Raw genomic sequence first — 72089 nt, 5'->3', positions numbered from 1 at the left:
AACCAAGTTAGCTCTAGGATTTTACCTGTGCTTAGCTCTGTTCTTTTTATTTAAAAACTAAGCTCCCTAGGCCTCGTCGATGACATTTATACACATATCATGATGCAGCCACCACCATGCTTGAAAATTGTAAGAGTGGATTTCCCACAAACATAACGGTTTGTATTATGTACATAAAGTTATTTTTTTTGGCACATTTTTTGCAGTTTCTTTATAGTGCCTTATTGCAAACAGGATGCATGTTTTGGAATATTTTTATTCTGTACAGGCTTCCTTCTTTTCAGTCTGTCATTGATGTGAATATTGTGACGCAACTACAATGTTGTTGATCCTCTCCGGCAACTGAGTTAGGAAGGACACCTGTATGTTTGTAGTGACTGGTTGTATTGATACACCATCCAAAGTGTAATTAATAACTGCACCCTGCTCAAAGGCCTATTCAATGTCTGCTTGTTTTTTACCCATTCAATAATATGAGCCATTCTTTGCAAACCATTGAAAAACCTCCCTGTTCTTTGTGGTTGAATCTGTGCTTTAAATTCACTGCTCGACTGAGCGACCTTACAGATAATTGTATGTGTGGGGTACAGAGATGAGATAGTAATTTAAAAATCATGTTGAACACTATTATTGCACACAGAGTTAGTCCATGCAACTGATTATGTGACTTGTCAAGCACAACTTATTTAGGCTTGCCGTAACAAAATGGTTGAATACTTATTGACCCAAGACATTTAATCTTTGTAAACATTTCTAAAAACATAATTCCACTGTGACATTATGGGGTATTGTGTATAGATCAGTGACAAAACACTACATTTAATCAATTTTAAATTCAGACTGGAACACGACAAAATGTGGAAAAAGTCAAGGGGTGTGAATACAGTATTTACCCATCCTAGTTGTAAATGAATAAACACATATATTAGGCAAAGAAAATCACTGAATAAATGCCTTATAGATTACCATTGGTTTATATAATTCCTTATAACTGTCACGTCCTGACCAGTATAAGGGGTTATTTGTTATTGTAGTTTGGTTAGGGCGTGGCAGGGGTGTGTTTGTTTTGTGTTATCGGGGTTTTAGGGTATTGTTCTATGTTTTTGTATTTCTATGTTTTTTCTATGTTGTGTATTTCTTTGTGTTGGCCTGGTATGGCTCTCAATCAGGAACAGCTGTACATCGTTGTTGCTGATTGGGAGCCATACTTAGGTAGCCCTTTTTCCACCTGTCTTTTGTGGGAAGTTGTTTTTGCACTGCTGTATTTTAGCCTGCAAAACTGTTTAGCTGTCGTTCGTTTTTCGTTTTCTTGTTTTCTTGTTTTTGTGTAGTGTTCTAAATAAAGTAAATATGAGCATTCACATACCCGCTGCATTTTGGTCTACTCACTACGACGGCCGTGCCAATAACAGCCTAACTACATATTTCAAATTAGTGCATTTCAGGTGTTCCCCCTGCCCAATTTAGAAACAGTGCCTTTAAAAAGTATTAACAGTAACACTTAATTTTAAGCGTCTGTAATAAACCATTTACAAGGCATTTATAAATTGTGTTCACCGTTTATGAATCATTATTCCCACATTAATACACCATTTACTAATCATTGATAAAGTATTTTTGCACTCCCTAAAGTGAGTGCTATTTATACTTAAATGTTTTGCGTGTCCAGTGTAATTACTCACAAAAATATGGGCATGCCATTGGCAGACATTCCTGCTGTACCTGGTAAAAGACCCAACACGCAACACAGGATGTTTAAGGAAATATATATACATGTGTGAATAACTAGCTTTACAAATGTGGGAGTAGTGACTAATAAATGGTGAGCAAACGGTTTGTAAATGCCTTATAAATGCCTTATAAATGGTTTATTATGGACCCTTAAAATAAACTGTTACCATACCAGTAAATAAACTGGCAGTACCTGTGTCTATATGTCTCAATATTATTTATGGGTAATAGCAATTAACCCTTAGGATGTGTTTGTTCATTCAGAACTAAGATGCTGCTGGGCCCAGCCAAGGCAGTGTGGTCCCCTGGTCTTCTGGTACCAGTGCTGTGGGAAATTATGCTAGGCTGAAGCAGACACAGCTCAGAGGTGAGTGCAGTGGGGGTAGGAAGAAAACAGAGGGACATGTTGGCGTGATGTGGGCTGGTGTAGCTGAAATGCCAGGGCTAACTTTTTGTCCCAGTCCGCACCTGACTGCATTTTTGGAGCAAACAACACAAACATCCCCACAATTGTCAATCACTGATGGAAGTCCTCCTAACTCAACCCCAAAATGAAATGGAGGCAGAAGTAGCACATGATCACTGATACAGGGTCAGAAATTCTTCACCCACCCTAATGGTTAAGGATAAAATTGGAGGTAGCAGGTAGGTCCCGGACCTGTGTTTATAAGGAGGATTTCTACAGTACTTTGAGGTGAAAGTGAGGGAGGCAAGAAACGGGGACCCAGGTCGTGTTCAGTAGGACACACGTTTGGAAGGCTTTTGAAACAGAAAAACATAGAGTAGAGTTTCTTATTGGAGGTGTTCAGGTAATACCTCCCCATTACAGTCCGTTTCAAAACATCTCCCATTTTTGACTATTTTACTCAACCCGAGAACTCGAAGGTTTCATGCCACAATGACTACCACCCTGTACCACTCACATATCTAATCATGAAGTGCTTTGAAAGCCTGGTTATGGCACACATCAGCTCCATCATCCCAGACCCACTTCAATTTGTAAACCGCCCAACAGATTTATAGACGATGCAATCTCATTTGCACTCTACACTGCCCTCACCCACCTAGATAAGAGGAATACCTATCTGACAATGCTATTCATTGACTACAACTCAGTGTTCAACACCGTTGTCCCCGCCAAGCTCGTCACCAAGCTTAGGGCCTTGGGAGTGAACACCGTCCTCTGCAAATGTATCCTGGACTTCCTGACAGGCTAACTCCAGGTGGTGAGGGTAGACAACATCACCTCCATCACGCTGACTCTCAACACGGGGGCCCCACAGGGGTGTGTGCTTAGTCCCTTGGCTTGGAATGGCCAAGGGACTATGCCCTGGATTGCATGGCGCTACAGAAGGTGGTGTGGACAGCCCAGTACATCACTGGGGCTGAAATCCCTGCCATTCCGGACATCTATATCAGGTGGTGTGAAAGGAAGGCCCGGGAAAATCATTAAGGACTCCAACCACCAAAGCCATAGACTGTTCACTCTCCTTCCGCACTGCAAACAGTGCCATTGCACCAAGTCTGACACCAACAGGCTTCTGAACAGCCTCTATCCCCAAGCCATAGGACTGCTAAATAGCGAACTAAATTGCTAACAAAATTGATTCTCAGACTATCTGAATTGACCCTTGCACAGTGCCTTCGGGAAGTATTCAGAACCCTTGACCTTTTCCACATTTTGTTAGGTTACAGCCTTATTCTAAAATGTATTAAATTGTATTTTCCCCTCATTAATCTACACACAATACCTCATAATAATAAAAGCAAAACCAGTTTTTTTTCACATTTTATCAAATGTATTACAAATAAAAAACTGAAATATCACATTTACATAAGTATTCAGACCCTTTACTCAGTACTGTGTTGAAGCACCTTTGGCAGCAATTACAGCCTCGAGTCTTCTTGGCTATCAAATCAAATCAAATCAGTCACATGCGCCGAATACAACAGGTGTAGACCTTACAGTGAAATGCTTACTTACGAGCCCCTAACCAACAGTGCAGTTTCAAAAATATGGATAAGAATAAGAGATAAAAGTAACAAGTAATTAAAGAGCAGCAGTAAAATAACAATATATACAGGAGGGTGCCGATACAGAGTCAATGTGCGGGGGCAATGTTTAGTTGAGGTACATGTAGGTAGAGTTAATTAAAGTGACTATGCATAGATGAGAACAGAGAGTGGCAGTGGTGTGGAGAGGGGAGGGGGGGGGGCAATGCGAATAGTCCGGGTAGCCAATTGACTAGATGTTCAGGAGTCTTATGGCTTGAGGGTAGAAGCAGTTTAGAAGCCTCATGGAACTAGACTTGGCGCTCCGGTACCGCTTGCCGTGTGGTAGCAGAGAGAACAGTCTATGACTAGGGTGGCTGGAGTCTTTTGAAAATGTTTAGGGCCTTCCTCTGACACCACCTGGTATAGAGGTCCTGGATGGGAGGAAGCTTGGCCCCAGTGACGTACTGGGCCGTTCGCACGACGCTCTGTAGTGCCTTGCAGTCGGAGGCCGAGCAGTTACCATACCAGGCAGTGATGCAACCAGTCAGGATGCTCTCAATGGTACAGCTGTAGAACCTTTTGAGGATCTGAGGACCCATGCCAAATCTTTTCAGTCTCCTGAGGTTTTGTCGTGCCCGCTTCACGACTGTCATGGTGTGCTTGGACCATGTTAGTTTGTTGGTGATGTGGACACCAAGGAACTTGAAGCTCTAGACCTGCTCCACTGCAGCCCCGTCGATGACAATGGGGGCGTGCTCGGTCCTCTTTTTCCCGTAGTCCACAATCATCTCCTTTGTCTTGATCATGTTGAGGGAGAGGTTGTTGTCCTGGCAGCACATAGGCTGTCTCGTTGTTGTCGGTGATCAGGCCTACCCCTGTTGAGTCATCGGCGTGCCGGATGTGTTGTTACCTACCCTCACCACCTGGGGGCAGCCCATCAGGAAGTCCAGGATCCAGTTGCAGAGGGAGGTGTTTAGTCCCAGGGTCCTTAGCTTAATGATGAGCTTTGAGGGCACTATGGTGTTGAATGCTGAGCTGTAGTCAATGAATGGCATTTTCACATAGGTGTTCCTTTTGTCCAGGTGGGAAAGGGCGGTGTGGAGTGCAATAATGGCTGCATCATCTGTGGATCTGTTGGTGCGGTATACAAATTGGAGTGGGTCTAGGGTTTCTGGGGTGATGGTGTTGATGTGAGCCATGACCAGCCTTTCAAAGCACTTCATGGCTACAGACGTGAGTGCTACGGGTCTGAAGTCGTTTAGGCAGGTTACCTTAGTGTTCTTGGGCACAGGCACTATGGTGGTCTGCTTAAAACGTGTTGGTATTACAGACTCAGACAGGGAGAGGTTGAAAATGTCAGTGAAGACAGTAATTAACCTGAAAGCGTTGCTGTATCTAAGTTAATGTGGAAAAGTTTAACTTTGTCTCATTTGTTGGAACAAATCAGTTTGTGTATTATCCCAATAAACGACCCAGAAAAGTAGGATGGCAATTTAACTTATTTATTCAATTGAACGAGACAATGATATCCAATCAGTTGAGATTGGTTGGATACCATACAGTGTAACCTGAATTATTTAAAAACAATTACTGGTGATTCTTCACAACCAGAGGTCACTGATAGCACAAGCTGAAATCATACGGGATTCCCTCCCGCCACGGCATTTCACTTTGAACAAAAGAGAAAACAAAAATGTCTGCTCCCCCTTTTGTTAGCTTAGCACTTGGTGCAATGCTTGGATGGCGGTCAGTGCAGATAATTTATTTTGGTAGCTGAAGGAATTATTGGATTTCCTTACACAATTATGACCATTGGATTATTTCTACAGTCATAAAACCCTGTATGAATATGGTTTAGCTTATTTACCAAAGTAATTGATTACTTTCTGCAAGTTATTCACCTCAAAAACAAAGTTTGCGACAACACTAGATAGCTAGCTCAAAAACTAGCTTGTCGAACGTGCATGGAAACTGCCACGACCAGAACCAAAAGGAAAGAAATGGAGAGATCGTCAGATGGACAATTAACCACAAAAGATAGTATGATTTTGGGTACTCCTCTTCAGAATGTAACTGTAGGGGGAAATACTGCAATGGGTGATGAAAATGCGGTGAGCACGGACAACAATGCTCACATCTTGCGCCCCTCCAGTCCCCAGCTCAGGTCTTTACCTTACGACCCCCAGCACTCCAGTCAAGCCCCAGGGGAAAAAGATGAGAGGCCAAGAGGGTATGTCACTTCTTGAGATGCAAAACAATATTGTAATGCTTTTGACAGCAAAGATAGATGAAAGGGAAAATGGCTTGGAGGTCATGGTTAGGGAGAATATGATGAAAATTGAGGCCATTAAAAATCTGTTGACTTTATCTTTGGAGAAGTGAAAACCCTCAAAAGTGACATGAAGAAAGTGGAAGTTATCTGCCAAGAAAATGAAAAGAAGGTGGCTGAACTCGAGCAAAAGGTGAATGAGGCGGAGAGATACCAGCGCAGGTGGAACCTTAGGCTCCATGGAATTTCAGAGCAGGCGGGTGAGGACATCAAATGCAGAGTTGTTGACATCTGTGGAGTTGTCATTCCCGAATCAAAAGCCAAACTTCAGGAAAATGTCGACATCGTCCATCGTTTGGGAAGACTTAAGGATTAAGACAAGAGACCGAGGACAACCATCATCCGGTTCACCAACAGATCTACACGGGATCTTCTTTGGAGGCGAGCAAAGAATTGTGAATTCCTCAAACAGAAATTGAGGTTCATGGAGGATCTGACCTCAGCAGACCATGTGACAAGAGAGAAACTGTGGCCGATGGTGGCTGCAGCTCGAAAGGCAGGGAAAACTGCATTTTTTATCGGTGCAAGAGTGATCATCGATGAGAAAGAAATGCGGCCAAATCAGAACATTTGAGTGAGAGCCAGAGTCTAACTCGGACAGAACTGTCAGGCCAAAAACTGATTACCAGGTGAAAAGCAGCCTTTTATTATAAAAATGTACACAAACACTTGAATGAGAAAAGGCTGACCTGAGAACTGGTAAACTAAACACTAACTATAGGTGAATAACTGCTTATTGTAAAGTCTACACAACGTCTCCCCCTTGTGGGAGTAACAATACTTTGGTAATTGTATGACCAATATATATATATATATATTTTTTTTTGGAGAGGTTAATATAATGGGATGGAAATCCTTTTGAGTTACATATCCTTAGGAAAAGCTTATATTAGCATAACAAGGTTGTTGGTTGAAGTTTATGTCTTTATCTCTTTGTTCAATTAATGTCAGGGGTATTCATAATTTACTCAAGCGCAAGGCTATTTTCCTGTATTGCAAACGGTTTAATGCAGACTTTTACTTTTTACAAGAGACTCATGCTTGTTCTTCCGATCTAGCTTTTTGGAAAAATCAATGGGGTAACGATATCTGGTTATTATATGGCAACAACCACTCTACAGGTGTAGCAGTTTTAAGAGGTGCATTTAAAGGGAAGGTCATCAGTAGTAAGACTCACCACTCTGGACATTGGTTAATTTTAACAGTACATTTCAACAGTGAAATGTTTTTATTAGGGAATATTTATGCATCCAACAACAAACTAAACAGGATATTATTTCAAGAATTTGAAGAAATTAATAGAGTTATAGGTGTATTTCAGGATATCAAAATTATCTTAGGTGGAGATTTTAATTCTGTATCTAATGTGATGATTGACAGATATCCCCCTCCTTACAGATCCTGCATAGTTAATCCTGAGTTTAATAACCTATGTCTTGGTCTTGGATTAGCCGATATTTAGAGATCTAAATATCCTGATAAAAAGGAATTCACTTGGAGTAACAAGGACACGTCCAGACAGTCAAGAATTGACTTCTGGTTGATTTCTAATTCATTAGATAATTCTGTAGTCAAGGTATCAATTGAACCATCAATTCTTACTGATCATAAAGTTATATTCTTATCTTTAAATATTAATGGATCTGAAGTTAAACCGAATCGGAGTTATTGGAAACTCAATAGTAGACTGTTGGAAGATGATAATTTCAAGATGGATGCCAAAGATATTATACAAGACAATTGGAGGAAAGCCCAACTATTTAAGTCTTATGGGAAATACTGGGAATTAATGAAGTATGAAATAAGACAAACAGCCATGAAGAGAGGTAAAGAAATTGCTGAACTTAAAAGATTGAGGGAAGATAAACTTGTTAAGGAAATACTTTCTCTAATCTCTATGGAGGACCTTGATGAGGAAGGAAAGGGTCGGTTATTCTCTTTACAACTAGAAATGGACTGAATGTATGAAGAGAGAGCAAAAGGGGCATTTGTAAGATCAAGAAGGAGATGGTTGGAGGAAGGTGAAAAAAATACAAAATACTTTTACAATTTAGAAAGAAAGAATTCTGAATTTACATCTATTCATAAGCTCAATATAGAGGGCAAAGAAAATGAAAACCCCAAAGATATTTCAAAATATGTTTCGGAATTCTATGGTAACCTTTATACCAGTAATGCCTGTCCTACTAGTGACATATCTGCCTTTCTAGACTCTGTCAAAGACTGTGCAAAATTCATAGATGAAGACTTCCAAAAGTCTTGTGATGAAATTATTTCTATTAATGAAATAAAAAAATGTATCAGCAAGTTAAAAGAGAACACATCTCCAGGGAATGATGGCATTATCAGTGAATTCTATAAATATTTTCAGGAGGATATTATTGAATTTATATTTAATGTTTTTAAGGAGGCAATTGATTTAGGGGTCCTGCCTGTTTCAATGACACAGGGCCTAATTTCTGTAATACCCAAACCAAACAAAGATTCTATGATGTTAGAAAATTGGAGACCAATCACATTAATGAACAATGATGGAAAGATACTTACATCCATCTTTGCAGAAAGACTTAAAAAAGGTCTTGACCAAATCATTGGCGATACCCAGTCTGGTTTTATGAAGGGCAGACATATATGTAATAATATTCAACTAGTATTGGACTTGATAGACAACAATGAGCACATTATGGAAGATAGCTTTATTTTATTTGTAGACTTTTACAAGGCATTTGATACAGTTGAACATTATTTTCTTTTTGAGACTCTTCGATTTTTTGGTTTTGGTCAATATTTTCAAAATGTAATTAAGACACTTTACAATAATAGTAACAGCTCTGTTAAATTATCCCATGGAACTTCACAAAGATTCGACATTAGATGCGGAATTAAACAAGGATGCCCAATTTGTCCTTTCTTATTTTTATTGGTCACACAAGTTATGGCACTTCATATAAATAAGGATAGTTTTAGGGGTATTCAGATACAAGACAAAGAGATAAAATGTTCACAATTGGCTGATGACACCACCATTTTATTTGAAAGATCATAATGAAGTCAAGAAAGCTATTGAGTGTATTAATGCCTTCACACATGTATCAGGTTTATCTCTGAATATTAGGAAATGTGAATTATTTGCGTTGAAAAGATGTGACTTAAACTCAGTATGTAATATCCCTGTCACGTCCTGACCAGTATAAGGGTTATTTGTTATTGTAGTTTGGTCAGGACGTGGCAGAGGGTATTTTGTTTATGTGGTTCGGGGTGGTGATTGTGTAGTAGGGTGTTTGATTTATTATTTCCGGGTTTTGGTTTATGTTCTATGTTTTGTACTTCTATGTTCTTTCTGGGTTGTGGTATTTCTATGTGTAGGTTAATGGGGGGTTGGACTCTCAATTGGAGGCAGGTGCTTTCTCGTTGCCTCTGATTGAGAGTCCTATATATGGGTAATTGTTTGGTGTAGTGTTGTGGGAGATTGTTTCTTGTTTTGCCTGTGTGAGCATGACAAGACTGTTTTGTCGGTCGGTCGGTCGGTCGGTCGGTCGGGCAGGTCGGTCGGTCGGTCGGTCGGTCGGTCGGTCGGTCGGTCGGTCGGTCGTCATTTTGGTGTTTTCTTGATTTAAAATAAATAACAAGATGAGCATCCACATTCCTGCTGCGTTTTGGTCCTCCATTCCCGACGACAACCGTTACAGAATCTCTCACCACAAATGGACCAAGCAGCGGAGTAAGGAGCAAGGGGAATTCGGTGAGGACCAGGAATGCTACCGGGGTACACGACTGGCGAGGAAACCGGAGAGGCAGCCCCAATACATTTTTTTGGGGGGGCACACGGACAGATCGGCGGAGCCGAGGATGGAACCAGAGCTAGTCGGGGTAAAATTGGAGGTGAGAGAAACAGAGACTATAAAGGAGTTGATGGGAAAATTGGAGGAGAAAGGGATGAGAGAGCTACTGTGTTGGTGTATTAGGCATGACATTCGCCCTACAGAGCATGTCCTAATGATATCACCTGAGTTAACGTTTATTACTAGTCCTGAGGTGCGTGCTAGCTGTCTGGTGAAGATAGTACCAGCACCAGGCCTCCAGTTCGTCAGCCCAGTCCAACTCGTTCTGTTCCCGCTCCCCGCACTAGCCCTGAAGTGCGAACCCCTAGTCTGGCACGTCCAGTACCAGCACCACGCACCTGGCTTCCAGCGCGTCAGCCCAGTCCGGTACGTCCTGTTCCTGCTCCCCGCACTAGCCCTGAGGTGCGTGTTCCCAGGCTGATACCTCCAGTACCAGCACCACGCATCAGGCTTCCAGTGCGTCAGCCCAGTCTGACTCGGCCTGTTCCCACTCCCCGCACTAGCCCTGAGGTGCGTGTTCCCAGGCTGATACCTCCAGTACCACCACGCATCAGGCTGCTAGTGCGTCAACACAGTCCGACTCGGCCTGTTCCCGCTCCCCGCACTAGCCCTGAGGTGCGTGTCCCCAGACTGGCACATCCAGTACCAGTACCACGCATCAGGCTTCCAGTGCGTCAGCCCAGCCTCGGGAGTTCGGCAACAGTGTGCAGTCCAGAGTATCCGGCAACAGTGTGCAGTCCAGAGTATCCGGCAACAGTGTGCAGTCCAGAGTATCCGGCAACAGTGTGCAGTCCAGAGTATCCGGCAACAGTGTGCAGTCCAGAGTATCCGGCAACAGTGTGCAGTCCAGAGTATCCGGCAACAGTGTGCAGTCCAGAGTATCCGGCAACAGTGTGCAGTCCAGAGTATCCGGCAACAGTGTGCAGTCCAGAGTATCCGGCACCAGGGTGCAGTCCAGAGTATCCGGCACCAGGGTGCAGTCCAGAGTATCCGGCACCAGGGTGCAGTCCAGAGTATCCGGCACCAGGGTGCAGTCCAGAGTATCCGGCACCAGTGTCTAGTCCGGAACCGAGGGAGACTGCCTGCGACCCGGAACCGAAGGGAGTCTGCCTGCGACCCGGAACCGAAGGGAGTCTGCCTGCGACCCGGAACCGAGGGAGTCTGCCTGTGACCCGGAACCAAGGGAGTCTATCAGCAACCCGGAACTGAGTAAGTCTATTGACGATCCGGAACTAAATATGAGTAACGGTGTATCAAATAAGTCTGCCTACAGTGTGGAACGGAAGAGGTCTGCCTACGATCCGGAACGAGGGGAGTCTGCCTACGGCCCGAAACTGATCAAGTCTGTCTGCATTCTGGAGGACAGTAGGCCGGAGCCAGAACCACCTCCTGTATAGGTGGGTTGGGGAGGGGGGGTGTAGCACAAGTGCCGTATGTGTAGGTTAATGGGGGGTTGGACTCTCAATTGGAGGCAGGTGCTTTCTCGTTGCCTCTGATTGAGAGTCCTATATATGGGTAATTGTTTGGTGTAGTGTTGTGGGAGATTGTTTCTTGTTTTGCCTGTGTGAGCATGACAAGACTCTTTTGTTGTTCGTTCGTTCTTCATTTTGTTATTTTGGTGTTTTCTTGATTATAAAATAAATAACAAGATGAGCATCCACATTCCTGCTGCGTTTTGGTCCTCCATTCCCGACGACAACCGTTACAATCCCTGTAAAAGATGTGATCACATATCTTGGTTTACAGTTAGCAAAGATCAGAAAGAAAAGGCCAACTTAAATTTCTCTCCTATTGTAGAGAAAATTGGAAAGAGATTTAACTCCTGGTTATTAAGAGATCTTTCTTTATCTGGACGTGTACTTTTATCAAAATCTGAATTTCTGTCCAGATTAATTTATACCTCCCTTGCCTTGGATGTTCCTCTGTCAGTAACTAAAATGGTTGATACGAAATTATTTAACTTCATATGGAGGAATAAACCACACTATTTAAGAAAAGCGGTAATATGTAGCACCCAAGGTGAGGGAGGGTTGAATCCTCTGGATTTTAAAACCTCTAATATAATATTTAAAATTAAATGGATGCAAAACTATTTAAGAAATAAGGATTGCATCTGGAATATCATCCCTATTTAATATTCCAACAAATTGGTGGTCTAGAATTCTTACTCAAATGCAACTTTGATTTGGGTAAAATCCCTATTAAGCTTGCAAACTTTCAGAAACAAGTACTTCTAACTTGGAACCTCATGTACAAACACAAATTTTCCCCTAATAGGTATACAATCTGGAATAATAAACACATAAAATACAAAAACAAGTCTTTGTTTTTCCAGAACTGGTTTGACAACATTATTTGGGTTAAACAATTACTGAACAATGATGAACAACTATATGATTATCCAGAATTTATTAGAACACACAATGTTACATTCACTCCTGAGGAGTATCAAATTGTTGTTAGAGCTGTTCCTAAAGGTGCTATTCTTCTTTTAGGAGAATATAACAATACTCCAAGTGCAACTGTTGAGGATTTTGTAGCCTCAATACAACTAGAAGGAATTGACATTTTAAACTAAATGTAATAACATGTATATAAGGAGACTATGTCAATATGTTACTATTCCCTCTGCTAAAATGTACTGGAATGCAGCCCTAGGACAAGTGAACTGGAACAAAGTTTCGTTGCTATCTGGTAAATATTGTATATCTAATAAGGTGAAAGAAGTATCATACAAACTCATTCATAGAATCTACCCTCTAAAGACCTTTATTATACACAGATTTAAAATAGCTATTTATAACAAATGTGTATTTTGTGGTTGTGACCCAGAGACTCTTGACCATTTATTTTGGGACTGCTCTTATGTCAGAAGATTTTGGTGTGAGTTAGAAGATTTTATTTTAAAAGAAACAACTATTAATGTTAATTTGAAAGACTCTATGTTTTATTTTGAACCAAATGATATGGACCCTGATTTAACTTTCATTGTTAATTTGTTTATCTTTCATGGAAGATTCTTTGTCCATAAAATGAAGTGGGCAGAGAACAAACCCCTTTTCACATTATTTAAGATAGCTTTGAAATGATCAGTAAAAGTATTTAACAAATTGAAAATGAATCTTGACATGTAATACTGTTAGGTTTTGTACTCATTTGTATATTTCATTTTTTTTGTATTTGTTGTGTTCATAAAAAAAAGAAAAAAAAAAGAAAACAATTAAATTAAAAACGTTTTTAAAAAAAGAAGTAAAAAAAAATTATAATAATTGGTGCAATGCTTAGCTTCACTTGTGCGGGAACTTCCCAGCACAAGGAAAGTTCCCTCCAACAAGGGAACAGGTTTACTAAGTGACATCTCACGTTCAACATTTCTGCGATATGTTTCACGATGTTGACCGGAACGCGCGGAGAACAAAGAAATACCACCGTTGGTCTGGAGAGATACTTAACCGCTTCGGTGAAGCTATATATGGGGTGGCAGGAAGCCTAGTGGTTAGAGCGTTGTTCTAGTAACCGAAAGGTTGCAAGATCGAATCCCCGAGCTGACAAGGTAAAAATCTGTCGTTCTGCCCCTGAACAAGGCAGTTAACCCACTGTTCCTAGGCTGTCATTGGAAATAAGAATTTGTTGTTAACTGACTTGCCTAGTTAAATAAAGGTAAGCATTTTTTTTTTTTTATAAAAATAAAATCTACTGTCGGGTCGCGTCAATTCGAATCTGGTGTCGGAACAAAATAGTCAGCACAGAGTAACTTCTGATTTCTTTGTACTTTAATTAATGCAAACACTTGAGTGGTAAGTATGTCGTTCGTATATACGGGCTCACTGAAACACCACGCAGGGCAGACAGAGAACTGAAATGTCATCACAAGTTCTTCTTTAAATACTTCTTGACAGACTTAGTTCCCCCTCCTTGCTGGGCCTGTCAGAGTAGAGACTGGGTGTGGTTTAGACTTACTCCAGCCTATCGTTGGCGTGCAGGTTGGTCCCAACCTCTTGACGCATCACATGTTGCCTGGCGTTGGATCTTATCTTCTTAGTGTATACTCAAGAGTCAGCAACCACTCAATTTCCAGTGATTTACTTATACTGTTGTTTCTCCACTCTACCTGTTCCTCACGTGCTCCCATTGTGATGGGTTTCACAACCTCCTATCACTAAGTCAGCTGCCTACACCTTGTTACACAATGCACAGTTCTCTAAAACCCCTACATTGCACCCATTATCTTGTTATTGCTGTTGTTCAGCAAAAAGCTCTTGCAAAACCCTGTTTTAAAGCAACAGCATTCTGTGGACCATCACATGAGCCACTTTCTCTAACATATAGCCGTATTCAATTATCTATAGTTTATATACTTAATATTGTGGCATAGCTTCTCTGTTATTTTATATAGGTTATGCTAACAAATAGTTGGTTAAACCCTAACACTACTCAAATTTCAATCGGCTCGCCCTATGTCCTCCCTTAAAATACTACTAGCGATAGACAGAAATAACACTATGTTGTGGCCCAACGCGTCTATTGCTTTCGAATATCTAAACATCGGCCGGTTCATATGCCCTGGCTCATAGTATTCGGTAAATCCCCTACAAACGGACTTTTGTCCGATATACAACACAGGAGGGGTTCTCTCCCTACCAGTATCTGGGTGAAAAGGAAAAACCACACACAATACCCTCTCAACAATAATCCTGCCTATAGCTATTATTGGTGTATACGCATCTATCTACCCAATTGCTATGGAATGAATTCAAAAGTGAGGCCTAGTTTTATCTTAGATTCCTCACAGGGGGCGCCAAATATGTCGTAACGTTGCGTCGTTAATGTGATGACTGCTGTTTATCGAATAATTAGCTATGTTTATAACTACATGATTAAATTAATCAGGTAATCATTAACTCAGTAACCTGGGGCACCATGGGAAAAGTCTGTTTAATGAGTTTCCGTTTCCCAAATTAACTCAAAGAATATCAGAATATCGATTTTACAGCAGTCGCTAATTAATTAATTTCCTCTACAGTCTCATCTTGAACGTCGCATAATTCGTAAATCTGCACCAACCCGGGTCTCACTAAATCATTCCGTACCACAACAAGTTAAATGATAATATAAGATACACATACACAAACATACAGTCTAGGCTATTGATTAGAACTTAGTACAATGAAACAGCTCCCTAGCAGACCAACACAATATGACACATGTTACACAAAATGGGGATTTAGAGAGAGAGAGAGAGCGTGCGTGCACGAGAGAAAAGCACACTTGGATACATTTGTAAACTATGCTTAGTGTAGCTCTAACACCTTGCCCCGAACTGCCGCTCTTATGGGTCAGAATTATAATGATGTAGTTTCTTGTTCAAAGTCTCCATTGGGTATCTCTTCCTGGACTGAGTTCCTCTTAGGAGGTTTAGCCGAAGACCTTCTCCGATGGCAGCACCTCCTTCGTTACCGGGTGTAAGTCTCTGATTGTCCACACGATGTCAGTGTCCTTTCTCTTAGTGGTCTGTTCCATTGCACTCGTTCTGTGAGTGTGGACTTCTGAGGAGGCTAATAAGCCGTGTCAACCCTCCCAGCTTGGTTAGGAGGGCCGTGTAGACAACCGATGATTTGAAGAGAATAACTGGCTGGTTCTTCTTGAATTCCCCTTCTTAGATACAGTAATCAACCGTAGCCTAGATTGTTAAGAGGTTCCTTTGTCCTCTTCCTGGTGTTGCGTTTGTGGGGTCGCGACTATCTTAGATCACACTGCAGCTGTGGTCTGTTTTAGTGTGATATGTACATTCTTAACTCACATGTTTAATACCCCTGGGTCACAAAGGGGTGTTTCCGTCTTCATGGCAAGTTCTCTGGGGCATATGTAGTTATGAGGCAAGGTATCACACTGTACTATGATCTTGTTAGACAACTAAAATCATAGTTTATTGTTACAAAAACATTCCCTTGGTCTGGATATTTTGTACACAACACACTGTATGTAAACATCATTGACATACGAAAACTCTTCAAGTTACAATGTTTTCATTAGAACGTCGTCATTTAACTTTTAATAACATAACAAAAACGACATTCATTTTCATATTCCATCTATCATTGTTACCACCGTTTTGGCTGATGAAATATAATGTCCCAAAGTCCATTTATTGCATGTTACCATTCTGAGGTAGATTCTCCATAGAACCACCATACATTCCAATCCTCCACACTGAGAGGACAAAAGATTTGTCTGCTGTCTTACAATTTACAATGGGCGTGTGGTGTCATAAACCTCCCTCCCATCAATCCCTCTATACCTCTCCCCCTCTGCGGTGGTGAGAGATGTCTCTGTAGGACTGTGATCCACGGTAACCTGACCCGAACAGGCCAGTCATGATAGGTGGCATGTACCAAATTTGCCCTGAACTCTCTGATGATGCAGACCCACTCTGCCAAGCCCTAGCCCAAGAGAACCCAGACAGGGGTTCTTACACATGCTGTCACCCGTACAACTCAACTCTTTTATGCTCTGAGGTACGAAATGAGGGCTCCAATCAAAATGAGTGTCATATTTGGTATTTTATTAGGATCCCCATTAGTTAATGGAAAAGCAGCAGCTACTCTTCCTGGGGTCCACACAAAACATGATATAATACAGAGGACAGAACTATATAAATCATTTTTAAAATCACACAGCCTACATATCAATGCATACACACAAACTATCTAGGTCAGGGCTTCCCAACCCTCTTCCTGGAGATCTACCGTCCTGTGGGTTTTCAGTCCAACCCTAATTTAACACCCTGATTCTACTAATTAGCTGCTCAACAAGACCTTAACTAGCTGAATCAGAAACGTTAAATTAGGGTTGGACTGAAAACCTACAGGACAGTAGATCTCCAGGAAGAGGGGTGGGCAGCCCTGATCTAGGTCAAATAGGGGAGAGGCGTTGTGTTACGAGGTGTTGCTTTATCTGTTTTTTGAAACCAGGTTTGCGGTTTATTTGAGCAATATGAGATGGAATGGAGTTCTATGCAATAATGGCTCTATATAATACTGTACGCTTTCTTGAATTTGTTCTGGATTTGGGGACTGTGAAAAGACCCCTGGTGGTCTTTGCCTGGTGGGGTAAGTGTGTGTGTCAGAGCTGTGTGTAAGTTGACTATGCAAACAATTTGGAATTTTCAACACAACATTTCTTATGAAAAGAAGAAGTGATGCAGTCAGTCTCTCCAAAACTCTTAGCCAAGAGAGCCTGGCATGCATAGTATTTATATCATCCCTCTTACAATGAAGAGCAAGACGGGCCGCTCTGTTCTGGGCCAGCTGTAACTTAACTAGGTCTTTCCTTGCAGCGCTGGACCACACGACTGGACAGTAATCAAGGACAATAATCATAAGGAAGGCAATTTGGGGTTGTGCAATACGTTTTTCAGATGCAGCAAAGATATGTGTGTAGACTTAACATGTCCACTCTGAATGCATAGATACCAACTGGTGCTCCACAATCCATGAGACCGAAAGATTCTCAGGGTACCTCTTTGGAGGACTTTTCAGCCCATCTCTTCTAAATCCCCAAACCAAAGCCAGGAGCTGCCCCTAAACGTGTCCCCTCTGAAGTTGCTGTCCAACGGCCTGAAGATTTGCCTAAACAGTAATAATGAGACTGTTGCTATATTTTCAGTACCATTTGGGGGATTTTTCAGCTGCAACAGTCAATCTATTGGCAGAGGGACAAAAGCGCTGTCCCCCACAGTTCAGCCAGCACCTCGCTGCTATTAGCAATGGGTGCCAGGTTCTGTATTGTACTCAATCGGTTGGGTTCTCAGGGTCACAGTTGTTGTCAATCCAATTTCCACCTATTGCCACCTCCATTGGTGAGCATGATGGACACAAAAATTGTGGCAGTGATGAGTGAAAGAGATCAGCCCTGGATTAGGGATGGAGGAACATGGATGATGCCTGAGAATCTAACAGAATTTAATCCAGCATCATCTAAAACAGCAATTTATCCAGCATCATCAAATAAGGCAATTGATCCAGCATCATCTAATAAGGAAAATGTTCCAGCATCATCTAAGACAGCAATTGATCCAGCATCATCTAAGATGCCAATTGATCCTGAATCATCTACAGTGTCAGTGGGCGGAGCCTTTGGTATTCTCATTGCACTTGTTGTAATTGTCTTTGCTGTCTATTGTTTTGGTTATCACTATGGCAACAGCCTCCAGGAACAATAAAAGGCTTAGAGTGGATGGAGAGCTTGACAATGTCTAACATGCTGGTTATAACCACAAAGTCTCTAGATTATGTTTCACACTTTAAATCAGAATTATAGCTTTGTGATTGGTAGGCGTTTGTAATTTCTTCATGTAATCAACTGTATGAATTTCAAGGCAGCTTTAACAACAGATGTTATTTTTGCACTGCTATTTTTATTTAGTTTAATTCCACAATATCCTGTAATATGCACACGTACAAAAGCATATAAAAAACATCCACAACTTATAACACTTTTACCTATTTGACATGTTTAGCTACAATACCTGTCAACATTGATTGCATGGGTAAATGTTGGACTGTGCTCTGGTAGGGGCCTGAGTTTAGGAACAAAGCTAGCATCTGTTCAAAGTTAAACATTTATCGTGTCAAAATGTAAAATAGGTGTACATCAATATGACTTTGATAATATTATTTTACTGTTTCAGTTTGTCCCTCTAGTATTTATTTTGTTTATATTTTATTTTCACTCTCTCTATTTCTGTCTTTAACTAAACGACCATGTCTCGTTTTGTGTTTACCCTCTTCCTCTTTTGGTTAGTTTATTTAATGTAATATCTTGTTCTCAACTCAATTATCAGCTATAATTTTAAAGTTACATGAGTATACAGTGTGTGTGTGTGTGTTTTCAACTAAACAAACCATTGTTGACATTGTGCATGTCTATCATTTGCCTTTATCTCAAAGTAAGACATCATTAGCTCTCTTATTTATACAGTAGAGATAGTATCAGCATATTGTACGTTTCAGCACCATGACTCCAGCAGAGCTGAGATGCATATGCACCAGTCAACCTGATCACAACCCCTAGACTACAGTGCGGAACTGTACGGTGGTGTTCTTCATCTTCTTCTTATAGTCTTCATCAAACTGTTCACTCTGGGCCACAGTGAAATGGTTCTTCCAGTCACCAACCTTTCCTGGCGTGTGACAGAGGGTGTGTGAGCAGAGAAAAGTTTGTTGAGGCAGAGAGAAAGACTGACAGAGAAAGTCGTAGGGGAGAAATGGAGAGGTCTACCTTTTCGCATGAATGGAGAGATCTTGAAATCCATGATTGGGACGGTGGAGTAGTTGGCCATGCTGTTCTTCTTCATAGTATCAAACTGCACTCCTCCTCTCACCCTCTCCTTCTCCTCTGCTGAAGGAGACAAACCTAGGAAGGAGCACAGCCTGTCCAGCTCTCTCCCTGTATCCTGCAGGAAAACACACTGGATACTGTACTCTTCCTCACTGAAAGCTAATGCTAGAGATTATCAATATAACACTGATATACACACTGCCTTTATGTACGGTAATGAGTAACATAATCTGCAAAGAGGTCAGCACCTTTATGGCACAGGAGGTAGTTGTTCTACTCACCTCAACCATATCCTCATAGAAAAGGTAGTGGAGTTTAGAGTGAGTCTGTTTCCTCTCCCACCAGCCAGTCACATGGTCGTACCAGGAACCAAACACCACTGAGGGAAAAAGCCATGTGGACATGAGAGAATGTTAGCGAGATATACATAGTCAGGAAAGAATCATAGCATCAGTACTCTCCCTCTTACTCATTGTAATTTATTTGTTCACAGACTCATTCATTCACTCGTTTATTCTCTCATTCACTCACTCTTTCCATCCATGAATCTCTGTAAGTAGTTGTTCCAGTCTCCTGGCTCTGGATGGGCCTGGTTCATGCGGTCAAAGTGAAAATAAGACACTGCATTGTCCTTGGCATTACGGGCCACATACACTATCTGCCGAGAGAGAAATTGTTGCAGTTACAACATGAATTGATGTAAGTGTATATAATTTAAAACAAACAACACAGAATGAAATGGAAAAGCGAAAAATGAGGACAATATAAAACTATTGATAAGTTCCTTTCCTGAGGATGGCTCACCTCTCACAGTTCTGGGTGACTTTAACCTCCCCACGTCGACCTTTGACTCATTCCTCTCTGCCTCCTTCTTTCCACTCCTCTCCTCTTTTGACCTCACCCTCTCACCTTCCCCCCCTACTCACAAGGCAGGCAATACGCTTGACCTCATCTTTACTAGATGCTGTTCTTCCACTAATCTCATTGCAACTCCCCTCCAAATCTCCGACCACTACCTTGTATCCTTTTCCCTCTTGCTCTCATCCAACACTTCTCACTCTGCCCCTACTCGGATGGTATTGCGCCGTCCCAACCTTCGCTCTCTCTCTCCCGCTACTCTCTCCTCTTCCAACCTATCATCTCTTCCCTCTGCTCAAACCTTCTCCAACCTATCTCCTGATTCTGCCTCCTCAACCCTCCTCTCCTCCCTTTCTGCATCCTTTGATTTTCTCTGTCCCCTATCCTCCAGGCCGGCTCGGTCCTCCCCTCCTGCTCCGTGGCTCAACGACTCACTACGAGCTCACAGAACAGGGCTCCGGGCAGCCGAGCGGAAATGGAGGAAAACTCGCCTCCCTGCGGACCTGGCATCCTTTCACTCCCTCCTCTCCACATTCTCCTCTTCTGTCTCTGCTGCTAAAGCCACTTTCTACCACTCTAAATTCCAAGCATCTGCCTCTAACCCTAGGAAGCTCTCTGCTACCTTCTCCTCCCTCCTGAATCCTCCTCCCCCTCCCCCCCCCCTCCCTCTCTGCGGATGACTTCGTCAACCATTTTGAAAAGAAGGTTGACGATATCCGATCCTCGTTTGCTAAGTCAAACGACACCGCTGGTCCTGCTCACACTGCCCTACCCTGTGCTTTGACCTCTTTCTCCCCTCTCTCTCCAGATGAAATCTCGCGTCTTGTGACGGCCGGCCGTCCAACAACCTGCCCACTTGACCCTATCCCCTCCTCTCTTCTCCAGACCATTTCCGGAGACCTTCTCCCCTTCCTCACCTCGCTCATCAACTCATCCTTGACCGCTGGCTACGTCCCTTCCGTCTTCAAGAGAGCGAGAGTTGCACCCCTTCTGAAAAAACCTACACTCGATCCCTCCGATGTCAACAACTACAGACCAGTATCCCTTCTTTCTTTTCTCTCCAAAACTCTTGAACGTGCCGTCCTTGGCCAGCTCTCCTGCTATCTCTCTCAGAATGACCTTCTTGATCCTAATCAGTCAGGTTTCAAGACTGGGCATTCAACTGAGACTGCTCTTCTCTGTGTCACGGAGGCTCTCCGCACTGCTAAAGCTAACTCTCTCTCCTCTGCTCTCATCCTTCTAGATCTATCTGCTGCCTTTGATACTGTGAACCATCAGATCCTCCTCTCCACCCTCTCCGAGTTGGGCATCTCCGGCGCAGCCCACGCTTGGATTGCGTCCTACCTGACAGGTCGCTCCTACCAGGTGGCGTGGCGAGAATCTGTCTCCGCACCATGCGCTCTCACCACTGGTGTCCCCCAGGGCTCTGTTCTAGGCCCTCTCCAATTCTCGCTATACACCAAGTCACTTGGCTCTGTCATATCCTCACATGGTCTCTCCTATCATTGCTATGCAGACGACACACAATTAATCTTCTCCTTTCCACCTTCTGATAACCAGGCGGCGAATCGCATCTCTGCATGTCTGTCAGACATATCAGTGTGGATGACGGATCACCAGCTCAAGCTGAACCTCGGCAAGACGGAGCTGCTCTTCCTCCCGGGGAAGGACTGCCCGTTCCATGATCTCGCCATCACGGTTGACAACTCCCTTGTGTCCTCCTCCCAGAGTGCTAAGAACCTTGGCGTGATCCTGGACAACACCCTGTCGTTCTCCACTAACATCAAGGCGGTGACCCGATCCTGTAGGTTCATGCTCTACAACATTCGCAGAGTACGACCCTGCCTCACACAGGAAGCAGCGCAGGTCCTAATCCAGGCACTTTTCATCTCCCGTCTGGATTACTGCAACTCGCTGTTGGCTGGGCTCCCTGCCTGTGCCATTAAACCCCTACAACTCATCCCGTCTGGTGTTCAACCTTCCCAAGTTCTCTCACGTCTCCCCGCTCCTCCGCTCTCTCCACTGGCTTCCAGTTGAAGCTCGCATCCGCTACAAGACCATGGTGATTGCCTACGGAGCTGTGAAGGGAACAGCACCTCCATACCTTCAGGCTCTGATCAGGCCCTACACCCAAACAAGGGCACTGCGTTCATCCACCTCTGGCCTGCTGGCCCCCCTACCTCTGAGGAAGAACAGTTCCCGCTCAGCCCAGTCAAAACTGTTCGCTGCTCTGGCACCCCAATGATGGAACAAGCTCCCTCACGACGCCAGGACAGCGGAGTCAATCACCACCTTCCGGAGACACCTGAAACCCCACCTCTTTAAGGAATACCTAGGATAGGATAAAGTAATCCTTCTAACCCCCCCCCCCCCCCCCTTAAAAGATTTAGAAGCACTATCGTAAAGTGGTTGTTCCACTGGATATCATAAGGTGAATGCACCAATTTGTAAGTCGCTCTGGATAAGAGCGTCTGCTAAATGACTTAAATGTAAATGTAAATGTATTTACAAAGACTGGGTTTCTATAGAGTCTTCACATTCCAAAAGGACTGGTTATGGATAGGTTTGAGATTGTGTACTGTGTAATGATATGCTGCCCTCCATTGGGGATTCACACAAATTGTGTCATTAAATAAGTTCACTCACTGGACAAAAAGCAGTGCAGGAGGTTTGAGGATGCATAAATGTTAACCATACGCTACACCAGCAGACATGAGCGGAGTCATATTCACAGACTACACAGACAACAAGCAGAGAGTTACATATAATGTACCCTGCAGTTATGCTCCCAGAAGGACTTGGGCACCAACTGGACTGGGAGGTGAGTCTTGATGAGGCGAGGAGAGGTGGATAACTTGTCTGCCAGCTCCGTTCCTGTGTGTACAGAGGGGTGGGGATCTGGATAGGTTACTTTTTGGAGTTAAGGATGACTTTACAGTAAAACTGCTTATTGTCTTGTAGCTGGAATATGTGATTGGCACAACTTCTCACAGTATACGATTTCAAGCCATGAAAATGATCCTTCAACTTTGTGACAGTAAAAAGCCTGTTGATAAGGACTTTGGTATAGTGCATGGTGTTTTCCGGATTCTGTGTACAAGTATGTCAAAGATTTGATCTACAGACTCGGATGTGTCTTGTAAGTGCAGAGTCATTGTCAGCTGATCAGTTATTTATTTGGAGTACACAGTGCCCTTTACACTTTATTGATGTGTAATCAAGATAAAGGCTTCACAGTGTGTAGAGTTATATCAGTGTTGTATTCTAACCTGGAGGGAGAATATGGAAGTCACTCTCCAGGAAAGGCACTCTCTCATAGATAGGCAGTGAAGTCTGACGCTCAGGGGCTGTCTGACCAAAATACAGCAGGTCTAGAATGTAGGAGACCCACGTGGTACCTGGGAGAGAGAAAGGGGGGTAGAGAATGTGGAGAAATGGGGAGAGAGAAAGAGGGAGAGAGAGGCCTGTCAAAGAGCTGCGTCTTTGGTCATCCGTTTATCCCTACAAAATGTCGGCAATACACAAACACAGACCTGCTTTGGGGTAAGTGGCGATGAGAATATCATCTGGCCTGGCCTGGAAGTTTCGTATGTTCTCCCAGTTGTCAGTGAAATGGTGGATCATGGAGACTCCATGGAAGTCAAAGAGTTTTGGTCGAGGTGGCAGCTCCATCTGTAACAACGACACATTCCACCGCTGATCAGAGAGATATTATCAGGGAGAGTTACAATAATCAACTATTCACTAATATTCTTGCTTCATTCAAGGATATTCTCCAGGTGACAAGAGATCCCAGTTAATTCCTTGCCAGTTTCCTTGTCAAAAGACAAAGTACAGAAAATTATAGACTGCATACAGTCATGATGACTTTGTAAAGTACAACTAGCTGACTATGACCATAAGGTTCTATCTGCATTTGTTAAATTTAAGTTGTTGGCATAGCCTTGTTTTGTTCAATGTTCTCTACTAAGATAGTGCTCTAAATACACCAACTCAGGTTGTTATGTTCAAAAGAGTACTAGATAAAAATTGCTGACAGTAACAACAGACGAGAAGCAGGTACAGGGTGTGGATTTAATAAATAGACATGAACAAAACAATTACAGCGTCTGGACAGGAGAAACATAACATCAATGCTGACTTGGGAATGAAACTAAGGAAGTGACAGATATTGGGGAGGTAAATGATGTGATGGAGTCCAGGTGAGTCCCATAATAAAGTGCACGTAATGATGGTGGCAGGTGTGTGTAATGATGAGTGAACTGGTGACCTCGAGCACCGAAGAGGGGGAGCGGGAGCAGACTTGACACTGACACTATTTGGAACTTTAAAGCCAATTATCTCAGAATCATCCTTTTGCAGATAGAACCTCATAGTCCCAAGTTCTCACATTCTCAAACATAATGTTCCTGACATGTGGTCCACAAAAATAGGTTTAAAATAGGCAATTTTATCCTGTCTCTGCAAAAGTAAGAAGCTGGTTATGTTACATTAAGGGGAAAAGGCCTGCAGGTTTCCTGGCATAGCATATTGTCTTTACAGGTAGATCTATTTTTGGGTAAAGTTTTTATCTGTACACACTTCAAAACGAGCACAAACTCTATGGGGTCTATTTAGACTTGGGAAATTAGCCATTTCTTACACACACCTTTCCTACACATTTCTCAGTAGTTGGTATTCAGACTCACATTATGCAGGTGCGTAATGGGCTTTGTAGGCGTTGTTACTTTGTGCGCGCTGAATAAATGTAATTCACCTTCTAAAAACCCTCCCACTTGCTGGCTAACACATTTTCGATTGGAGTTTTCATTCAGTAGAGTTTTCACTGCATTTATCTAAAGCCATCCCTTTAAATTTGGTGTACCGTTCATTTGAATTTTCTTGAAAGACTCACTAGAATATATGGAAAGAATGGTTCAGAATATTAGGGTATCAATGAAAGAAAGACATGTAGGCCTACATACACACATATTCGTCTCCTTTCAGCACCAATTGGAAGATTTAAAAGTACTCTGATCTTATATTATTTTTTATTTACGGTTAGGAAAGTATTTGAATAATACAAAAACTGCTTTCCATAGTCTTTTCGCACTAAATATATTGTCAAAGAAAAAATACAGTGGTTTGATTCATCCTGAAAGTTGTCATTTTCAATTGTTCAATCCATTAAATATTGGAAGGTGACAAAAGTGTACAGTAGGGATTGAACAGAAGTCCTATAAATCTCCCCTAATAATCTTCACTATGTCCCAAATTGTTGCACATTTTGAAATGTTAGCCTAACATGATCCACTATTGCTAGCGATCCTCTGGAACAACCACACAAATGTGAAAGAGTAAATAAAGGTAAACTAACAATGTAATGAAATGATGCAAAATATAAGGAAACTAACACTAAAGTGACAGCTATAAATGTAGGCTTATGAGGGTATAACGGACTTTGGCTACCGATAGTGGCTAATATTTAACATGATACAAATTGTTCACAATACAGTGAAAGGTCCTGGCATATAATGAAAACATTTTAGATATCAAAAATCAACTCGGTAGGGTTGGCAATATACTATCATTTGCGTATGGCTAGAGAAGCCTATAGGTTGGGTCTCCAAATGTCATCCTTGCAAGTTATAAAGCCAGCATTTCATAAACTTCACTGTGGAAAAGGTGATGTGTTGATATGCTTCAGTTTTCTGCCATATAACTAGTTTCACGTTTGTCTCCAGCAATCATATGGTAAAATAGATTTAAAACAATTGTTATTTACAATCCCCGAGCCAAACGGCTTATCCATTTACCTAGCTCTTATCAATAGCTCTTACCAATTTGTAAATTACAGTGCATGGGGAATGGTGTTATTTCTATCAGGAAAAAAGTAAAGCAGATGTTGTTCTACTTATTAATCGTTTCATCGCGTAAAGGTGGTGGAATTATGAGGGAATTAAGTCAAGGTCAGAATACGGCTTGTGTGTAGACACACCTCCGCCACACCTTAATTTCTATGATCTCCACCCCAAACAAATAGCGGGTGAATAGCATGCTTTTTTTTACCCCCTTTTTCCTCGTATCCAGTTGGTAGTTAGTCTTGTCTCTTTGCTGCAACTCCTGTACGGACTCCTGAGAGGAGAAGGTCAAGAGCCGTACGTTCTCGGAAACACAACTCTCGTGCTTAAATTCAAGGTCAGAATACACTTAGAGCGAAAAGTGGATATAAAGGGAATTACGTTGTGAGCAGAGAAAATAAAAAATGTCAGTCACATTACACTCAAAATGTTGAAAGATGTAAATAAAATCCTAAGATATCAGCTACTGGCACAGAACATTTGACAACAAAAATAATAATCTAGAGACTCACATTTTCCATGTTGAATGGAATTCAGTAGTATCCTGTTTGGCCACTCTTCTCAGCTTCACAGTCTCTTCTTGTCTCTGTCCAAGTGTTCCTTCTCTTTCTTCTTCCCCTATTCCTTTCTCTTCCCTCACTAAAGACAATGTTTTTTCTCTCCTGCTTTGGATTAGATTTTCCAACCCAGCTTCACATTCCTATCCTACCTCCACTCCTTGTTACATAAGTTCAGAACTCTCTATCTCTCACTCTGGTTACTGCAATCACAGTGACATCACAGATGTGTTGTGTCAAGACACCCCTCCATATCCTTCCCTTTTATTCCCATGTTAGCGACCACCCTCCTTCTGCTTCACATGCACACATACACTCGCTCTAATACTTCTTTCTTCGAATGGGTTCTAATTCTTCTTTCCAGTGTGTGGGTTGGATTTTCTTTTCTGAACACATGTATGTGTGTATTAGCACTCCTCTCACGATTTATATCATGAAAAGGGTAAGGTTACTAGGTCATAAAGCAACACACTTCAATAAACCCACATGACCCTGAAAACTGTTTTTCACATGAGGGTTTCAGCTCTTTTGAAGCTCCCTAGAAACAGAGCAATATGTTGTTAAAGACACTGGAGAATACCCATCCTCTCAGCCCTTGATTCATTCCACACCGGCTCTGATTGGTCAGCATGCCTACCACTTTGAAGATGCAAAATATTTTCTATTATGAAACATAAGAAATAAACAAAAAAACAGAACTTGAGCGTACTTAACTATTCACCTAACATTTTGCTGCAATTACAGCTGCAAGTCTCTTGGGGAATGTCTCTATAAGCTTGGCATATCTAACCACTGGGATTTTTGCCCATTCTTCAAGGCAAAACTGCTCCAGCTCCTTCAAGTTGGATGGGTTCTGCTGGTGTACAGCAATCTTTAAGTCATACCACAGATTCTCAATTGGATTGAGATATGGCCTTTACTAGGCCATTCCAAAACATTTAAATGTTTCCCCTTAAACCACTCAAGTGTTGCTTTAGCAGTATGCTTAGGGTCATTGTCCTCCTGGAAGGTGAACCTGCGTCCCAGTCTCAAATCTCTGGAAGACTGAAACAGGTTTCCCTCAAGAATTTCCCTGTATTTAGCACCATCCATCATTCCTTCAATTCTGACCAGTTTCCTAGTCCCTGTTGATGAAAACATCCCCACAGCATGATGCTGCCACCACCATCCTTCACTGTGGGGATGGTGTTCTCGGGGTGATGAGAGGTGTTGGGTTTACGCCAGACATAGTGTTTTCCTGACCTTCTTCCACATGTTTGGGGAGTCTCCCACATGCCTTTTGGCGAACACCAAACGTGTTTGCTTATTTTTTTCTTTAAGCAATGGCTTTTTTCTGGCCACTCTTCCGTAAAGCCCAGCTCTGTGGAGTGTACGGCTTAAAGTGGTCCTATGGACAGATACTCCAATCTCCACTCTGGAGCTTTGCAGCTCCTTCAGGGTTATCTTTGTTTTTTTGTTGCCTCTCTGATTAATGCCCTCCTTGCCTGGTCTGTGAGTTCTGGTGGGTGGCCCTCTCTTGGCAGGTTTGTTGTGGTGCCATATTCTTTCCATTTATTAATAATGATTTAATGGTGCTCTGTGGGATGCTCAAAGTTTCGGGATATTTTTCATTACCCAACCTTGATCTGTACTTCTCCACAACTTTGTCCCTGACCTGTTTGGAGAGCTCCTTGGTCTTCATGGTGCCGCTTGCTTGGTGGTTCCCCTTGCTTAGTGATGTTGAAGACTCTGGGACTTTTCAGAACAGGTTATCTTTGAGATCATACTGAGATCATGTAACAGATCATGTGACACTTAGATTGCCCACAGGTGGACTTTATTTAACTAATTATGTGACTTCTGAAGGTTTTGAAAATAGAATTCAGTGGTTTTGCGTCTCGCAAACACGACAGCTCGTTGGCTAACAATATCAAACAAGCTCGAAATGAACACCCACAAGCCTACTATCATAGGCTTTGTTCAGCTTACTTTGGCATGCTCACTGAAACAGGAATGAAAGAGCTATTACCATTCAAACAACTGTTTCTGTCAAACATGTCTCCCAACTTCATTAACTACTTGGGCCCTACTGCTCACGTTGGTTTTCCGATCTCAACACCAAGAGCTTGGGAGGACAGCTTTTGAAGCATCGAAAGCAAGCTGGGCTAAGAGCCGGGACAGCTCGGTTTTCGAGCTTGGTGCCGCACCCACCAATTGGAAGGTGCGGCATCAGGGACAGGTGTGGTAAAAGAGGATGCACAAAAAGGGTGGCTACCAAGTAACCACCACACCGATAACCATCGCAGTAAAGATAGCTGTGATGAACGTCCCCAAACTAGAAGGTCCCGTAGAGATCAACCTGGGGTCAACAAGCGTAACAAGAGCAACAAAGTGTTCAGCAATGATCTAAACGTTAACCTGAAACAATATAGAAGCTCTGATAAGAGATATACTGCAGCGAAAGAAATTTGAGAAAGAGGACAAGGATAAGTCATTGTGACTAGGCGTACAATTGCCGGAGACTGAGTCCACTGAAATTCACACCATTGTGTCAACATTCCCATTACCCTCACCCACACTCAAATCACTGTCCAGGGACCACTCGTTCTAGACACAAGCCCGCAGGTTTTGTCTACAGACTTTGATACAGATGTGGAGACGCACAAGGTAAGCAGCGTTGCAACAGATGATTCCTCTCCCATTCCAATAGAGGACCCACTGGGTCATGAAGGTGGGTTATCTGTCTTGAAAATCAACACAGATAACAAACCGCTCCACTTTATTGGGGATATGACGAGAAAAACCAACTCAAACAAGCCATACCTTATGATGTATTGCCTGAGTGTTGTGCGTTATTAACGTCTGCCTAAGTTACTGCCTAGATCCACTAGCCGGGACAACCGGACGACTGGCCGGAACGCAGAGCCACAGCCGGACCTCCCATGTCCATTCTGGTGGTGGTCTGCAGCTTGCTGAAATCCTACCAGGGTAAACCACCAGGGGGGGACTGCTACGATGGTCCACAAACCAGGACATCCGATGGTCATTCTTATGGTGGGTTGCAAAATGCAGAATCCTTCCAAGTTGAACCCACCAGAGGGGGACTGTCATGACTGGCCTGTTCGGGTCAGGTTTCCATGGATCACAGTCCTACAGAGACATCTCTCACCCCTGCAGAGGGGGAGAGGTATAGAGGGATTGATGGGGGGGGGTGGGGGATTTATGACACCTCACGCCACTTGTACATTTTAAGGCAGAAAACAAATCCTTTGTCCTCTCAGTGTGGAGGATTGGAATGTATGGTGGGCCTATGGAAAATGAACCTGCAACATGCAAAAAACTGACTTTGGGACATTATATTTCATCAGCCAAATGGTGGTAGCAATGATAGATGGAATATGAAAATGTATGTCGTTTTTGTTATGTTATTAAAAGTGAAATGATGGAATTATAACAAAAACATTGTAACTTGTAGAGTTTTCATAATATGTACATAAAATCAAATCAACGTTTATTTGTCACATGCGCCGAATACAACAGGTGTAGACCTTACAGTGAAATGCTTACTTACATTCTCTAACCAATAGTGCAAAAAAGGTATTAGGTGAACAATAGGTAGGTAAAGAAATAAAACAACAGTAAAAAGACAGGCTATATACAGTAGCAAGTCTATAAAAGTAGCGAGGCTACATACAGACACCGGCTAGTCAGGCTGATTTAGGTAGGATGTACATGTAGATATGGTTAAAGTGACTATGCATATATGATGAACAGAGAGTAGCAGTAGCGTAAAAGAGGGGTTGGCGGGTGGTGGGTGGGACACAGTGCAGATAGCCCGGTTAGCCAATGTGCAGGAGCACTGGTTGGTCGGCCCAATTGAGGTAGTATGTACATGAATGTGTAGTTAAAGTGACTATGAATATATGATAAACAGAGAGTAGCAGCAGCGTAAAATAGGGGTTGGGGGGGGGGGGCACAATGCAAATAGTCCGGGTAGCCATTTGATTACCTGTTCAGGAGTCTTATGGCTTGGGGGTAAAATCTGTTGAGAAGCCTTTTTGTCCTAGACTTGGCACTCCGGTACTGCTTGCCATGTGGTAGTAGAGAGAACAGTCTGTGGCTGGGGTGGCTGGGGTCTTTGACAGTTTTTAGGGCCTTCTTCTAACACCGCCTGGTGTAGAGGTCCTGGATGGCAGGCAGCATAGCCCCAGTGATGTACTGGGCCGTACGCACTACCCTGTGTAGTACCATGCGGTCAGAGGCCGAACAATTGCCATACCAGGCAGTGATGCAACCAGTCAGGATGCTCTCGATGGTGCAGCTGTAGAACCTTTTGAGGATCTCAGGACCCATGCCAAATCTTTTTAGTTTCCCGAGGGAGAATAGGCTTTGTCGTGCCCTCTTCATGACTGTCTTGGTGTGTTTCGACCATTCTAGTTTGTTGTTGATGTGGACACCAAGGAACTTTGTGAAGCTCTCAACCTGCTCCACTGCAGCCCCGTCGATGAGAATGGGGGCGTGCTCGGTCCTCCTTTTCCTGTAGTCCATAATCATCTCCTTAGTCTTAGTTGCGCTGAGGGATAGGTTGTTATTCTGGCACCACCCGGCCAGGTCTCTGACTTCCTCCCTATAGGCTGTCTCGCCATTGTCAGTGATCAGGCCTACCACTGTTGTGTTGTCTGCAATCTTAATGATGGTGTTGGAGTCGTGCCTGGCCATGCAGTCGTGGGTGAACAGGGAGTACAGGAGGGGACTGAGCACGCAGAGTGTGATCACACAGTCGTCCGGAACAGATGATGCTCTCATGCATGCCTCAGTGTTGCTTGCCTCGAAGCGAGCACAGAAGTGATTTAGCTCATCTGGTAGGCTCGTGTCACTGGGCAGCTCGCAGCTGTGCTTCCCTTTGTAGTCTGTAATAGTTTGCAAGCCCTGCCACATAAGACGAGCGTCGGAGCCGGTGTAGTATGATTCAATCTTAGCCCTGTATTGACGCTTTGCCTGTTTGATGGTTCGTTGCAGGGCATAGCAGGATTTCTTGTAAGCTTCCAGGTTAGAGTCCCTCACCTCGAAAGCGGCAGCTCTACCCATTAGCTCAGTGCGAATGTTGCCTGTAATCCATGGCTTCTGGTTGGGGTATGTACGTACAGTCACTGTGGGGACGTCGTCCTCGAAGCACTTATTGATAAAGCCAGTGACTGATGTGGTGTACTCCAATGCCATCAGAAGAATCCCGGAACATGTTCTAGTCCTGTAGTTTAGCATCTGCTTCATCTGACCACTTTTTTATAGACCGAGTCACTGGTGCTTCCTGCTTTAATTTATTTTATTTTTTTTGTAAGCAGGAATCAGGAGGATAGAGTTGTGGTCGGATTTTCCAAGTGGAGGGTGTGGGAGAGCTTTGTACGCATCTCTGTGTGTGGAGTACAGGTGATCTAGAATTTCTTTCTCTCTGGTTGCACATTTAACATGTTGATGGAAATTTGGTAGAACTAATTTAAGTTTCCCTGCATTAAAGTCTCCGGCCACTAGGAGCTCCGCCTCTGGGTGAGTGGTTTCCTGTTTACTTATTTCCTTATACAGCTGACTGAGTGTGGTCTTAGTGCCAGCATCTGTCTGTGGTGGTAAATTAACAGCCACAAAAAGTATAGCTGGAAACTCTCTAGGTAAGTAGTGTGGCCTGCAATTTATCACAATATACTCTACTTCAGGCGAGCAAAATCTAGACTTCCTTAGATTTCGTGCACCAGCTGTTGTTTAAAAATATGCACAGACCTCCCCCCCTCATCTTACCAGAGTGTGCTGATCTATCTTGCCTGTGCAGTGTATATCCCGCTAGCTGAATATCCATGTCGATTCCATGAAACATAGGATATTACAGTTTTTGATGTCCCGTTGGTAGGATATTCGTGATCGTACCTCGTCTAGTTTATTGTCCAATGATTGCACGTTGGCAAGTAGTATTGACGGTAACGGCAGTTTTCCCACTTGCCTTTTCCGGGTCTTGACCAGGCATCCGGCTCTTTGTCCTCTGTACCTGCGTCGCTTCCTCTTGCAAATAACGGGGATGTTGGCCCTGTCGGGTGTTTGGAGAATGTCCTGTGCGTCTTGCTTGTTGAAGAAAAAATCTTTGTCTAATCCGAGGTGAGTGATCACTGTCCTGATATCCAGAAGCTCTTTTTGCTGTAAGATACAATTGCAGAAACATTATGTACAAAATATGTTACAAATAAAGCGAAAAACCCCCACATAATTATACAATTGGTTGGGCGCCCGTAAAACTGCTGCCATTTCTTCCGGCGCCATTTTGTACATGATGTTTACATACTGTGTGTTGTGTAGAAAATATCCAGAAGGGAATGTTTTTGTAACAATAAACTATGATTTTAGTTCATTGTGTAACAAGATCATCCACTCTTACAGAACGAATGCAAGGGAACAGACCATTAAGAGAAAGAACACTGACATTGTGTGGACAATCAGAGACTTACACCCGGTAATGAAGGAGGTGCCGCCATCGGAGAAGAAGGTCTTCGGCTAAACCTCCTAAGAGGAATTCGGTCCACGAAGAGATACGCAATGGAGACCTTCAACAAGTAATTACATCATTATAATTCTGACCCATAAGAGCGGCAGTTCGGGGCAAGGTGTTAGAGCTACACTAAGCATAGTTTACAAATGTATCCAAGTGTGCTTTTCTCTCGTGCACGCTCTCTCTCTTTCTAAATCCCCATCTGGTGTAACACATGTCATATTGTGTTGGTCTGCTAGGGAGCTGTTTCATTGTACTAAGTTCTAATCAATAGCCTAGACTGTATGTTTGTGTATGTGTATCTTATATTATCATTTAACTTGTTGTGGTACGGAATGATTTACTGAGACCCGGGTTGGTGCAGATTTACGAATTATGCGACGTTCAAGATGAGACTGTAGAGGAAATTAATTAATTAGCGACTGCTGTAAAATCAATATTCTGATATTCTTTGAGTTAATTTGGGAAATGGAAAGTCATTCAACAAAATTTCCCATGGTTCCCCAGGTTACTGAGTTAAGGACTACCTGATTAATTGAATCACGTAATTATAAACATAGTTAATTATTCGATAAACAGCAGTCATCACATTAATGATACAACGTTACGACACACCAAAGCTGAAGTTGGTGGTCTGGTCCTTGCAGGAATCATCTCTAACATTAGCTTGGAAGTTAAAGTTCTTAGTCACAATCAAGACGTTCTGAGCGCAGGTTAACGATGTAGTAACGCTGCACAGCCTCAATCACAGACTTTGCCAACCTATGAATGGTTGGCTTTGGGAGATCAGGTAAAGTTACCATGTTCAGAATGCAGTGGCAATCCGTCATGGTCAACATATAGATTTAGTGGTTGTAAAGATGGGGAGAGGTCTGTTCGTAATAAAGAGATGTTCTGCTCTTTTGACAACACACTCTACAAAGCAAGCCCTGCAGGCTCTAGGTTTGTCTCATTTTAATTATTGTCCAGCCATGTGGTCAAGTTCTGCCAAGAAATACCTCGTTAACCATATACAAAAAAATGAGAAAGCTGTAAATGCAGTGAATTTAGCTTTGTCACAATTCTTTATTATTTTTTTACAAAGGAGTTCAGAATAAAGTCCTCTTTCACCAGAGTGGCACCTAAATCACCACTTGTTATCACATGGGTGCCATAGTCTAGGACCAGCTTCTCTGACAAATAGTTTGCTAACTCAAGTTGATTGTTTTCCAGTGCATTTGCAATTTTCTCTGCCTGGCTAGCAAAACGAGAGTCAAGAGGGAAGTCAGTCCTCACAGATGATTATGTACCTAGGGACAACAACAAAAGACCGAAATGTAATTTTGTTAATATATTTTTGCATAACGCTTGTGCCACTTGTTAAAACTTCTTATGGATGGTGGCAGTATTGAGTTGCTTGGATGACTGACGTGCCCAGAGTAAACTGCCTGCTACTCACGCCCAGAAACTAAGATATGCATATTATTAGTATTATTAGATTTGGATTGAAAACACTCTGAAGTTTCTAAAACTGTTTGAATGATGTCTGTGAGTATAACAGAACTCATATGGCAGTCAAAAACCTGAGAAAAAAATCTAAACAGGAAGTGGTTTGTAGTTTTTCAAGTGATTGCCTATCCAAACTACAGTGTCTGTGGGGTCATTTTGCACTTCCTAAGGCTTCCACTAGATGTCAACAGTCTTTAGAACCTTGTTTGAGGCTTCTACTGTGAAGTGGGGATGAATAAGAGCTCATTGAGGACTGCCGGCAGGGCATGAGCCTCAGCCATGCGCGCTCACGTGAGCGGTAGCTCAGTTCCATTGCATTTCTGAAGAAAAAGGATTTCTCCGGTTGAAACTTTATTGCGGATTTATGATAAAAACATCCTAAAGATTGATTCTATACATCGTTTGACATGTTTCTACAAACTGTAATGGAATTTTTTGAGTTTTCGTCTGACCTGCACGTCGTGAATTTGGATTTGTGAACTGAAGGCGTGAACAAAAGGAGGTATTTGGACATAAAGGATGGACTTTATCGAACAAAACAAACATTTATTGTCGAACTGGGATTTCTGGGAGTGCATTCTGATGAAGATCATCAAAGGTAAGTGAATATTTAGAATGCTATTTCTGACTATTGTTGACTCCAACATGGCGGATGTTTTTGTGTCTGAGCGCCGTACTCAGATTATTGCATGGTGTGCTTTTTCGGTAAAGCTTTTTTGAAATCTGACACAGCGGTTGCATTAAGGAGAAGTTTATCTAAAGTTCCATGCATAACACTTGTATTTTCATCAACATTTATGATGAGTATTTCTGTAAATTGATGTGGCTCTCTGCAAACTCACCGGATGTTTTGGAGCAAAACATTACTGAACATAACGCGCCAATGTAAACTGAGATTTTTGGATATAAATATGAACTTTATCTAACAAAACATACATGTATTGTGTAACATGAAGTCCTATGAGTGTCATCTGATGAAGATCATCAAAGGTTAGTGATTAATTTTATCTCTATTTCTGCTTTTTGTGACTCCTCTCTTTGGCTTTTTTGTGTATAGGCGCTGACCTAACATAATCATATGGTTTGCTTTCGCCATAAAGCCTTTTTGAAATCAGACACTGTGGCTGTATTACCAAGAAGTAAAGCTTTAAAACGGTGTATTATACTTGTATGTTTGAGGAATTTTAATTATGAGATTTTTGTTGTTTTGAATTTGGCGCCCTGCACTTTCACTGGCTTTTGTCATATCGATCACGCTAACGGGATTCAAGCCATAAGAAGTTAAATCTTACCTCACAATAAGCCTTCTTTACACTTGTTACATGCATTGTAATTATTATCAAAACAATGTATCAACCAATATACTTTGCATTCAGGTGATAAAGTTGTATTCACCTTTTTTTCCAAGGTTAGTGTAAATTCCCTAAATACGAATAGTGGTGCAGTTGTTTTCAACCTGGTTAAGCTTAATGCGTTGGTTGTCAATGGATACTTGCTGTTTAGTGCAGGTTGGTATGAGACATAACTATATATAGTGTAAGCCGTGGAGCTGTGCTCCTCATGCCATGTCTCAATGATCTCTGAGTTGGTCTGGAAACCAAACACCTTCATAGGGACATCAACGACCTCATCTGGGGTAAGATACTGTACATTCCATCCTTTGTGGTCAGTGGACACTGTGATTAGGTGAAATTCATCACCTGTCCCATGTAAATCACCTCCAATACCTGTTTGTCCAGCTTTGTGCGGCTCTCATGAAGCCAACTGTTGGAGCGGCCAAGGGGGTAAGGGCCTGTCACGCCTTGATCTGTTTCATCTGTATTGTGCTTGTCTCCACCCCCCAATGGGTGTCTCCATTTGTCCCCATTTTCCCCTGTGTATTTATACCAGTGTTTTCTGTTTGTCTGTTGCCAGTTTGTCTTGTCCCTACAAGTCTTACCAGCGTGTTTTCCCATTTTCGAGTCTGTCTAGTTACTGTTTTCTAGTCTTCCCGGTTCTGACCATTCCGCCTGCCCTGAGCCTGCCTGCCGTTCTGTACCTCATTGACTCTGCCCTGGACTACTGACCATTCTGCCTGCCCTGAGCCTGCCTGCCGTTCTGTACCTCATTGACTCTGCCCTGGACTACTGACCATTCTGCCTGCCCTGAGCCTGCCTGCCGTTCTGTACCTCATTGACTCTGCCCTGGACTACTGACCATTCTGCCTGCCCTGAGCCTGCCTGCCGTTCTGTACCTCATTGACTCTGCCCTGGACTACTGACCATTCTGCCTGCCCTGAGCCTGCCTGCCGTTGTGTGCCTCTTTGACTCTGCCCTGGATTAATGACCTGCCTGACCTCGACCTGCCCTGGCCTGTCCCCTTGTATAATACATATTATGAGAACTGTACTATCCGCCTCCTGTGTCTGCAACTGGGTCATATCCTGAGTCGTGATAGGGCCACACTCTTTGAGAAGACACAGCATAAGAAGAGTGACAATCCATGGCGTTAATATGTATGAGTGCTATGAGCCAGCTTGAGACAATTTATATCAAACTCAGTCTGGGCATTTGATGATAACATCTCTGGCATTTAAATAAAGATGACTGTTTGAAGAAATGACACAGTCTCTCTCAGTAGGAATTTCCATGACACTGGGGCAAAGGTTCACCTTCCAATAGGACAACGAACCTAAGCACACTGTTTTAGCTTCGTCATTATGCGGTATTGTGTGTAGATTGATGGGGGGGGGGGGGGGGGGGGGGGGGGACGATTTAATCAATTTTAGAATAAGGCTGTTACGTAACAAAATGTGGAAAAAGTTAAGGGGTCTGAATACTTTCCAAATGCATTGTATGGCAGAACCAAATTGGAGATAGGTAGGAGCAAGTCCATGAAATGTTTTGTAGGTTAGCAGTAAAACCTTAATCAGCCCTAGCTTAAACAGGAAGCCAGCATAGAGAGGCTAGCACCGGAGTCATATGATAACATTTTGGGGTTCTATTCAAGATTCTAGCAGACATACAGTATTTAGCAATAACTGAAGTTTATGTAGTGCTTTATCTGGGTAGCCAGAGAGTATAGCGTTGCAGTAGTCTAATCTAGAAGTGACAAACGCACGGATGAGCTTTTCTACATCCTTTTTGGGCAAAAAGTTATAGATTTTTGCAATGTTACAAAGATGGAAAAAAGCTGCCCTTGATAGGTTCGTCAAAAGAGTGATCAGGGTTCAGATTAACGCTGAGGTTCTTAACAGTTTTGTTTGAGATGACTGTACAACCATCAAGATTGTCAGATCCAACAGCAGATCCCTTTGTTTCTTGGGACCTAGAAATAGCATCTCTGTTTTGTCCGAGTGTTAAAGTTAAACATTTGCTGCCATCCACTTCCTTATGTCAGAAACAAAGTATTCCAGGGTAGGCAATTTTGGGACTTCACTGTTTTTCACCTAAATGTACAGCTGTGTGTCATCCACGTAGCAGTGAAAGTTGACATTGTGTTCCCAAATGACTTCACCAAGGGGTAGAATATATAGAATATAATATCGCCCTCTTTCAGACAGATAAGATCTAAACCAGGCAATAATTTGTCCGTGTTGCCGTATTAGTGTTTCCAATCTCTCCAAAAGAACATTGTGAACGATGGTGTCAACACACACACACACACTCACACACACACTCACACACACTCACCTGATGGGCTACTGAATGGAAAGTGTCCTGAGTTCTAGGAGCATGAGGACAGATGCAGGGCCTTTTCCATTAAGATGTAATTTACAACCTTCACGATTGTAGTCTTAGTACTTTGATGGGGTCTAAAACCAAACTGGTGCGTTTTGTATACATTATTTGTCTTCAAGAAGGCAGTGACAGCGTCTTCAAAATGTTTGAGAGGAATGGGAGATTCGATCTAGGCCGATTAGTTTTTTTAATTTTCAGGGTCAAGGTTTGGCTTATTCAGGAGAGGCTATATTACTGCAACCTTTAGTGAGTTTGGTATACATCAGGAGGATAGGGAGACGTTTAGGAGGGCCAAGCACAGGAAGTAGCTCTTTCAGACAGTTTAGTTAGAATAGGGTCCAGTAGGCAGCTGGAAGGTTTAGAGGCCATTACTATTTTCGTGAATGTGTTGAGAGATACAGGATAAAAAAACTTGATTGTGTTTATTGATCCTAGTTCCTGGAAGTTCTATGCAGACTCAGGACAACTGTGTTTTGGAGAAATACGCAGATTCAAAGAGGAGTCCATAATTTGATGTATAATGATCATGAACTTGAAACTTTTGATCTTGCGGGGACTAACAAAATGTCCCCTACTGGTACAATTTGTGTTTGTTTACTAAGTTAAACTCGTCCACACACACACACACACATACACGTTGTTCAGTATGCCTGTGAGAACCTTACTAAAGCTGGATTTACTCTGGATCTCCTCAACTACTCCTCAACGGTCCTGTGTGGCTCATTTGGTAGAGCATGGTGTTTGCAACGCCAGGGTTGTGGGTTCGATTCCCACAGGGGACCAGTACGGAGAAAAAAATGTATGAAATGTATGCATTCACTACTGTAAGTCGCTCTGGATAAGAGCATCTGCTAAATGACAAAATGTAAATGTATGAATATTTACCTGTGACATCTGACCTCCTCACCAGACCTCCTTACCAAGTAACATTACAGCTTATCCTTTTGTATTGATTGTGGGCGTCTAACAAGCAACTGGGTGATCAAAGGTTGGTGCAGTAGGTGAAAGATGTGTACACGCTTCACACACTGCTCAGGCACACACTCTGCAGCCTAGTCTCTGGTCAGGTAAGAGTTAGACACACCCACACTGTTGAACAGTGATTTAGACAGTGTGTTGAAGACTGTGCAGGAAGTTTGAGGTCACAGAAAAGACAAGACAATATCTACCCCAGGACACTGCCCACTCAGTAGCCTATCAGGTGAGTAAGTGTATGTGTGTGCTTTGATGAAAGGTGGATGATTGAGTATGTTTGGGGTCAGATCAGGTGTGTAAAGGCATCCACATACATGGGTTGGGTTTGTTCCTAGCAGAACTCGGCAAGGTGAAGCAAACGCCATTCACATGAAAAACAAGAAAAACGCGTCAAAATTATAGTTTGTATCTCTTGAGGCGGCTTGTCAACAACATTGCCAGTACATTTCCTCAAAATAGTGAGAATTAATCTAAGCTCATTCAAGAAATCTGTAATTCATTTGGATGTTTTTGCCGAGGAGATCTTAGTTAAGTAATCTAACTAAGATGTTTGGTGCAGTATTTCTCAAGTGAAAATTTGCATGAAAACTAGTCTTCTGTCATTGAATGACAAGAAGCACTTAATAGAAAAATCCCAACTGTTGACCAATCACAGAAAAACATCTAACCTCAAGAAAAAATGTTGTTTGCTTGAATAGCTGGGAAAAACCCCCGCCATACGGTATTGAAAACCAAAATGTACAAAAACGTCACAAAATGTTTGCATAATATATGCGTGGACTGTTTCGACTGGGAAGCATATGGTAAATTTGAGGTAATAATTTGTTTGCTCAATCCTGTGTCCAGCAGCCATTGCAATGGTCAGCTGCCACCCAGTGGTGTATTTCTGGTAGTATAACTGCCCCCTGGTGATTTAGTATTGACATTAAATACTGTGAGGGAGAGCAGAAAAGCCCCTCAACTCTGGAGTAGAGCCAGAACAAACCCGACCCTGAAAAGCAAAAGAGTGAAGAGAGAATGGGGGAGGTGCACAGAGAATAAAAGATGAGTCATTTTGTAAGCAGTGCATTCACCCTGAGGTATCTTACTCAGAAAAAACAGGGTAAATCAGATATTTTGGTTGGAAGGAATTGCTTTCACATATAGTACGTTTTAACTGTCATAATTTCAGAAACATTAAGACTTAGTCTTTGTTAACATTTGTAGGCGATCATATCAATGGAGCGTTATTCCTCTCTATGTTTGAATAATACAACCATTTGGATCGCTTAATATATCCAAGCATAAACAATACTGTGGTGATCCTTGATCGAATACATGTCCGACTTTTACAGATGGAGCTGCCACCTCGACCAAAACTCTTTGACTTCCATGGAGTCTCCATGACCAACTACTTTACTGACAACTGGGACAATGTACAGAACTTCCAGGCCCGACCAGATGACATTCTCATCGCTACCTACCCAAAAGCAGGTCTCTCTCAGTCTGAGGTTGATGTTGCATTAAAGATTGGGTTTGGGTTTGTGAATGACTGTGTATATGTCCCCTATCTGTATTCTTCTCTTAGGAACCACATGGGTCTCCTACATTCTAGACCTGCTGTATTTTGGCCAGACAGCCCCTGAGCGTCAGAGACCCATCTTTGAGAAAGTTCCTTTTCTGGAGTTGTTCATTTCTCTTTACCCTCCAGGTCAGAATAGAGCATTGGAAAACTTAATCATGCCTCTCCCATTTTGTCATTTCTCTGTAAAAAATTGAGCTGATGTCTTCAAAGCAGTAACTAAAGTCTTTAATACAATGACAGAAACTGCTGAACAGTGATAATATCCATCAAACATTATTTAGCATTATTATATTGTTTGTCCTAGGGGTGGAGGTGCTGGACAACTTAACCACCTCTCCTCGCCTCATCAAGACTCACCTCCCAGTCCAGTTGCTGCCCAAGTCCTTCTGGGAGCAGAACTGCAGGGTGCAGTATTTGTATCTTGTCTTCTATGTTTCTCCACTATATAACCACTATATATAAATGCAATCTCTCTCTCTCTGCAGATAGTGTATGTGGCCCGTAATGCCAAGGACAATGCTGTGTCTTATTTCCACTTTGACCGCATGAACCAGGCCGAGCCAGAGCCAGGAGACTGGAACAACTTCTTACAGAGATTCATGGATGGAAAGAGTGAGTGAACGAGAGAATAAAGGAGTGATTGAATGAGCAAGGGATAATAGTCCCCATGCACACTATGAATTTGTCTACTCTGCACTTCCTCAGTGGTGTTTGGTTCGTGGTACGACCATGTGAAAGGCTGGTGGGAGAAGAAGCAGACTCACTCCAAAATCCTCTACCTCTTCTATGAGGACATGTTTGAGGTGAGTAGAATACTGATGCTAGGTGTGTGTTACAGTATTATTAAGATGCATCTAATGAGCTCAGTGCACACATATGCTCAAGAGTCATACTAACTGCTGCTCTAGGAGGTTAGCTGTTTCTACATCCAGTGTGTATGTGTTCCTACAGGATACGGGGAGAGAGCTGGATAGGCTGTGCTCCTTCCTTGGTTTGTCACCTTCAGCAGAGGAGAAGGAGAGGGTGAGAGGAGGAGTGCAGTTTGATACAATGAAGAAGAACAGCATGGCCAACTACTCCACCGACCCAGTCATGGACTTTAAGATATCCCCCTTTATGCGCAAAGGTGTGTATGTGTGTGTGTGTGTGTGTGTGAGAGAGAGAGAGAGAATGAGAGAGAAATAAACAAACTGCTGGAGCTCAGCTCTTCCAACTATCACAACAGACACACATGAACACACTGAGAGACACGTCATCACAGACACCAACACGTATGTGCTGGTGCCTGGTGTGGAGACATTGGAATACTTTATTCTGGATCTACTGAATGATCAAACTATCAATATACCTGTCTGTCTGTCTGTCTGTCTGTCTGTCTGTCTGTCTGTCTGTCTGTCTGTCTGTCTGTCTGTCTGTCTGTCTGTCTGTCTGTCTCTCTGTCTTTCTGTCTTTCTGTCTCTCTGTCTCCAGGAAAGGTTGGTGACTGGAAGAACCATTTCACTGTGGCCCAGAGTGAACAGTTTGATGAAGACTATAAGAAGAAAATGGAAATCACTCAGCTTCGATTTCGCACAACAATTTAGGACTGTCTTCATTATCTAAAGCACTCTGCAGGTCTTAAGTATGTGACTGGATGTAAAAATGTATGGGCAGCAAAGACATACTGTCTAACTACTGTAAATAAACAACACCTGATATCAATTTTCTATTTTATTTCTCATGTTTTTTTTTAAACCAGATACGAGGTCGCATCACAAATATAATACAACTTCATATATAAACAGAGTCAATGAGCAAATGAATTAAATGAATGTTTTAATCTCTACTACTGTACCTCTGCACTGTAATACTGTATGGAGAGGAGAACGGATTGGTTTACTGTAGTATGGCACATACCGCGTTGGTGGAGGAAACACCACAAACATCCCCACAACTGTCAGTCACTGATGAAGGTCCTCCCAACTCAAACCCAAAATGAAATAAAGGAGGCAGACGTTGCCCCAGATCACTAATACAGGGTCAAATATTCTTCACCCACCCTAATGGTTAAGGATAGAATTGGAGGTAGGGTAATCTGATCCTGGACCTGTGGTTATAAGGATGATTCTACAGTACCTCGAGAGAAACTGCAAAGTACACTGAAATCAGACAGGGTCATTGAAATGTAGACAACAACAGAATCCTATTGTACTGTACTGTACTGTAAATACCACACAAGTCAAGCATTTCACATCACAGGGAGAGACTGCACTGACCCTGAGGAAGGCAGGAAACAGGAAACATGAGATCTTGTCACACAAGGACCCGGGTTGGGTTCAGTAGGACACGTTTGGAAGGATTTTGAAACAGAAAAAATGTATGAGTTTCTTATTGGACGGCTTCCGGTAGTACCTCCCCATTTCACTCCCTTTCAAAACATGTTCTCTCATTTTGTGCCTATTTTACTCAACCCGGGTCTCAAGTGGAAATATGGGGTTGACTTCTGAGCTCCATTCAAGATCACTGGACAGTTTTGAACTGTTTTGAAATGATGCAGCTCCAAATGAGGACGTGCCATTGCCACTGCTCTTTAACCCCTAAACATTAAACACTAACCATTGTAGCAGTTCCAGGTACTGTTGTGAAACCTTTTTCAACACTTCTATCCTGAACAGAGCCCTGAACATCATAAATTAGGGCTGGACAGTCACTGTTTCCAATATTCCTCCCCAAGCCAGCGCCATTTATCACTCTCTTAGTAGACAACTGTTCTATACTTCAGAGACCTCAGCAAGACCACTTTAGATTGTCCTCACAGTAAATACCTTTATTTACAAACAGAAAAAAAGAACAGCATTTACATACCTTCTTATGTTACATAATATACTTATGATTTTTCCTGTAATAAAAATACTTCAGTCTAGAGTGCTCAGGTCTAGGCTTATAGATGTCTGTAAAGTACTACTATAGTACAGGAGCGTTGTGCTTCACAGTAGGTCAGCGTTGTATAATGCAACACAGCTTAACTGCGTGGAGCAATGAGTACAGCTAAAAATAACTCAAGTCCACGGTATACACTGATATGCTGCAACTGATAAAATGTTGTGGGTATGTTTACACTGTTGCCAGTATTATTGAATGTTAAAATGCAGTCATATCCTTTGACGGACCGTGATGATAGAATGTACCAGAATCAGCAGGCGAAATGTACCCGCGTCACATTCAAACAAAAATGTCTTAGAATGTCTAGTTTTAGCAGGAACTATTTTAGCTAGAGCTCCAGGCATCAGCCACAGCTACACAGGTCAACTTCCTTCCTGCAGTAGTATCTCTATGAGGTTGTTTTCCTTATGTAATAAACATCACATTTACATACAAGGCAGAATGTACTGAAACAGCAACGCAATTATGAGCCGATAACTAGCAATCCTATGTTTTTGGAGTGTTGACTTCTACGCTACTTTCCTGCTAGAGGAACTACGGAAAGACACCATTGTCAGTCAGGTAATGCGTTATTAATGTATTTTGAAGCATAACATCAAAATAACCACCGACATGATCAATGTTTATGGCACATATCCCAAAAAACACATTAACGTATGTATGCATCAAGTTGAAATATCAAGGACAGCAGATTAATACTATCAACGCAAACAAAGTCAATAAATTCATATAAAGACATTTTCACAGGAAGCACAATGGCTTTCATAAAAGTAGGAGCTACCACGTTCATATTTTACATACATCCATAAAACATGGTATCTAAGCAATGGATCCTCAGAGGGAATTATAGGGATGACCAATAGATATTTTAAGGAATCCCTGGGTTGTCATCAATATGAATCCTGTGCCCATTCCTCTGTTCTCTCAAGACCACCTTAAACAGAAGTGTTACAAAAAGTGAATGTATGTGCTGCAGTATGTGATGCTTGAAATGTAGCGAGTTAGTCAAAGGTACACAGGTGTGAATCTGTAGGCATGAGTGTGTGTGTGTTCTGTTGTTTGAACATGTGCTCTATGCCACAGAATCTGATTCCGGTTAGCAGCCTTTGAACCACTCTGATTTAGAGCAAACACTGGATAATGTCCCATATAAGACGACTGTTTTAGTCAGGGGAAGCTTTTCTGTATTTTCCCTCAGTATCTTAAAATAAGTCCTCTGTCCATGATTCACATGGCAGTCTGAATGTAGTTGAGTCAATGTTTATAATAAAGTCTATCTAGTTGACAAGATATAGTTAAAGTTATCACCTAAGAGTTAAGGTATTACGTAAGTTTGGTTCTTGATGTTTTTTTGGGGGGCTTGGTCATTGGTCCAGATGTCCTGGGTTGGAGTTGAGGGTTCAGAGGTTAATAATCTCACTGCTGACGCTGGCTGAGTCATCCTGCCTGCTGACCTCCAGGTAGCTCTTCCCATCCTCCCTGCCTGCCCTCCCACTCTGTGTCTCAGAGTCTGGGGTGAGGAACGGCCTCGTGTCGTCTCCTCCCTCGTTCCCGAGATGTCCCGTGGAGGTTCTAGAGGGGCGCAGGGAAACGGGACAGGACACTGAGGAGGGGACACTGACCGCCGCATCCCCGGCCCAGCGATGCCCCTGGTGAGAGGGCGTGGGAGGAGCAGTGACCTGCCTGCTGGGAACACTGCTGAGCACACTGCCCCCCAGTGGCACGGAGAACTCTGTACGGGCTGAGCGGTCCTCGCTGCTGTCAGAGATCTGGGGGTCGCTGTTCCTGCGGAGCCAGGGCCCCCCCTGGCTGACAGCTGAGCCCGGTGAAGGAGTGGGTGAGGGGGCACACAGGGGCTGGAACAAGCTGCCCCCATGGAGGAGGTGCTCACGGTGCAGGGCCTCATCGATGCTGCGGCCCAGGTCAATGGGGGAGGGGGGTCGCAGGTCAAAATCATACAGAGACACCCCTGACTCTTTCTCCTGCTCCAGGCTGCCGCTCTGAGAGTGCTGTAGTGGCCGGCCTAACGGCTGCAGCCGCAGCAGTGACCCTGTGGACCCGTCAGACATACCCCTTTCTGCAGACCTGCCCCTCTGGTTGCGGCCTCGGTTGCTGTCCTTGACACAGCGCGGCTGTGAGGGTGGAGCCTCACGGTTTCTGATCAGGCTCTTACTGATGTCTGCCCCTGAGCGTTCCTGCCCCGCCCAGTTATTAGGCAGCTCCCCTGCCCCTCCTCCTACTGATCCTCCCACTCCGTTACTTTCTGACTTCCCACAGGGCTTTCCCGTCAGGCTCTGGACTATCTTGGCCCAGCAGGTGTGTTTGTGTGTCGACCCAGAGGAATGTCCAGGGGAGGGGAGATCTCCTCCCGCCCTGCCCTCCCCTGCTCCCCCATCTCCTCTGTCTCGGGCCCCCCGGGGCCTCCAGAACACCCAGGATCCCAATAGGAGGAGAGAAAAGGCCCAGGCCAGCTCCAACAGTCGGGCCCAGAAGTGCACCAGCCACCAGCCCCAGCAGAAGCGCCTCCAGTCCCCCAACATCCCGTATAGCCACAGGGTGGAGTGGACATGGAGGCCACAGCACAGCACCCCCAGGAGGGCACACACTGCCAGCACACGACCCAGCACCAACCCTGCCCCCCTACGCCCCGGCCAGGCTTTAACTGCCCTCCCCTCCTCTAGGACAGGTGGCTGGGCAGTGGGATGGCGGAGGCGGGGGAAGACGTAGCACAGGTAGCCCAGACAGAGAGCCAGGCCCCAGCAGAGAGACAGGGACTGCAGGGTGACAGGCACGGCTGGGGACAGGGCTGGGGAGAGTAGGTCAGCAGCCAGAAGCAGAGTGCACTGTAACACAGCCAATACAGCTACCAGAGGAGGGCGCTCCAGAGCAGAGGGCAACAGACTCACTCCTGTCCCCTTCATGGCCAGCAGAGCCAGGGCAGCCTGCGCCCACACCAGTAACGGTAGAGGGAGGTTATAGAGAGCAGTCACCGCAGGCCGGGGAAGAATCTTCCTTGTTCCGTAGGGGTCAATCATGAACAGGGCTGCTCTTGCTGCGCCCACCAGGAGGAGGAGGGCATTAGCCAGGGTCAGGGCACCGCGGTGAGGGCAGTGCATGCTGGGGGATAGGGCCAGGCCCAGGGCGGCTCCAGCCAGGAGGAGCAGGAAGAGGCAAGCCGAGCCGTAGACATGGAGCTCCCAGGCGAAGGACAGCGTCCTGCTCAGGTCATCCCACAGCAGAGAGGTGCCGTTGGGGGAGGGGAAGGAGCTGGGAGAGGGAGCTGAGGATGGGGGGAGGCGAGGGCGTCCCACGGGGATGGAGTGGTTCCTCTGTGCTAGACGGCTGTCATTTTTGGGGACGTACCGCCCTCTGACAATGTGTAGAGTAGGAGTGATGAGGAGAGGGGTCGTCCCTGGAGGCAGAGAGAGAAATTATGTTAATGAATCATATTGAACTTTCCCAAAACATCTGACTGGAATGATTGACAATAATAATAAAAAAACTATTTTCTTTAACAGAGCAGAACCTAGCTATAACAAGTGGACACATACAGTGGAAAATCTACCCCACTAGAGTAGGCTAATTTCCTATGAGAAGTGTATTGAAAGCGCAGCAGGTTCTCTTCCACAAGGCAGCAAATAACCCAAAGGGAGTTGATTATTATGACCTATTCTCATATCAGGCCAAAGGACAACTCCACAGTTTTTTTCTCTCCAATGAGGGCAAAAATCACATAGGGCAATTGTGAAATAGTTTACCCCTCTCAACCTCACACAAGTCTCACCTACATTCCAAATAGTAAAGTATGTCTCTCTCTCTCTCGTTATCACCCCTCTCTGCTCCTCCTCTTCACCCGATAGAGTGTGTGGCAGGTAGATAGTATGTTGATATACACTTCATATACAAAGTATGTGAACACCCCTTCAACTGAGTGGATTCGGCTATTTCAGCCACACTTGTTGCTGACAGGTGTATAAAATAAATCGAGCACACAGCGATGCAATCTCCATAGACAAACATTGGCAGTAGAATGGCCTTACTGAAGAGCTCAGTGACTTTCAACATGGCAAAGTCATAGGATGCCACCTTTCCAACAAGTCAGTTCGTCAAATTTCTGCCCTGCTAAACTTTAAATTGTGTTATTGTGAAGTGGAAATGGCTAGGAGCAACAACGGCTCAGCCGCGAAGTGGTAGGCCACACAAGCTCAGAGAACGAGCGCTTAAGGGCATAGAGCTTAAAAATCCTCTGTCCTGGGTTGCAACACTCACTACCGAGTTCCAAACTGCCTCTGGAAGCAAGTTCAGCACAATAACTGTTAGTCAGGAGCTTCATGGCCGAGCAGCCGCACACAAGCCTAAGATCATCATTCGCAATGCCAAGCGTCGGCTGGAGTAGTGTAAACCTCGCCGCCATTGGACTCTGGAGCAGTGGAAATGCGTTCTCTGGAGCGATGAATCACGCTTAACCATCTGGCAGTCCAACAGACAAATCTGGGTTTAGTGGATGCCCCAATGTACAGTACCGACTGTAAAGTTTGGTGGAGGAGGAATAATGTTCTGGGGCTGTTTTTCATGGTTTGGGCTAGACCCCTTTGTTCCAGTGAAGGGAAATCTTAACGCTACAGCATATAATGACATTCTAGACAATTCTGTGCTTCCAACTTTGTGACAACAGTTTGGGAAGGCCCTTTCCTGTTTCAGAATGACAATGCTTCCTGTGCACAAAGCAAGGTCCATACAGAAATGGTTTGTCGAAATCGGTGTGGAAGAACTTGACTGGCCTGCGCAGAGCCCTGACTTCAACCCAATTGAACACCTTTGGTATAAATTTGAATGCCAACTGCGTCCCCGTAGCAATGTTCCAACATCTAGTGAAAAGCCTTCCCAGAATAGTGGAGGCTGTTACAGCAGCAAAGGTGGGACCAACTCCATATTAATGCTCATGATTTTGGAATAAGATGTTCTAAGAGCAGGTGCCCACATACTTTTGGTCATGTAGTGTATGTGTGTGGAGGGTAGATAGTAGGTGTTTGTTGACAGTCATCAGCTCTTACATAAGGCACCTCCCAGCAGGGCCCAGCATGGGGTCTACCGACTTAACCTGGATACAGAGTACCTCCTCTCCACAGGTCGAGTCTGGAGCACAGATTAGATAACACGCATCAAAGTGGTGCGGGCATCACACACACTCGCATTTCAGACACACACACCACACACACCATTTATATAATGTATTTTAATTGGAGCTTACTGCTCACTACTAGATGATGTAATTGATGAGAACATCTCTTTACATAATATAAAAAACATATAGTACATTGATATATCTGTGGAAAACTGCATGAAGCACATGACACATACTGAGACCATCAAAGACCTGTCACGTGGAATAAATCAGTTATCTACATATGACTGTTCCCCCTCCCTTCTCTGTCAATCTCACTCTCTCTCACACACACACACACACACACACACACACCACACACACACACACACACACACACACACACACACACACACACACACACACACACACACACACACACACACACACACACACACACACACACACACACACACACACACACTTTCTGCATTTCAAGGCAAAACAATGAAATGAACAAAGATCCCAGCACGCTCCACCTTAAAGCCAACAACACTCCAATCACAATCCCATTCATCACCTCCAACAGCCAGAGCTTTAGCACTAAGATAACACTGAGAGGGTGAACTACTATAACATACCACAACTTATACTGCCCAAACTGGAAATGTATTAGGTTTGGTTAAACATTAATCCAAGACAATTTGTAAACGTACATTCTCTCTGTCTCCCCCAACCCTCTTTAAAGACAAGCGCGCACGCACACGCGCACGCACACACACACGCACACACCTGGAGAAAGAAATTAATGGTGATCAATGATGGAACAGAATCATCTGAAGTAAAAGTTTGACAGAGAACACTCAGAGCTCTTTGAGCTCCTAACTCACCCTGAAGAACACACTATAAACCTGACACACTGACTGACTGATGGCTGACTCCAAAATGTGTTACATGTCCTGGCTCTATCTCTCTCTCTCTCTTTTTCTCTCTCTTTTTCTCCCTCTTTCTCTCTCTCTCCAAAGCACTCTCACTTTTTCTCTCTCTATTCTTTCTCTCTCTCTCTCTCTGTCTCTCACTCTCTTTCAATTCAATTTCAATTTTCAATTTAAAAGCTTTATTGGCACGGGAAACATATGTTAACATTGCCAAATACAGAGTCTCTCTCTCTCGTCTATCAAACACAATATTTGCCTCAAACGTACATACGCTAACTCTCACACCTACTCAGGAAAAAGCACACACACAAATGGTCACACATACGCAAACATACACTCACACACCCTCTCACATGTGTGTAATTTCCTTCTCCAAACTACACTCCCTAAGCAGCAGGACTCAGACACGTCCCAGATGTGCTGATCACATTTCACAGCTGGAGGCACTTGGACGTCCCCACCCTGTAACACACAAACCCAAGTGTTGCACACACACACACACGCACACACGTGTTCTGACACACTAACGAGATCAACACACTTGCCAATACACACAAAATCATTCAGTTTCAGTACACTCCTGGCAGACCAAATGGAGCGTTGTTTAAATGTGGCTCAAATGTTTGTCCTGATGGTATCTAAGAGACTGACTCCCGATGGTATCTAAGTGACCGACTCCAGATGGTATCTAAGTGACCGACTCCAGATGGTATCTAAGTGACCGACTCCAGATGGTATCTAAGTGACTGACTCCAGATGGTATCTAAGTGACCGACTCCAGATGGTATCTAAGTGACCGACTCCAGATGGTATCTAAGTGACAGACTCCCGATGGTATCTAAGAGACCGACTCCCGATGGTATCTAAGAGACCGACTCCCGATGGTATCTAAGAGACCGACTCCCGATGGTATCTAACTGACCGATTCATATACCCCATGTGACGCTTTTCCTTCTCTGTCTGCTTTCCCTCTCTCCCACTTCTCTCCTTCCTCCATCACTCTCTCCATCCATCTGGTTTACATTATTCACCCTGTGTACTTTCTCTGCCCCACCTCTCCTCCTGCCTCACTTTCTCTTTCACTCACTACTTCCTTACTCTTCTCTGTCCTCCCTATTGCCTTCTATCGTTCAAACTCTCAGCGTCACTCTTTCATCTTTTATCTCTTTCTTGTTTTCTTCTTTCCTCTACTCTACATTGTTTCCATCCTCTTCTCTCTGTCCATCTCTCCCTTTCTCTACTCCTGTGCATATTTTCTTGCCTGAGTCTACCCTGCACACCTTCTCCTCCACTTTCCATCCCGCCCTCTCTCGCCCACTCTGTCTCTGCCTCTTCCCTCCTTTGAGCCTGTTCCAGGGACTTCCAGGAAAAACTCCAGCTGCATAAATAATTCCACTTTAAATCCTCATAGGAAAAGGAAACTTAGGCGCAGTCACAGCTGCCATTGTTTTCCACCCAGGAAACTACAACACCCCAAAGCCTCCTCTCTCTACCTGTCGTGGTCGACTGTTTGGTGGTACTTGTTGTAGTTCTTTCTGGTTCAGTTGCCTTTTTCGGTTGATTGGTTGTGCTTGAGGAAGTACTTCTGGGTTCTGCTTTTGTTGCCGTCTTATTGGTTGTAGTTGTGGTGGTCACTCCTAGTGTTGTGGTTCCTTGAGGCATCACAGAATTTGGCTGTTGATTGGTGGAGCCAGGGGTGATGGGTCTGGGTAACGGTGATGTCACAGTGGGGGTCTGTCCTGCTATTGGTCTGTCTGTTGGCGTAGTGGCATTATCTGTCATATTACCTGAAGAAAGAGTCAAAAGATATGAAGCAGCCTTTCTGCTGACAACAACACTAATGTCACTCAAATACTACTTAAAGAGTTGTAACAACATGATAAAGAACTCAGTGGTTATAGCATAGTACTCAAGCTCCAGTTGTGGATGAAGGCATATTACTCCACCACTCATAGGTTGAAACATATTCCTCATAAACATCATATTAGTTACCCTTTAGTTACTCACCTGTAACTACTCCTCCAATGAAGGTTGGCTGTGTCACCACAGGTACGGCTGTCACTCTAATGTCAGGTGACTGTGTGGAGAGGATCCTATTGGCTGTTGTCAGCCCAGAGAGGTGGGGTTGCACAGTGAGGCTGACCGTCGGGGTAGTCTGAGCTTCGGCCATCTTGGATACCAGACCTCTGCTGAACTCTGTCTGAGCCTGTGGTCGGAACTGTGGCATCTCATCTAGTGTAGTCAACGCAACCAGTGACTCCTCCTTCACAATCACTGTAGGGACAAGTTCACTTCCTGATCCAGTTGCCGGCCAGTCATCCAAATCCTCCGGTATGATTGGTCCATCAGAAGTCCTGCCCCTTGATGTTAATCGTTCATCACCTGAGGATTTGGTGGGTGGGAGAGCCGTTGGTCCCTTTGCAGATGAAACTCCACTTGGCTCTGCGGTTACCATAGTACCTGTCCAAGCCTCAACAGAAGTAGACTGGCTTTGGGTTGATCCACTGTTGAGTTTCTGAGAGGGGGAAAGGGGTTGACTTTGGTCTGTAGTTCTAGTGCCCATTTCCTCCCCAACCTGCCCCAGGTCAGAGCCCACCTGTCCCCCACCTGCTCTCTCTGTGGGCCAATCTCTGTTGTTGACTCTGACTGGCACATCGCTCTGGCCTCTGGGACGAGAGGAGGGAAAGCTGGGTTTGAGGGATGTACTGATGACAGGGTCTGGAAGAGAGGAGGATGAGGAGGAAGAGCTAACAATCACCTGGCTGGTAGAGGGATGGAGAGAGGAGAGGAGGAAGGTGAGGGTGAGGAGGAGGGATGCAGTGGTCATGGTCTGGCTGTTGAGGGTGATGATTTATACGGGCCGTCTGTTTGTCCGTCTGTCACACCATCCTCTTACTGAGCTCTGTAGACACAGAGAGAACAGAGAGATATGGATGAGGTTCACTCAGTGAATATTTAAGCAATAATTCCTGAGAACCTGGGAATTATCTTGTGCCCACTCCCGACAAGGGTTGTTCTGAGGCCCGAGGTGAAGCCAAGGGCCGGCACACAGCCCTTGGAGGGAGTTGTCACACGATAATTAATGGGTTTGAAAGCATTATTTCTTTTATAAAATGGTTGCCAACATATTTATACAAATATTAATGACATTTTTTTTATAACAAATATTATGAGTGCATTTGTTTTTTTATTCTGAAGTTGCTATCCAAGCAGGCTGTTTGTTAGTTATTTTATCATGTTTTGACCCAGTTGTTAATTCTAATAATTCTATTCATTCGACGCTGCTATGCTAAACAAATCAATGGCATGTAGCTAGCTAACAGAGATTCAATGATGGTGAGAGACAAGAACCTCAATAAATAACGATTTAATAAATATCTTATAGGCCTACATAGGCAACACCTATTTCGGTTGGCGAGCCTGAACTAACCAAGCTAGTTGGTGATGGTAATAGTGACGTTTCCATTGATGGCACACAAGTGGAAGAACTGTCCATGGTCCTGGCGCTGGTTGGTGACAGTCAGTGCTTGCCTCTTCTTTGGCGGAGAATCGGACATCCCACTCCCATCTTTGCCAGCTAAAATGGCACTCTAGAGCAGGGGTCACCAACCTTTTTGAAACTGAGAGCTACTTCATGGGTACTGAGTCATACGAAGGGCTACCAGTTAGATACGCTCTTCTGAAATAACAAATGTGCTCAGTTTGCCTTTAGTTATACGTTATTAATAATGATTAATGATACTCATCTATGTGAAGACACTGATCACGTTAATAATTTCTCACAATAATTATCAACAATGACAATAAGGTGGAAAACAGATATCAATATTCAGCACTTTAATCTCAGTAATTGTTACATTTTCAGATGATCACTTACATCACTACATTTAATAGGAAAAATGTCCCATTTTCACTAGGCACTGACAAACCCTTTTAACAAATCATGACCTATGTTGCACTATGTTTCAAAAGGTTATCAATTATGTAATGTTAGAAAAATCTACTTATTTTTAAATAAATCTTGTCACATTTTGAACTAATGACCAAATCTGCTGCATTTTTTAACACACTTTTAAATTGAACACAATTCTTCAATATTTTAATTCAACTTCGCCATGGCACTGCCATGTTGCCACTGACAACATCTGGTATCTGTTTCTTTGTTAGTGGGAAGACTGGCATTGCATGCTGTTCACCAGTGTATTGTAATCTGGTGTGTAACTTGACACTGCAATTGTGAGTGAGTCTTTCAGATGTGCATCAGTGAGGCGTGTTCTGTGTTTGTTGAAGTTCATGTCAGAAAACGCTGATTCACAGAGATTGGTTCAACCTAACAGGCTAGCAACCTTCATAGCTGCTGTGCATACTCCACTGTACTTCTCTGTGTCAACAAGGCACCAAAAGTTTGGTGCAGCCTGGTAGGCTTTGAGGTGGAGGTCATTTTGCAATGTTATGATTTCAATCTCCACCTGTCCAGCATCCAAGTTGAACGTTGCACTTAGTTGCTCAGCAAAGAATGTTGTGTCCACATTCATGAAAGGATTGGAAATGAACAACACACATGGCTCAAGCTGATGAAGGTCACAAAACCTATTCTCAAACTCTTGCCCAAGTCTGTTTATGACTTCACAGTACTTTTCTGCAACTTTGTCAAATGTCTCAGATGCAGAAGCATTGTCTTTCAGCACCGACTGCACAGAGGGAAAGTGCAGCACCTTTTTTGGGAAGTCTGGGTCACTTTTACAGTGAGCGATGAAACCTGTATGTCGGCCGATCATAGAAGGAGCCCCGTCTGTAGTCACCGCTACCAGCTTTTCCAATGGTACCTTTTTCTGCACGAGAAACTCCTTCACTGTGTTATAAATGTCAACTCCCCTCGTAGCTGTCTTTAAGGGCAGTAGTGTCAGGAGTTCTTCTCTTGTGGAGAAATCTTCAAACACCATCCGGATAAAAACTAACAGCTGCGCTATACTGCTGCTGTCCACGGACTCGTCGCACTGGATGCTAAACCAGCTGCACTTCGCCAGATCACGGTCCAGCTGATCGGCCAAGTTACCAGACATAGCTGACACTCGTCTAACCATCGTAGATGCACCCAGTTGGATGTCGGAGAGAGTGGAGATTAGATCGGTTCCATTTTTCTCGTCTTTAAGTACAGTGTTAGCAATTATCATCATTGCTTCTAATTCCTCCTCCCAATCGTTGTGAAAGCGATACGTTTTCTTCCTTTTTTCTGCCATGTTTTTGGGGCAAGAAACTGCATTCAGCTACCATCTTCGCTGCGCCCGCTAGCTTACTCTCCACGAGCACTGTTTTTTTCATGCGCACAATACTGACCTTTGAACTAGAGTAGGTCAGAGTTCACCTAAACTTATCTAAACTCATGTATAATGAAAATATTTTTAAGATAGTCATTTTTAAATATATATAAATGCAAATGTGATTAAAAAGAATAGCAACAGAATACAATTACATTTCAGACGCAGCTCACTAGTGAGTTGTGCTATTTTTAGATCAGGCCTGCGGGCGACTCATGTGGTCCCTGGGGGCGACCTGGTGCCCGCGGGCACCGTGTTGGTGACCCCTTGTAACGGTTGTCGTCGGATATAGACCAAAACGCAGCGGGGAAATGTGCACTCATCTTCTTTACTATATTCGGACAAGAAGGAGAACCCAAATAAACACGTACACAAAGAAAACACAACGACTATTCACAGGCTGGTACGGTACAAGGCTATACACAGAACAATCTCCCACAAAGTACTCAACAAACACATACCTATATATAGGACTCTCAATCAGAGGCAACTAGAAAACAAGTGCCTCCAATTGAGAGTCCAACCCCAATTAACAAAACATAGAAATACAAAAGACTAGACAGAACATAGAAATACACTAACATAGAACAGTGCCCAAAAACCCCCGGAATACATAAATCAAATACCCTACTAAACAAACCACCACCCCGAACCACATAAAACAAATACCCTCTGCTACGTCCTGACCAAACTACAATAACAAATAACCCCTATTACTGGTCAGGACGTGACAGTACCCCCCCAAAGGTGCAGACCCCGGATGCACCTCACACAAGAAAAACAAAATTACCCCAAAACAAACATAAATCCCCTAAACTAAAGGGAGGGAAGGGAGGGTGGCTGCCGTCAACGGCAGCCAAAAAGTAATTGATGTCAATTACTTTTTGGAGAAATGTCCTCTGGTCTGATGAAACAAAAATAGAACTGTTTGGCCATAATGACCATCAATATGTTAGGAGGAAAAAGGGGGAGGCTTGCAAGCTGAAAAACACCATCCCAACCGTGAAGCACGGGGGTGGCAGCATCATGTTGTGGGGGTGCTTTTCTGCAGGAGGGACTGGTGCACATCACAAAATAGATGGCTTCATGAAGATGGAAAATGATGTGGATATATTGAAGCAACATCTCAAGACATCAGTCAGGAAGTTAAAGCTTGGTCGCAAATGGGTCTTCCAAGTGGACAATGACCCCAAGCATACTTCCAAAGTTGTGGCAAAATGGCTTATGGACAACAAAGTCAAGGTATTCGAGTGTCCATCACAAAGCCCTGACCTCAATCCTGAAAAAAGAACTGAAAAAATGTGTGCGAGCAAGGAGGCCTACAAACCTGAATCAGTTACACCAGCTCTGTCAGGAGGAATGTGCCAAAATTCACCCAACTTTTTCACCAAAAAGCTTGTGGAAGGCAACCCGAAATGTTTGACCCAAGTTAAACAATTTAAAGGCAATGCTACCAAATACTAATTGAGTGTATGTATTCCCACTGGGAATGTGATGAAAGAAATAAAAGCTGAAATAAATCATTCTCTCTACTATTATTCTGACATTTCACATTCGTAAAATAAAGTGGTGATCCTAACTGACCTAAGACGGGGAATTTTTACTAGGATTAAATGTCAGGAATTGTGAAAAACTGAGTTTAAATGTATTTGGCTAAGGTGTATGTAAACTTCCGACTTCAACTGAATGTAAACATTATTAAAGTAACCAGTGTTCCATTATTAAAGTGACCAGTGTTCCATGTCTATGTACATAGGGCAGCAGCCTCTAAGATGCAGGGATGAGTAGACGGCTAGTGACTACGTTCAGGGCCTGGTAACATACACATCACTGTCTTAGGAATAAAATGTCACTTCTGCAGAGCACACATGATTACCTCTGCATATATCATTTACACATTAACTTGGTAGAGCTCTCAGAGAAAAACACATGCAACCACATAAGCAGCATACACGCATGTACATATTATGCAACGCAAAGCTAGAGGGGGCAATACAGCATCAGAGGTATAGGGATATGTTTGTATCTCACTGGCGTACTTGGGTTCATAGATATGGTCTTTGTGTGAATATCTCTCTTTCTTTATTGAGGAGTTTTTGTATAGCATGTGTGTGTGTGTGTGTGTGTGTGTGTGTTTGTATGCCTATGTAGAGGGGTGTTTATAGCTGTTCTGCTGTGCTGACTCAGAGGGCATGTCACTGAATTCTCCCAGAGGTCCAAGCGGCACGACAGCAGTACGCACACAGAGGGGTGTGGTGTGGTGTATAGTTACAGTGAGTCATTGACCCACACGTACGTGCACACACACACTCACATGCAAATGCACACACCCACACACACAGACCGGACTTTGGCCCACACCTTAAGCTGCATAATGCAGAAAGCCTGCAGAATGATCAGAGCAAAGGAGCACAGATGGTTTCACTCCTCCAAGGCAGATGAGCACTATCTCTCTATCTGTATTTTTCTCTTTCTCATTGGCTCCTTCTTTCTCTCCCAGCCTCTTTCTACAGTTTCTCTATACCTGTCACGGTTGTCGTATGGATTGGACCAAAACACAGCGGGAATATGTATACTCATCTTTTTATTTTGAAGAAGGAGAAACAACTAAATACATATACAAAAAAAGAACTAAACTAAACAGTCCTGTCAGGTGCAACAAACACTATACAAGGAACAACTACCCACAAATCCCATAGAAAAAAACACCCCTCTTAAATAGGACCTTCAATTAGAAGCAACTAGGAGCAGCTGCTTCCAATTGAAGGTCAACCCAACAAACACCACATAGAAATAGACATACTAGAACATAGCCCAACAAACCCTGAAACACTAAACAAACACCCCTCTCAAAACAGAACATAGCCCAACAAACCCCGAAACACTAAACAAACACACCCTGCCACGTCCTGACCAAACTACAATAACAAATAACCCCTTATACAGGTCAGGACGTAACAATACCTATATTACTAACACCATCCTCTGTTCAACTGAACCACCTGGACAAGAGGAATTCCTACGTGAGAGTGATGTTCATTGACTATAGCTCAGCGATCAACACCATAGTGCCCTCCAAGCTCATCACTAAGCTCAGGACCCAAGGGACTGAACAACTCCCTCTGCAACTGGATCCTGGACTTCCTGTTGGGCCACCCCCCAAGTGGTGAGAATTGGCAACAACACATCCGCCACACTGACCCTCAACACAGGGGCCCCTCAGGGGTGCATGCTTAGTCCCCTCCTGTACTCCCTGTTCACCCACGACTGCGTGGCCGCGCATGATTCCAACACCATCATTAAGTTTGCTGACAACACAACGGTGGTTGGCCTGATCACCACTGACAATGAGACAGCCTATAGGGAGGAGGTCAGTGACCTGACAGTGTGGTGCCAGGACAACAACCTCTCCCTCACTGTCAGCAAGACAAAGGAGCTGATCGTGGACTACAGGAAACGGAGGGCCGAGCACGCACCCATCCACATCGACTCATCTGTAGTGGAGCTGGTCGAGAGCTTCAAGTTCCTCGGTGTCCACATCACTAAGGAATTATCATGGTCCACACACACCAACAGTTGTAAAGAAGGCACGACAACGCCTCTTCCCCCTCAGGAGGCTAAAAAGATTCACTATGAGCCCTCAAATCCTCAACAAGTTCTACAGCTGCAACATTGAGAGCATCTTGAGGAATGCAGTGTTTCGTTTTCGCCTGACAAAATGGCACCGATCTCATCCAAAAAGTTGACTCAAGTTTGCCAAAAAGCACCTGGAAGCACCTGATGATCATCAAGACTCTTGGAAGAATGTTCTATGGACAGATGTCAAAAATATGACTTTGTGGACGACAAGGGTCCCATTATGCCAGGCAAGAACCAAACACTGCATTCCACAATAAGAACCTTATACCAACAGTCAAGCATGGTGGTGGTAGTGTGATGGTTTGGGGATGCTTTGCTGCCTCAGGACCTGGACGACTTTCCTTAATAGAAGGAACCATGAATTCTGCTCTGTATCAGAGAATTCTACAGGAGATTGTCAGGCCATCCGTCGGTGAGCTGAAGCTGAAGTGTAGCAGGGTCATGAAGCAAGACAATGATCCAAAACACACAATCAAGTCTACATGAAAATGGTTAAAAAGTAAAACATTTGAAGTTTTGGAATGGTCTAGTCAAAGTCCAGACCTAATCCCAATTGAGATGTTGTGTCAGGATTGGTTCATGCTTGAAAACCCACAAATGTCGCTGAGTTAAAGCAGTTCCGCATGCAAGAGTGGGCCAAAATTCCTCCACAGTGATGTGAGAGACTGATCAACAACTACAGGAAGCGTTTGGCTGCAGTCATTGCAGCTAAAGGTGGCACAACCAGTTATTGAGTGTAAGGGGGAATTACTTTTCACACAGGGGAATTGGGTGTTGCATAACTTTGTTAATTAAATAAATAAAATAAGCATTCATTTATTTTGTTATTTGTAAACTCAGGTTCCCTTGATCTAATATCAGGTTTTGGTTTAAGATCTGATAACATTCAGTATCACAAATATGCAAAAAAATGAGAAAATCAGAAAGGGGGCAAATGCTTTTTCACAGCACTGTATAATATCAATATCTATCTCAATTACCTCGTACCCCTGCACATCAAAATATCAAATCAACTCGGTACTGGCACCCCATGTATATAACCAAGTTATCGTTACTCATTGTGTATTTATTCCTGGTGTATTTATTCCTTTTGTATTTATTCCTGGTGTTATAATTGATCTATTATTTCTCTTTTTTTCTCTGTGCATTCACTCCAGGTCTGAATAAACAGCAGTAACATTGGCTGAAGGCGATGCAGTAGAAGACAGTGAACAGTACATGATCACACAATCCTATCAATCATAGTAAAACAGCCGTCAGTCTGTCTAATCCTCATACAGTCATCATGTCTGTCTGTCTTAACCAGGTGTGGGCTATTGAGTCAGAGGATGAGGTAGTGACTGAGGGGGATGATGTTCATAAGACCAGGGGTGAGCTGCTCTGGTACCAAGGGCCTCTGGGTGTGGAACACAGCACCGACACACCTGATCAAACTAATGGATGGGTTTAAGCAGGTGTATTAAATTAGAGCTGGGCTGAAACAAAAGCCTGCACACCCTGCTGCTCTCCTGGACCAGAATAGCTCACCCCACAGGTCTTATCAAAAACACCCCCCATCCTTCATTCTGGCATCCACTAACTCAAAATCCCCTCCCCTACCTACACAACCAGTTACTGTAACTCACAGACTAGGGATAAACTACCCAAGGCACAGATCTAGGAGCAGCTTACCCTCACCAAATCCTAACATTAACCCTTAGAGAAGAAAACAAAAAACGGATCAGTAACTAGGGCAACCTCATCCTACTCCTTATGAGTCATTAATTCCACTTCTATACCAATGCCTCATTCTCTTAAATCACATGTAGAAGAACAAACATATGTGCGCTAATCCTGACATGTGTGTGTTATGCTCATGAACAACACATGTGTGAAGTGGTTAAGGGAGTGACATACGTGAGTAAGTATGTGTAAGGACACTGTGTGTGTGTGTGTGTGTGTGTGTGTGTGTGTGTGTGTGTGTGTGTGTGTGTGCACCATCATGGGAGAGTGAGCATATGTGAGAAAATCTATGGGTACATGTGAGGAATTTAAATCTTAAAAGGGGCAATCTGCAGTTCAAACAATAACAAAGACACCCCGCCACTGTTTCAGTAAACAGCTGAGGGATAGGGCTGGAGAAATGTAAGCACTCTCAAATTCAAAGACAGCTATCTGCTCCCGAGTGGCGCAGCGGTCTAAGGCACTGCATCTCAGTGCTAGAGGCATCACTACAGACTTTGGTTCGATTCCAGGCTGTATCACAACCGGCCATAGGGCGGCGCACAATTGGCCCAGTGTCATCCGGGTTAGGGTTTGGCTGGGGTAGGCCGTCATTGTAAATAATAATTGGTTCTTAATAACTGATTTGCCTAGTTAAATAAAGGTTACGTTTGTTTTAATAAAAACATTTAAATGCAAGGACTAATCATTCATGATTTCAAAATTATAATTTTGACCATATGGTGTTTGTTTACAATTACATTATTTAACAAAGAGTAAAACAAGTTCATATTTGGGGTTCTGATGGGGTATGACAGTTTAACTAAGCTCACGAAGCATCTATAAGTTATATTCTACAAGAATATGTCACGTGTGCTGCCACTCCGGCCTCTAGGTCACCAGGCTGCTGATTATTGCGCACACCTGTCACAATCTTCACGCGCACCAGCGCCTCATGACACTCACCTGGACTCCATCACCTCCTTGATTACCTGCCTTATTTATGTCACTCCCTTTGGTTCCTTCCCCAGGTGTTATTGTTTCTGTTTCAGTTTCCTGTCTGTGCGTTGCTCGCGTTTTCTTGTTTTATATTATGTTTCATTCATTTATTAAATTATTTACTCCCTGAACTTGCTTCCCAACTCTCAGCGCACACGTTATAAAATCAATGGCTATATATCATGAATTTAAAAGTCACAAAACACATGTAGCAATCACAGATTGTCCCTGTAACTGAGATCTTGCTAATAGCATGTGATGCTCAAATACTCCCATATAGATGTTAAACAAAGCTGAGAAAAGAGACTAAGAAAGACAGAGAAATTGATGGATTTAGGGTAGGATAGTGAGAGAGAAGCACAGAGAAAGAGAGGAACAGAGAGGGAGAAAGAGAGATTAAGTAAGAGGTATACGTCTCCATCTCCAACTCGTCACAGTAGTTTTGCTGTTTATTTTCTTTCTCCCAATCAACCATCTCTTTCTCCCAGACTCCAGCCTTCTGTTGGCCAATCCACCTCCGATGAATCACTCTGTTTTACCCCCGCCCTTCACCCCCTTCCCTCGTTCTGGTGGTGTTATTTCAACATGGTTGTATTGTACTCTTGTGGGAGGAGATATAGGGCAGTGAAGATAGAGAGATAAACAGAAGAAGAAAATGAGAGAGGGAGGAGGGTTGGGAGAGATGCATGGAAAAAGGTGATGGATAGCTATATAACGAAGCAGACAGTGGAAGGTACAGAGAGGGGGAGTGGAAAGTATGGAGAAAGAAAGGAAAATAAACGAGAGCGAGGGAGAGGGTGAGGTGAGCATTAGGGATATAACGAAGCAGAGAATGTGGGCGGCAGAGAGACACGGTTTCAGGGGAAACTGACTCAGTGATGCTGGTATGTCTTGACCATAGCAAATTAGTCTGTGTGTATGTGATTGAGTGAAAAATAAAGTAACAGAGACAGGAGGGGATAGAGAAACTCTGAAGGGGCTAGAAGTGTGTACAGTCTCTAAAGTTCTGATGAGGTGTGTGTCAAGATGTCACTCTGGGCAGCCTGGAACACAGTGGAACTGAGCCATCTCACCTTATCACAGGGTAAAACTAGCAACCTGGCAGTTGACTTTAAACAAACTGACAGTTGAAAAATGGGCCTACAAAAAAACATTGCCCCTCGATGGTAGTCTTACTACTGCAATCACAGTTCATCCAGTGTGAGTGTGTGTGCGTAGGCGGTGGTCCTGATTTAAGACACTCTGAGGGCCCTTAGCCAAACGGGATTCATAGAGAGGAGAAACACCCTGCTGCTTTATCTGAATCACTGTCAACATTAATCTCTCTCTCTCTCCCTCTCTCTCCCTCTCTCTCTCTCTCTCTCGCTCACACACACACAATACTACAGCATCTGTGAGTGTCTTGTGTCTTTCTGTGAATATCTGTACAGGGCAAATGGGTGCAGGGAGGAGGAGGGTATTTATATCCTGAGATCTGCCCCTTGAGGCAGAAGAACACTAAGTGCGGGCAATGGAATGGAGGAGGGGGTATGCCGTCACTCTCACAATAACGTCTTTATCCATCTACAGGAAGGCCTGAGGACAATATAATATTGTAGAACAACATGCAACAAGCTGAGGATTGCCATACATACAGATATATATTGCATGACACCACTACTACTACAAGTAAAGTTACACTTCTCTCTGTTTGTAACACTTCTATTGCCGTAACTAGACTGCTAATGATAATACTATCGATTCTACTAATACCAGGTGCAAAAAATGAAACAGGTGCAAAGCAAACCCTTATTTCCAAAAAAGAATGGCTTCCAAAAACTACAGGCAAATATCAGGAACTGTAAAGTTAATTCCTTAAGCTCAAACTAAACTGAACCTAAACCAAGCCGCATAAACATAGCAAGCCAAAATACCTCTACAATTCTGAAAGAAATCTCTGTTCCAGATTCAACTGAAATGACCACATTTCATAGCCACTTTTGACCCACACATTGCCCAGACTGACATACATGCGCACACACACACACACACACACTCACACAAACAAACTCTTTCTCTATATTTCTTGCACACACACACACATTTTTGCCAGATTCCAGAGAGTCTGAGCATCTTAATTTGAGTGAATATTTCCAGAAACAGACACTATCCTGTTTGTGGACAGAGGGATTGCTGAATTCTCCCCAGCAAGCACCAGTCTGAACGGTGACATACTGGCCTTCATGCATGTGTGTCTGCGTGTGTGTGTGTGAGCGTGTGAGTGAGCGAGTGAGCGAGTGAGTGAGTGAGTGAGTGAGTGAGTGAGTGAGTGAGTGAGTGAGTGAGTGAGTGAGTGAGTGAGTGAGTGAGTGAGTGAGTGAGTGAGTGAGTGAGTGAGTGAGTGAGTGAGTGAGTGAGTGAATGGGAGTGACTGTGGGGTCTCGAATGTCAAGGTGGCCCTCTAATAAACAGGATTAAAGAGTCAGACTGAATTACGTTAGAACTTTAGAACGGGAAGACCGACAGTGGAGAATGACAGAAAAATAAAGTTCAATCTGAAGAACGAGAGAGTGGGAAACAGAGGGGCAGAGAGAGAGGAGAGGTAAGAGAGAAATAATGATCAATGGACTGATAGCATACATGCGGAGACAAAGGGAGAGAGAGTGAGAATAATAGGGGAGGTTTATAGCTCAGAAACAGATAGAGAAAGAGAGACAGAAATAGAGCACTCTAGAGAGATATGCCATGGAGGGACACTGAGCGGTTCCAAAGTCCAACAGAACAGTTAAAGCGGCAGTGCATTCAAAAACTAGATTTCTCCTATGTTTTATATGTAATTCCACAATATGAGGTTGGAAGAATACTGTGAAATTGTGAAAATTATGATAATGCACATTTAGTGTAAGATCTGTTTTAAAAGACTGCTTGAAATTTCAGCTTGTTTGGCTCAGTGGGGTTTTTCGATTTAGGTTAATAGACCAATAACAAAGAGTTTGCCCTCCTCTCTGCCAATAACAGCTAGTTTTCAGGTTACACATCTCTCCCATTAGGCTCCTCCAATTAGACCCCTTTCTCAGACCACTCCCAGACAGTCCTAGCAAAATTCTTGCTTGATAAATTGCATTTAGTTATTTTTGACCATTTTAATTGAAACAATCACCGTAATGTACTTTATTGTTACACAGAAATTATTTGATATTGAGATAAAAATGGCTGCAGTGGACCTTTAAAGTATTACTGCATTACCCTCAGCTTAAGGTACCTATGTATGGCCTATATGTCACGTCCTGACCAGAGTGCTCTTATTTTCTATGGTAGAGTAGGTCAGGGTGTGACTGAGGGGTTTATCTAGTTTATTTTATCTATGTTGTGTTCTAGTTTCTTTTTTTATGTTGGGTTTTTGTATGATTCCCAATTAGAGGCAGCTGGTCAGCATTGTCTCTAATTGGGGATCATATTTAAGTAGTTGTTTTTACCACCTGTGTTTGTGGGAGATTATTTTTGAGTTAGTGCATGTTGCACCTGTGTTGTCACGGTTTGTGTTTTGTTTAATGTTTGTCTTTCAAAGTTTCACATTCAAATAAAAGATGTGGAACGATACTCACGCTGCGCCTTGGTCCGTTCCTACACACAGGCGTGACACTATAAGAGTGCCGTGTAGGTGAGAGGACGGGTGTGTGTGTGTTTGTGGTATGTATGTGTGGGGTCAAGGAGGTAAGAGGTGGTCGATATGATCCTTAAGATTCCACCATCTTGCAGGAATGTAAACAAACCGCTCACTATCAAACCAGATCATCCCTCCTCCTCCTCCGACACACACACATACACACTCATTTATTCCCAACAACTCTGATTACCTGTAGCGCACTATCTCTGTCTCAATACCTTGATGAGAAAACATATAGTTATAAATACATTAAGCGTTTAAAGGATCCAATGATAAGCACAACATGCAGTATTTGTGATAACTGTCATGATAAGTTATCTCCAAAATGAGTTCATAAATACCTGGTGAAAGGAACTCCATTAAACCTATAGACACACCATCATGAACCCTCTATTCAGCCATGCACTAAAGGTCGTTGACTCTGACCCTCTGTCCGGGGCTATAACCCTGTCCAATGTGACTTGGACCACACAGAAGGGTCACATGACAAAGCCTTAAAGACGTGTCCATTGGCTTGTTATTGTGGCTCCAGAACCAATCATCTGACTCCTGCCTTCATGTTTTGACCTCTGGATGAGGTGGACAGCCAACTACATCGGAGGCAGACATCTTCTCTGATGTTCTGCCTCTTCTGAGACAGGCCACAGTTCAAAGGCCAAGATTGACTCTGACAGGGAGGTATTTTAACTACAGTTTGACACCCACTCACGCATGAACACACGTACAGACACACAAAGGTCAAATACGGGTTGCCTTTGTAACACTAATGAGCGGAGCATACAGAGGATCATGGAACCCCAAAAACACATTTGTGAATACCAACACTATAGTTCAGATTGGAATACAGACAGAGCAGAGACACACACAGAAAACACACCCTGATTGGCAGACTCTTAACTGATGATAAGAGCTGAGAGTAGTGGAATACTGAGGAGGCTGCCCATCCAAAGTACTCTTATAATCGCCATCCGGCACAGCCAGAAGAGGACTGGCCACCCCTCAGAGCCTGGTTCCTCTCTAGGTTTCTTCTTAGATTCCTGTCTCTCTAAGGAGTTTTTCCTAGCCACTGTGCTTCTACATCTGCATTGCTTGCTCTTCGGAGTTTTAGGCTGGGTTTCTATATAAGCACTTGGTGACAACTGCTGATGTAAAAAGGGCTTTCTAAATACATTTGATTGATTGATGAGTCATCCATATGGATCACTTTCCCTGTAGAATGTTAGAATGTTACACTATCCACAGCATAATGTCAGATCACAAGTTCTGTGATCTACACACTTTGCAGTCTTCTGTCAGTTTTTTGTTCTCTGTTCTGTCTGCTCTGTGTTCTGTCTGTGCTCTGTGTTCTGTCTGCTCTGTGTTCTGTCTGCTCTGTGTTCTGTCTGTGCTCTGTCTGCTCTGTGTTCTGTCTATGCTCTGTGTTCTGTCTGCTCTGTGTTCTGTCTGTGCTCTGTGTTCTGTCTGCTCTGTGTTCTGTCTGTGCTCTGTGTTCTGTCTATGCTCTGTGTTCTGTCTATGCTCTGTGTTCTGTCTGTGCTCTGTGTTCTCTCTGTGTTCTGTCTGTCCTCTGTGTTCTCTCTGTGTTCTGTCTGTGCTCTGTGTTCTCTCTGTGTTCTGTCTGTGCTCTGTGTTCTGTCTGTGGTGTGTCATAGTGCTTGGTCAGTAGGTTTTGGGGTTGGTTGTGAGTGATGTTTTCTGTCGGGTAGCCTTTTTGTTCTTGAAGGTTTTGTCAGTCAGATATGGACAATTCAACAGTAACAGTTGTATGGTTTGTTTACATTTTCAATCATTAGTTTTTGTTTGACATCAATTTTAAAGTCTCAGCATCACTCTTTTACTGTGGAATTGCCCATATGTGAACTATCTGTCCTGCTGTTGATGGGTGATCTGTCTGCCCTGTGCACTTTACTATCTGGAGAGGATGTCCCTCCCACTATCCTGCCAGCTTCACACCCCACTCTGGCATAACATATGACAGAACGATAAACTCTTAAGTTTGCTTTGATATCCCATACCTACAAGGTGGTCTGGAGTGTATGGTCTGCACGTGTCCCTTCTAAAAGCCTCCTTTTCTAAAATAATACTAGGTATCAAAGCAGGCAGTAAATCCTCCCGGAGCAAAATGCTGTTCTTGGGGTTGACATTCTGTTATTCTAGTCGGTGGATCGACGTGTTTTTGTTTCTCTTTGCAATCCAAGTGGTCTGGCAGGGCTCTGTGTTCAATCCAGTAGCTCTTTGGAGCAGTTTGCCGCCCGTTACGCAGTGGCACGCCCCCCTCTCTCCCTCCCTCCTTCTCTCCCTCCCTCAGCTGGATTCAACTGCGACTGTCGTTGAAGTCCTGATGAGAAACAGGTGAATCTAGATTCTCCAACGGCCCCATACACCAACCCTCTGCCTCGGGCCTTGGTTGGGCAACCCTCGTAAACACACTCACAAACACACAATACGCGTACCAGTTTGAGGACAGACCTCAGGCGCACTTTCAAATGAGCAGGCTAAACACACAGAAGCACTAATGGGGTTTGTTGTGTGCACATCAACGAGTTGCTTGCTCTTTCAACGAACCCTAAACCATTTGAATAATCGTAGTCCACGTCCAGAATCGAGATCTCAATAATCCCCTCATTGCGTGTGTCCAAACTGAACCCGTCTCCTCTTTCCGATTGTAAATTGGGGACCTGGGTATGTCATGTAACTAAACATGAGTAGGTCGTCGTGAGGAGAATAGTCTGGTGTTGTAGCCTATCTGGTATCATCGCATCATTGGGAAGAGAGGCTCGTCTTTCCTACCCGTTCTTTCCATACGACAGGCTACAGAATAGACGATGCTGCCAATTTTCGCAACTGGTTTAGAATTTCCGCAGCAGCCTGTGTCCCCAACCTGCTCTTTGCCTCTCACAGATTACCAACAATATAAAAACGACTGCATACAGCAGCCACATAAATATTTAAAGTTCGACTGACTTTATTCATTCATATTGACAGGATATGGCATACATAGCGCACCATAGGCCAAAATGTATAATACATTTATAATAAAAACGCTATATGAATATGATATATTTAAGCGCACAGGCCACATATGGATCATTCATAACCTGCAGGCCTATCGCATCGTCTTCGTTCATACAGTTTTAATGTAGGCTATCCCCATACTCGCCTTTCTTCATTCAAAACCTACCTGCGCTCATATGTCCTGTCCTCAGATATGACGTCGTCTGCATCCGATTATGACTTGGTCATATAGCAGCGGGCACGGATGCGTATCCACAGCCTCCGGTCTCGCGCTTCCACCTCTGGTGAAACTATAGGCTAAAATACGGAAAGTCAGTCTTCTGTAGATATTGACTTAGACTACCTCAGCCAGTTCTCTCTACGATAAACCAAACCAGCAGGAGCAAGCACGGAAACTCACGCCCCTTTAAAATTGCTCCATCTCTCTCTCCCTTCCCCTCCCTCCCTCTCTCTGGCTCACATGCGGATCAACATGATTACCTCCAACCGCCCGAAGCGGTTACTATTACACAACTGATCTGCTCAAGCACGGAGACCCCGGGCCCACCAACAAATTCGCCGACATTTAGATTCCAGCCTTACATGATGGGATGAATACGGACGTTTTTATTTTCCACTCATAGTCAGAATATTGATTTTCACTCTCTCCCCCCTTCTTGCGCACTCTCTCTCGAATAAATTATAAAATGTCAGGTCTTTCTTTGGCTATGTTTCAACCTTTTTTTTATTATATTCCGTTTTTACGTATTTTATGCTATCAGCATCTGGTAATGCGACTGTAAGACTGCATGCTGAGGGTGATAATTGACAAGGTGTGATAAAATAGTTCTGAAGCCAGCTATTTAACCTCTAGGATTGTCCGATTCTGACCATCAGTTCAGAGAGGTTGTTGCAGTAGTTATGAGCTGCTGCTGCCACCCCAGTGGTTAGGAAGTCATAAAACATCATGTGAAAGTTGGCTTGACACCTAACTGTTCCAGCTACAAGGAGAAGGGCTTGTTTGTATGTGAAGAGAACCCCAACCTGAGGTCATGTCTAACTTCCAACTGAGGCAGGTTGGAGAATGGTGCAGGCCAGGGGAGACAAAGGGGTTGGAACAAACTGCGTTCTCATGTTGAAACTCTACCCTCCTCCTCCCCTCTCTTTCAGTCATGGAGGGAAAGAGGCAGGCAGGGCCGTTGGTATTTTCCTGCGCCAAGCTCTGCACCCTGGCTCCATGCCACCCTATCAGCCCCCCCTCTCCCTCAAACCTTCCGAGGATGGGTGTGTCCAGGTGATTCAGGAAGAGCCTAGGGACTGCTTAAAGGAGCAGGGGAGTTACAGATGACACACACACACACCTGTAGTCATACACCTGTCCTTGTACAGTGTTTATCTAAGCTGTCCATGGACTATGTGTCAACAGTGTTCTATTCAGTGCAGGGGAGTTTTTTTAACAGTGATAAGAGTAGACCCTCACCCTTCCTCTAGTCCTCCAGGCTGAACTACAGTATCTGTCCTGCTGCACCCCAGATACAAGGCCTGTGTACATGTACTATCCACAATGCACTATGGGTGTGACTACACAGCACATAAAGGCTACGCTATTGGAATGACCACAGCACATGAAGGCTACGCTATAGGAATGACCACAGCACATAAAGGCTACGCTATAGGAATGACCACAGCACATGAAGGCTACGCTATAGGAATGACCACAGCACATAAAGGCTACGCTATAGGAATGACCACAGCACATGAAGGCTACGCTATAGGAATGACCACAGCACATAAAGGCTACGCTATTGGAATGACCACAGCACATGAAGGCTACGCTATAGGAATGACCACAGCACATAAAGGCTACGCTATAGGAATGACCACAGCACATGAAGGCTACGCTATAGGAATGACCACAGCACATAAAGGCTACGCTATAGGAATGACCACAGCACATAAAGGCTACGCTATAGGAATGACCACAGCACATGAAGGCTACGCTATAGGAATGACCACAGCACATAAAGGCTACGCTATAGGAATGACCACAGCACATGAAGGCTACGCTATAGGAATGACCACAGCACATAAAGGCTACGTTATAGGAATGACCACAGCACATGAAGGCTACGCTATAGGAATCACCACAGCACATGAAGGCTACGCTATAGGAATGACCACAGCACATAAAGGCTACGCTATAGGAATGACCACAGCACATGAAGGCTACGCTATAGGAATCACCACAGCACATGAAGGCTACGCTATAGGAATGACCACAGCACATAAAGGCTACGCTATAGGAATGACCACAGCACATGAAGGCTCCGCTATAGGAATGACCACAGCACATAAAGGCTACGCTATAGGAATGACCACAGCACATAAAGGCTGCGCTATAGGAATGACCACAGCACATAAAGGCTACGCTATAGGAATGACCACAGCACATAAAGGCTGCGCTATAGGAATGACCACAGGAATGTGTATAGTGTGAATGGGAGAATGTGTTGCTGTGTGTTTAGCGTATGACCGGGGAATTACCCAGCTACGTTCCCTGGCTAACGAGATTACAGTAATCTGGTCCTATCACTGGGCCTGTTTCAGCTGACAGCCTAAAACCACCCAAAAGGCCCCAATGAGTCACCAGCCCAACACAGGAGTCCATCTGTCTGCCTGTGCAATATACGAGAGAATATCTACACTGAGTGTGAAACATTTTAAGGACACCTGGGCTTTCCATTACATAGACTGACCAGGTGAATGCAGGTGAAAGCTATGATCCCTTAATGATGTCGCTTGTTAAATTCACTTCAATCAGTGTAGATGAAGGGGGGGAGACAGATTAAAGAAGGATTTTTAAGCCTTGAAACAATTGAGACATGGATTGTGTATGTGTGCAATTCAGAGGGTGAATGGGCAAGGTAAAATATTTAAGTGCCTTTGAACGGGGTATGGCAGTAGGTGCCAGGCGCACCGGTTTGTGTCAAGAACTGCAAAGCTGCTGGGTTTTTCATGCTCAACAGTTTCCCGTGTGTATCAAGAATTGTCTACCACCCAAAGGACATCCAGCCAACTTGACACAACTGTGGGAAGCATTGAAGTCAACATGGGCCAGCATCCCTGTGGAATGCTTTCAACACCTTGTAGAGTCCATGCCCCAACAAATTTAGACTGTTCTGAGGGCAAAATGAGGGGGGGGGGGGGGGGGGGGGGGTTGTACACTCAGTGTCCATGTGTCTCACATGGAAATATATATCAGAGAGAGAGAGAGAGAGAGAGAGAGAGAGAGAGAGAGAGAGAAAGAAGGATTGACAGAGAAAGACGACCACTGGGAGAGACAGAAAGATAACCTAAGCCATATTATAGACACAGGGAGAGATAGAGAACATGACAGACAGATAGTTAGAGGGCTACAGTACATGCTTCAGGAGGTCTAGAAACAAACATGGTTTGCTTTCCGGCACACTTGAAGCCATATGTGTTCTTTGTGAAATGTCCTTGAGCTGAGAGAGGGAGTTTGTCGGTCTGAAAACACAGAGACTGTCACACAGAAATTCACAGCCTCATGTTAGCAAACATACCAGTAGTCAGATACAAACAGTCAGGCAGGCAGTAGATCACACACCTTCCTGGAACAATGAGGTAGATGCATACCAGGACTTCTAGACTGAAACTCAATGGAAAAACCGCTGTCCTGCCAGGAAGCCACACACATCTACCTCTAAATCAGAACAGATCTTTCCTTCCAAAAAAAGGCATGTAAATAACACTGCAGCAGCAGGATAAAAGCAATCAGATTAAGACCCATATTAATTTCATTGATGTGATAAACCCTTGCTTATTAGCCCTAGCTCAGGCTTCTCATATGCTAATGTATAACCACAGAGGAGTCAGTGGGGAGCTTAGCACCAAAATACCTCCACTGGCTCCGGCCTCTCTCTGGTTGTCTAGACACTCAGGGATAATCCCCCACTCTGGGCCCCGAAAATAGAGATCTGTATAGGGGTCACTCTCCCTCTCCCTCAGTCTCTCCCTCTCCCTCCACCAGCATTGGGTTTCATCAGATCTGGAAGGACAAGA

The 72089-nt window shown here is 43.6% G+C and overlaps 3 protein-coding genes across 6 annotated transcripts; 1 reads left to right on the top strand and 2 right to left on the bottom strand.

Moving 5' to 3' along the window:
- Positions 1-18293: 18293 nt before the first annotated feature.
- On the bottom strand, positions 18294-26809 carry LOC106566634 (cytosolic sulfotransferase 3). Of its 3 annotated transcripts, none has more exons than XM_014134845.3 (9): positions 26447-26809; positions 26143-26259; positions 23628-23766; positions 23364-23492; positions 22868-22968; positions 19768-19894; positions 19518-19615; positions 19177-19351; positions 18294-19078 (listed from the first exon to the last, which is right to left on the bottom strand). In XM_014134845.3, the coding sequence occupies exons 1-9, from the start codon at positions 26453-26455 to the stop codon at positions 18966-18968; spliced, it is 1008 nt and encodes a 335-aa protein (XP_013990320.2). In that variant the 5' UTR covers positions 26456-26809; the 3' UTR covers positions 18294-18965. The 3 variants fall into 3 exon arrangements, with proteins under 3 accessions (XP_013990320.2, XP_045549002.2, XP_013990321.2); XM_045693046.2 differs by having other exon boundaries at positions 26143-26208; positions 26447-26806; XM_014134846.3 differs by lacking the exon at positions 26143-26259 and having other exon boundaries at positions 26447-26796.
- A 12458-nt stretch (positions 26810-39267) lies between these two features.
- Positions 39268-42417, top strand: st2s2 (Cytosolic sulfotransferase 2). Its single transcript, NM_001140674.1, is given in 8 exon segments — positions 39268-39407; positions 40516-40654; positions 40749-40871; positions 41050-41150; positions 41231-41357; positions 41451-41548; positions 41697-41871; positions 42216-42417. Coding segments are annotated over 7 exon segments (876 nt in total). The 5' UTR covers positions 39268-39407; the 3' UTR covers positions 42329-42417.
- A 25-nt stretch (positions 42418-42442) lies between these two features.
- LOC106566637 (uncharacterized) lies at positions 42443-68478 on the bottom strand. Of its 2 annotated transcripts, XM_014134850.3 has the most exons (5): positions 68194-68478; positions 52468-52611; positions 51717-52375; positions 51203-51496; positions 42443-47079 (listed from the first exon to the last, which is right to left on the bottom strand). In XM_014134850.3, exons 3-5 carry the CDS (start codon positions 52270-52272, stop codon positions 45068-45070), a joined length of 2862 nt encoding a protein of 953 aa, XP_013990325.3. In that variant the 5' UTR covers positions 52273-52375; positions 52468-52611; positions 68194-68478; the 3' UTR covers positions 42443-45067. The 2 variants fall into 2 exon arrangements, with proteins under 2 accessions (XP_013990325.3, XP_013990323.3); XM_014134848.3 differs by having other exon boundaries at positions 51717-52611.
- Positions 68479-72089: the final 3611 nt, after the last annotated feature.

Source organism: Salmo salar, chromosome 13 (assembly GCF_965601325.2).
Source record: "Salmo salar chromosome 13, fSalSal1, whole genome shotgun sequence".
Lineage (NCBI taxonomy): Eukaryota > Metazoa > Chordata > Actinopteri > Salmoniformes > Salmonidae > Salmo > Salmo salar.
This window is presented reverse-complemented; position numbering and strand designations above follow the sequence as displayed.

Bases quoted from the DNA above. Each gene is read 5' to 3' on its own strand.
- LOC106566634 (XM_014134845.3), bottom strand. The intron at 23,767-26,142 runs GTAAAAAAAAGC...TCGTTGTTACAG, and splicing joins TGGATACGAGGAAAAAGGGG to ATGGAGCTGCCACCTCGACC. The intron at 19,352-19,517 runs GTGAGTAGAACA...GTTTTCCTGCAG, and splicing joins TCTATGAGGATATGGTTGAG to GATACAGGGAGAGAGCTGGA.
- LOC106566637 (XM_014134848.3), bottom strand. From the start codon at position 52,536: ATGACCACTGCATCCCTCCTCCTCACCCTCACCTTCCTCCTCTCCTCT. The intron at 51,497-51,716 runs GTGAGTAACTAA...CTCTTTCTTCAG, and splicing joins CATTGGAGGAGTAGTTACAG to GTAATATGACAGATAATGCC. The intron at 47,080-51,202 runs GTAGAGAGAGGA...CTCTGCCTCCAG, and splicing joins CAAACAGTCGACCACGACAG to GGACGACCCCTCTCCTCATC.